This window comes from Carya illinoinensis, chromosome 8, assembly GCF_018687715.1.
Source record: "Carya illinoinensis cultivar Pawnee chromosome 8, C.illinoinensisPawnee_v1, whole genome shotgun sequence".
Classification (NCBI taxonomy): Eukaryota; Viridiplantae; Streptophyta; class Magnoliopsida; order Fagales; family Juglandaceae; genus Carya; species Carya illinoinensis.
Window position 1 is genome coordinate 1,762,282 of NC_056759.1, and position 62,192 is coordinate 1,824,473.

Genomic DNA, 62,192 nt, shown 5'->3' on the forward strand with positions numbered 1-62,192 from the left:
TAATAAAAGACTGCACATAAAATCCCTATTTAACAACTGTAAATAAAATTTCTTTTTCAGAATTCTGACTTTGTCTTAGCAATCCGTTGCGTCAGAAACTAATGCTTTCTTCTGCTCGTCAGTTGGATTTCAGTTTCGACAACATCGCATAACGTGTCATCATTTCGACACTCGCCCCACACCAAATGAATAAATAAATAAATTAAAGAAACAAACAAGTACGTACGTAATAATAACTAAATAATAGTAATCACTTCAAAGCACTTTCTGCTTCCTAATAATCGATAAATGATTGGTACAAATTATAAATAGGTAAATTATACGAATTTTATTTGTAAAATAGTGGATTACATGTTGAAAAATGTAAAAATAAAAAATAAAAAATCTAATTTTTTAATGAGAATTTTTTTACAAAAAAATTATATTTAAAAATTCTTTTGAACGGATTAATTTAATTTATTTTAGAAAATCTTTTGTAGCGAGTCTATATTAGTAAAATATAACACAAATCATTTTATTACGACTGAAATTACAGTCCATTAAATAGATTATATCAAAATTGCTTTAAGTGGTATCTCTTATGAGAAATGAGACGGGATCAAGTTTTTGACCTCATATCTCATTTTTTTTCTCGTGTTGTATTTACTGATTTGGGTTAAATGTTGGGACTTCTCATGTAACTATTTTATTGAGGATAAGCATTTCACTGAGATATGGTAACTTCTATTTTGTATTATACGAGATGATGACTTTCAATGCTTTCATGTTCCATCATTCAATATATGTACGTTTTCTTTCGACTTGGTCCACTTTTACCTTTAATGTGCAAAACTTGGTCCTCCATTCTCTCTCTCTCTCCCCACCATTTGAATCGACCTTTCCTCTCTTCTCTTCCCATTGCCGTAAGAATTAATCTAGCTATCTCATGGATGAGCCAGTTCCAGTGATGAAGGATGTAGATGAGGAACAACAGTTAGAGCAGCAATCATCATCTCCGGGAGTGCCTCTTCATCCCCAAGCTAACGCAAAAGCAGACTCTTATACTGCTTTCTTTGGGAAGCATAGGATGGCAGCTGCCATATCCAATCTCCACAACCAAATCAACATGATCCAGGTCATCCATTCACCACCTTCTTTCAAAATCATCCTACTGATGTTATCATTAGAATTGTCTTCTTCTTCTTTTTCTGTGGAAACGCAAAATAATTAGACGAAGTCTACAAAAAACGTTTTGATGCAGGAAGAGCTTGAGCAACTCGAGACTCTAGGCAATTCTTCGATTGTATGCAAAGAGTAAGTTTAGTACTCGATGAATATTTCCTTCACTTTTGTGCTCACCATTTTATTTTAAGAAATCATATAAATTACTGATTATTTTCGAATCCTTGACACAGACTTATTTCAAGCCTCGACTCCGTCCGCGATCCGCTGCTTCCGTCGTAAGAAACCATTGTCGTCGTCTTCGTTGCCGTTGCAATTTACTAAGATAACGTTGTTTACTGTTACTTGTTGTAACGAAAGGGTGCATGGGTTGATGCAGGACCGTGGGTCCAGCAGATGTCAGCTGGGATCGTTGGTTCCGAGGAGCCCACAACTCCCGAAATCACAAACGCTGGATCTAAAGCTATTACCAGTTCCTTCTCGAGCATGCTAAAGTATCAAAAGCATTGAAGTAGCAAGGAAATCAAAGAGAGGGAAAGAGGGTGAGTTTTGTCGTTTTTCTTTGCTTTTTATCCTCGCTACTTTGGTGGGTGGGGGGTTGGTCGAGATGTCGGGTGCATTTCCTTTGGCCATGTTACTGATTGTCAAAATGCCACGAAGCTGGAAACGTTTATGTCATAATTCGGAGAGTTGTCCTCTACTTTTATGCAATTTCTGGTACCTTGTGCTTTCCAAGATATAGTCGTAGAAATTATGCCTCTTTGGCCCCAAAACGCAGCGTCTTTAATATCCTTTCTTCTTCCTTTTTTTTTTCCCCCAATTTTTTAAAAGAAAAAAAAAAGGTTCCTGGAGGTTCTATTTCCTTTTGGAGGAATAGAAGGATATAGACAGTAATGCTAGAACTCGCCTAATCAAAGACCTACTTCCATGAACGAATGCTCTCTGGTCTGCATTAATCCTCACTTACAATTTTAGCTTGTCCAATATATTCCATTCTAAAACAAAGGAGTAAAATCAGTGGAGAGAGAGAGAGAGAGAGAGAGAGAGAGAGAGAGAGAGAGAGAGAGATCAGTAACATTTGACGCTTAAGATATACATTAATGCCCACACGAGAGATCAGCCAATCCTTCACATAGGTACAAAAACATCTATGTATAAAGGACCCTTAAAGCCATGATGACATTGACAAGGTTAGGCAGGCTGAAGCCAGCAACATCCACGTGAGCATCAAACTAAACCCAATACAATACAAGGAGTTTGTTTGAAAAAGCAAGACAGTAATCTGCTAGAATACGTTTCATATTTTCTCTGGTAGAGTCTTCATTCAAGGAGTGTATAAAGCAATATTGTTAAGAATCCATGCATGAGAATGGCTTATACAAAAGCCAAGAGTCGTTATAACTGCTATTCAAACAAAAATCCAGTCAATCTTAGTATGACACTAATAATTACCAGCAATTAGGACTGTCAGTCGATGCAGGACTGACGGTTTCAAGTAGGTGTCCTCATGGGCAACTTATGCCTGATAAAGCTTTCGTGGTTCCTGAGAATCTCTGTCACTCCTGCATCGACTTCATCAACGATTTTCTTTTGTTTTTAACTACAGTTGCAACCTGCAAATATCAAAAAGCTGGTCGATACATTATGAGAAGCGCAGAATAAGAAAAAAAAAAAAAAAAAAAAAAAATTTTCTTCTATCCATATTCTATGGCAGCATCTGAAACTAATTACTTTTCTCTTGCTCGGTAGATTTTTTAGACCAGAAAAGATTCACCACTGGCAGTCATATGCTTATTCATTACAATAAACTAGCAAATCACAAGGGCAAATAATGGGAAGCATTAGAGTTTGCAGCCATACCATGTTTTAGATATGTAATACGCTCCATCCACACAGTTCCCTTGATCTGCCTTATTTGCAATTTGCTTCATTATTGTTCTTAGATCCCTATAGCCATCACCAAACACCACAGTTCAAGATCCATCAACAAGGGCCAAGGCAATCCATGCAGTAGTCATCATTGGCCAATGTAGGACCCCCATTATACTGAACTTACAATCCTTCAGTACATCCCAAAGAAAATCAATTATGGCAAAGGAAGCAGTGGCATTGAGCAGACAGGAATGCATAAAAGCATACCTAGAATCAATGTATGACGAGGATACAAGTAAGAGACAGAAGCCTGAAACAGATGAAGATGGCTTATGCAAAAATAAAATGATTTCTCTCCATCTTTATGGGATGTAAAAATATGCAGAGAAAATGGTACTCCACCCCAGTTTTTGTGTTAATTGTTTCTTCTTCCATGGCAAAATGTTGCCATCATTCTTTCCCGTCTTTCTAGAGTGCCACTTCCTCGTGTATATTTGGCCAAACACACCCTATATTATATTAACTTATTATATTATTGCAAAGAGTCAAGCTACTATGCTGCCCAATTGTTACCGCTTGGAGTGCCGCCCAGGTCTTTTTTTTTCGACATTTTTTTAATATATTTAAATATTTTAAAAAAATCAATACACTCGAATCACTTCATTAATCACTAAATAAAAAAAAAAAAAAAATTTAACGAGCGGTACAGCCAAGCGGCATAGTAGCTTTATACCACTGCAAAAACAATCATATATCTAAGATAACACATCGCACTTTTTTTTTGGCTAGATGATCATAACACATCGCATTTAATGGTATATATCTAAACTGCAAAAATAACTTCTTGCTGTTTATTCATAGATAAAAAGCTATACTTGCTTTGGCCTACCTCAATAATTCAGAAGTGATATCAACACTATCCTCTTGGCTGTATCTTTTGTAGTTGTTTCACGCAGTTGGTCGGTTCATCTTATCAACCTGATGGACCCTGCAAATTCTTAAAATAACAAATTGAGAACCACTGTTTTACATACTGAAGTTAAAATGAAAAATGAAATCAGAGAGAAATAGTGGATGCATGCGAGAGACGAGAAAAGGTGAAGGAAACCTCTGCTTCTTTTACCTTGGTTTTTTTCTTTTGGGGAGAGGGAAAGAGTCAAACCAGAAGTTCAATGATGCAAATGGAATGATTCGATTGCCGGAGGCCTGGAATTTCACCGACAAATGAAATTGCAGAAACCTTTCATTTTCTTGGTATTTTGTTTTGGTGTTGGGAATGAAAATAAAATGAAATTCGAACATTATTCCGGATAAAAAATATAAAAAGGAAAGGTCAAACGACTCTTGGGGAAGGTAGGGGTCAGAGTCAGAGACAGAGAGAATCCAGACTCTTGGGATCGTTTGTTTGGACTGACTTCACACAGAGAGAGAGAGAGACAGAGAGAGAGAGAGAGAGAGAGAGAAGAGGGGGGGCGGCGCTCAGCGCCTTTACGAGACTTTAGACTCTTGGGATCGTTTGTTTGGACAGAGTCGTTTGTTTGGACTGACTAGAGAGAGAGAGAGAGAGAGAGAGAGAGAGGGAAGGAGAAGAGGTGGGGGGGCGCTCAGCGTCTTTACGAGACTTTTACATCGTACCGGCATTCTGATATGATTTTACAGGCTATGCTTATGCCCACGTTACCGAAAATAATAACATTATTACTACATTATTACTTATTTATTATTTTATTATTTAATTTTTTTATAATTTTTTATTTTACTTAATAATTAAAAAAATAGATATTAGTAAAGTTATATATTTTTTTAATTTTTTTTAGTGATTAGATTCTGTTTGGCTACTGAGAATTCTCAGATAAAAATTTTAAATTTTAATATTAAATGTTAAAATATTATATTTTAATATTATCATTATTTTAGAATTTAAAAAAATTAAGAAAAAGTTGAATTGTTTATTATATTTTGTATGGAGATTTAGAAAAGTTGTAATGATGAGATAAGAATTTTATGTTTAAAATGAAAAATTCAAATGGTCAAACAGTACCTTAAGATGTTAAAAAAAATGCTTAAAAGAAAAAAAAAAAAAAATTGATATACATATAAGTAATAGATGGGTAATAATAGCCAATAAGGTAGTAACCCTATCATTACCCTTACTTTTAAAACAGTGAGCAAATCTTCCAAATTCTTCTATGCTTGCTGTATATTCTTTTTCTTTTGGTCGAGTTCGTGAAAGTGTATTTGCTAATTGCTAACACTAATGGAATAATGGGATTAAAATGGACCGATGGAATAATGGGATTGGAATTTTTAACAGGAGCTCCAGATCTTGTCGCATACATGGGTACTAAGAAACCTCCTCCAAACAAAGGAAGAAACGTGTTGCCATCCACTGGAGACACAAAAGGCCTAAAGACGGACCAGATGACTGCATCGCATGCTCCACATTTTTGTTGTACGTAGCATCTGATTTTTAGCGGATTAATCGGGCTTCACTGATTCTGCACAGCCCCCCCAAAAGGAATGACATTTTTTTTTTCCGGATTAAATCATGCAATTGTTGGAAGATTTGTGAAAAGTAGTGCAAACGATTTCAATGATTACAACCAAAACTAGTAATTATGTATTAAATTTTAAAAAAAGTATAAAAAAAAAATTAAAAAAAAAAGGTTTCTTGGTGAGACCCCCTAATAAACGTGTGAAGACAAAAATCTGGAACCCCTTAGATATAGCTCCATCCCAACGCGGGCTTTCAACTACCTACCTGCTTGGAGGTTTCCCTTTCGATTATTTCCTCAATCTCTGAACCAGCTCTTACGGGGCTGGCAGTTGTCAGACCACTATCGCTCGTAGAAGGACTGCGATCGTTGATTACATCATCACAGCCCCCTGTTCTGAGGGAGCGGATATTGAGGGTATTGGACCCGGAAACATGCTCCTCCTCGGACTGTTTTGGCCTATTTAGAGCATGACAATGTGGGCAGTAATAGGTAATGAATGGGAATTCCTCCTTCCTGGCAAGTCCTGAACGTAAATAAATTACATGAATTCGATTTCTCTGTGCCAACCACATTCTGCAGACAAAACAGCTAACAAAGAGAGATGTGCATGTCTGTGCAGGTGTGCATGATCAAGTAACTCTGATTTAGTTCTACGATTAAAAGGAGTATGTGTCTGTAAGAAAATATATGGGACGCAGACCTCTCACCATTGTGCATATGGCAGTTGCCACAAATGAGTGCATAGGATTGAGTTGGATCCTCGCCCACAAGTAATGCTGCAATTCGAGCAATCCATCCTCCATCCTGTGTGGCTGATTCCTGCGGATAACTATGGCTAACTACCAGGTGATTATGCTCAGAAGTCTGCGTTCCCTCAGAACGAGGTGTTTCCTCATCAGAATGATGCAACGAAGTGCCACCTGAACTGTTGGAACTGGTGTGCACTTGTTTCCGATTTCGAAGCCCACCAGTTTGCACAAGTTCAGTATCATTGCTTTTCCCTGTTGAAGCATTAAACCTTGACTCATCTTCCACATACAACTTAAGGCCCGAATCTGCACCTAACTTAGATGCAAGAACAGTTGCAGCAGCTGCCTTTGCTGCTGGGTCAGGGTCATATCTCTGCACAGAAAAAATAAATAAAAAGTAATGCAGGAGCAGCTATAATATGAAAAGATGTGGACACTGAAAAGAAAACAGGTGATAAGACCCTCAATCCAGTGCCTCATACCAAATTCGTCTGCAACTCTTCACATATTCAACTCCCGAATTAAAGAAAGGACAATTGTGTACGAAGGCTAACTCCTCAAGCGCTTGGCATTTTTTATTATAAAATTCAAAAGCCTATAGGAACTCAGTTCCAGGTGCAAATGATGCTGAAAGCAACATAACAACATGACAAGCTTCCAAATCACAACCTGAATAAGCTGCTGAGTAGTGTAATAATTTGTCCTCTCTTTAAGCTCATCAATTTTTGCCTGCCTTTCAGCCCGAAGTCTTTCTAGAGTTTTCTGGTCGTTCCTATCACCTATCCAATTACAGGCAAAATGTCATCACATTAATATGCAACCTCAATTTGCAACAATCACATCATGTACACCATAAGGTTAGCGCAAGTTTTGAGATAGAAATCAATACCCATTGTAACACAATTTACATAGCACTGTGAAAGAGAGAGATAGAGAGAGAGAAAAAAAAGGGGGGGGGGGATGTCTACACGAGTTCGTTAGTAGTATATAGGACTGACATGTGTAGAGGTGTATGTTGGAGTCATTAATTAGAAGTGAAATCTTAGGCAGATACACAGAGATTTGCATCAGCTGAATCCAAAACATTGATCCAAAATGAGTAAAAAGCAGAACCACAATCAACTTGTTTCGATAAGTAACAGAACTACTACCAACTTATGAGAAAATAATTTAGAAAATTCAAATCCCCAAAAAAGAAAGGGACTGCTGGGGATGTGCAAATGGTAAAGAACTTTTGGAACTAGGAAGCACCGATAACCTTGGTTTCCTGAGCTACAGGCCATGAACCCTTGAACTAGGCCTTTGAACCAAAGATCAAGCCCAGCATAATAAACAAGTACTACTGTCACCTTAAAGAAGGAGATTACGGGAAGACAATTCAAGCCAATATTGAGGCGTGTGCCCTCCAGGGCAAGTATATAGACCTCCATGAGGTGTCTCATATAAATCCTCCATTTTAGGATAGTCTGAAATTACTATGAAGTCTTATGATCACTCAGAAGGTTATATTTGACTAAAGGTCGGAAAAATACACCCATTCATGGTGTCCTTCCCAAGTTCCTGACCACTCTATCTATTCACTATTCTAGTTTCCCTGCTGAGGTAACAGAAAAGGCAAAACGACTTTAGGCATGGGAAAGATAAACAAACTGTATCACTTGTAGCAAAGGGGTCCCATAAAGACGAATTAGGCACAGAGAAGTCCCTTGTGGCTATAAGGTGTTGAAGGGCAAATGAATTATGAACACAAAGATTTTAGCATGTACAATGAGCATGGAACATACAAATTATAAGAAATCAAGTTAGAAATGAAGTTTGAGAAGCTCACACATCCTTATGAAGCTTATAAATGCTGAATAAGCAACAAAAGATAAACCAGGCAAAAGAAACATTGGCAAAACCCTGATCGCTCTCATCTTCCAGTTCAAGTCCATTGATCTTGTTGTCATTATAGCATAACTAATAGCAACAACCTGAAAAAGGAACAATAAAGAAAAAGGAACAATAAAAAGGGAATGAAAAGGCGGCAATTATCATGCTAGAAGAATTTTTGACAAGCAACACTATAATCCATACATTTTTTTAAGGTAAGTTTTGTCATCGATCAACAAAAAGGAGTATACGAGGTATTCAACAACTGTGTGTATAGGTTCCTATTCCGTTCAGGAATAGTCATATTCACATCCGCAAGCAGCTATATACACATTCCTTATTCGTATCCAACCTTTATGGACCGAAGCTGAGTGACAACTTTTCTAACATAGCAACGCGCGAAGGAAACATTTGCAACCATGAGGAAAATTCACCTCTCTCATACACCGAAGAAAAAGCACGCACTCGCTATCAGAAATTATTAGCAATTGGTACTGCAATCATGAATGTCTGCCAATCATAATAAAAACAAACTACTAGTTTTTTTCGCCAGGTTCTTAGTCCTCTTATGTCCCAAACACAAAGTAATGATTGACCTAGAAGGGACCGATTTAATATCATAACAAGTAACAACAGATCAAAGAGTACCTCAAGAATGACAGAGAATATGATAAGATTACGGGTCATCCGCCTCCAAGTCCGGGATCTCCGCTTCGTTCTGTTGAGAACAGCGGCTTCTTCCTTAGAAATGCACTGCAGTCTTTTTTCGAAATCATCACCATGTAGTCTAAAGATTCCATTCCAAACGCGAGAAAGAAGTCCCCGCTGCTTCTTCTTCCCAATCTCATTATTATTATTATTAGTCGTCCTAGCAGCACCGACAGCAGAATCCTTTTCAACTTCCCCAATCCCTTTGTCCTCCACCATTTCCTTCCTCCCCTAATAGACATCACAAGAAAACAAATCAAACCCCCATAAGAGAGAATCTCGACAAAAAGAAGTTAGTATCAACAAATAGTTACGTAGAGGCACTCTACTTCTTGATCAAATATAAAATAATCGTGAAAAATACAAGTTAAACCATTGTAATATTGAAATTACAGGTTGAATTGTGACAGAATCTTTGAGCGAATGATATTATACAATGCGATAAGCGAGAATAACAGCGCATCTAATTAATTAGAAGAAGAAGCAGCAGCAGCTTCATGCATCGCGGACAGAGAGAAAGAGAAACTGAGAAAGTCAGATCACATCGGATCCAAAAAACAACAGAAACAAGTCGAAGAAGATACCTTCGAAAGTAATCGTCGATCTAAGAAGCTTCGATCAGTCAGTCAATCCACGAATCCACCTCGTTCGCTTCTTCTCCTGCTGATCTCTCTCAGACAAACACGAACAGAGAAAATGATGAAAATGAGGAAGGAAATCCGTGTGCGCTACGCAATGCAACGCTTTGATCAAGCAAAAGGCAGAGGCCAGTGGGATTTTACGGACGGAGAATCTACGATGGAGTACGTGAGTGTGCCTCCTATAAAAGGAAAGAGTGAGGTTGGGGTTGGGGGGTGGGGGGGAGCAATGTGAAATTCAGAGGATGCTTAGCATGACACGGGGCGACGATCTTCGAACTTACGAAAAAAAGACTTTAATCGCTGATTCGCTACTCCTAATAGTCCTCTGGTACGATACATTAATTCCACTCTACAATCCCACATTGAAAAGACGAGAGAGGAGAGAAGCAAAGGCTTGTTATAAAAGTGACAGCAAGCAACGGTTCAATTCATACCTTTCTCGGCCTTTTGGCTAAGATCAAGTGTAGTATCTGTTCTTATCAGTTTAATATCTGATACGTGGTCCAATGGGCCACACGATATTAAATTAATTTTTTTAGGGGGAAGACCCATTACGGTAGCTTGCTACTGGGGTCTTTGCGCGTCGCCCATGCGTTGCACTATTGCACGGGCCTGGCGCACCCCACCCAAGCCCAGTTAAAATATTTATAAGATGCCTAATCTGTTGGTTACCCCTAAAATGGGTTAACCCTCAACGTTATTGTTACAGATTATTCGAGAAAAATTAAAAATCTCGTCGTTTAATTTCTGCAAAATTCCGAGGAATCTGTGGCGTAAGATTATGTAAAGTATCTTTTTCAAATATAATGGCTGGGACTCGCAAAAAAATAATTTAAAAAACAAAGTGGATATGGAGCGGCGGCTAATACAAGGAGAAGGCAGCCCTTTAGTACTTTCACAACAAGAGAAATAGACACTACCACATTGGAACGTTTCCAAGGAGAACAGCAGCCCTCCATCTGCATGCCAGAATTTCACAAGAAGAGAAATAGACTCCGCTAGAACTAAGCCAAGCAGTCTCACTGATTGGCAGTGGCACTTTGCTCTTCCTCTCCCTTCAAAATCTTCCAGCCATCATCTCAGTCCGGCCCAAGAGCCATAGGATAATCGTGCGAAAAAATAAACATGCAACAAGCAAAAGAGTGCAAGAGTGAGAGATCGATTGGTGAAATCACATAAGCAATGGAGAAGGGTAAGGCTGAGATGGTTGGGTGTTGAAGATGGGCCGTTGACTTCTATTCCACCTCTCTGTCACTCACTGCCACCATAATAAAAAATCCAAACCATAGACGAGAGTCTCGAAAGCACCACCCATCGTTGATCTTCATGCCAGTTCCTCCTTCATGGCAAACAGAGCATATTCTGTTCTCATCTCCAAAGCCCACAGACGCTGCCAGCTCGGGAGTGCCACCATCGACTCGCCCAAATCAGCCATGCAACCACCCACGTTCCAAAAACCCACATGAAGTTCTACCTGGCACTCAGCTACAGCCATGCACGACAACTGCTAAATCAACAAACCTCTATTTTTATTGATGAAAAAGAGGGCTCGGCCGTGAAGCATAATCGACCCCCTTCCTCCTTAGTCAACAAGTTTTCAACGGCAACGTCCACTCTACACGACCAAGAAAATAGGCTAAAAAATGTTCAGTATATTTGCAAATAGCAACTAAAAGAGAGAGAAAATAACAAGAAGATAATAAACTCAGAACAAATCAAATATCAAAATTGACATCTCACACCCAAACAAATGATACAACTCCCAACTAAATCTATTACCCTGAAAATTCTAAAAACGATACAACTGTATTACCTTTCAACAAGCTTAAGAAATACTGGTAAAGTAGAAAAATAGTGAAATCAGTTTGGTTTAGGGGTGGAGATCTCACAGTTTTCTCTCGGAATTGAGCTCCGTCCATGCCACCGTTCGGGTTGAGCTCTATTCATGCCATCGTCTAGGTCAAGCTCTGTCTGGGGTTCGAGTTGCTATTGGGATGAGTGCGGAGATCTTCGCTTGGGTTGGGAAGGAGTGGAAGACGAAGAAGTGAGGGAGGGCTATATGGGGTCTCTACTAAGGTGTAGGCAAATGCAGATTAAGTAAAATAAAATGCTTACGTGGCGCCCAACTATTAGATCAGATGGCTGTTATTGAAGAGAAACAATTGGACCGGTTTCCAGCTCTCTTAAAAAAATTGGTAAGTTTCACCTTTAATTTAAGAGGGGCTCTACAGCCACTCAACTTTTTTCACCTTTCTTTTTAATGATTTTTAAAAATTATAATACTATTAAAAAAATACTTCCTTAAATCTATTTAAAAAAAGAAAAAAAAAATCTGTCGGAGCTCGAGTAGCATTTCTCTTTTTTCAAACCGGGACTTGCATTTACTTTTAAGAATAGGTTTGTTTTGCCCATATTTTAAAAATGAATACGGTTAGGGTGACTATATTGAATTTTTTTAAATTATTTTTTAAACATTCTTAATCATTAAGAAAAAAAATAAAAATAAAAAATATATATGAATGAACACATTTAGTAGATATATTTTATAGTCATAATATCATTTTCCTTTAAAAATATACTTTTATAATAGATTTTGCATATACTTTTATGGTTATGATTAATCGTTAAACTAAACTCAACTTTATCTCAAAAAAATTATTACCTAGACTTATTACTTATTTAACTTTCTATAAAAAAAAGTTAAACTCATTTTAACATATTTCAACTTAAAAAGTAAAAAGTTAAATCTATCTCAATAGAATTTACAAAATATTATTATTCACAAGTTAACACAATTCATCTCACCATCCATACATAACCAGATCATGTAAAGTTTGGCGATGTTTATTTAGAGAGAGTGCCGTGGAGAATAGCTTTTATGGTACAAAACTAGGACTGTACAGAAAACCCGGAAACCGGTCGGAACTGATCAGACCGGCAGCCGGAGCAGGAAACTGGCCGAAACTGTCAGAGAACCGGTCGGCCGGCAGTAGGAATTAAGCCAAACCGATGTCGGCCGGTTCGGTTCACGGTTTGACCCAGTGAAAAACCGCTGAATCGGCCGACCTCAACTATCCTTATTTTTTTTCAAATATGTTTAAATGAAATGACGCCGTTTCACTTCACTTAAGTGAAACGGCGTCGTTTTGATGATGCAGATACAAAAAAAAAATAAAAAAAACTCAAACGGCACTGTTTAGTTTAGGGTTAGCCAGACTGCTTCTTCTCTTTTCTTCTTCGTGCCGTCGCCGTCACCTCTCTCTCTCTCTCTCTCTCTTCTCTACTCTGTCGTCAAACCACAACCTCGCACGCGGCATGAGCCACCACCTCGTCCTCGCCGTTGAAGTCCCACTGCACTTGGAAAGTGGAAACCGATCCCCAAACCATCAAACCGATCGGTGCCGACCGATCAAACTCCAGCCGGTTTTCTTCTTCCCTATCAATCGGTTTCGGTCGAGATCTTTGGAGAATTAATGTGTCGGTAGTGTATCGGTTTACCACCGAAACCGACGCTGACAGTTCGGTTTACAGGCCTATACAAAACTACAGAGATATTACACATTAGGCGATGAAAGAAAAAATGTTATCCAAGTGATAGACCTTTAAGGTAGGCAGTTTAATTGCGCCCCTGGAAAACAAATAGAGAGCCTCTAGAGCCCTTCCCGAGCCTGATCTTGTCATTTATGTACGTTATTTGAAGTTTAACCTCGCTATGACCGCCGTATCTGAATTCCAGTGCTCCTATCTTCAGTTCAGGTCGCTCAAACACAATCTTATCTATCTATCTATCATCAAGAGCCGTCAGTGTCCCTGTCCATGTAAATTTGAAGATATATATTCAGCACAGACATCTATTTATACAAGACATTCATTCTATCCTCTTACCTAAATTCACACATGCACTATGGTGCAAGAGCATGGCTTTTTCATTGCATGCAATAAAATTGTCGATGGCATTACCTGTCAAAGAGACTTCCCCATCCAGAAACCCAAAAGCAGAAAAGGAGACCTTGTTCCTGACAGTTTCAGGTGCATCAACAACCTGTATCATTTCTTGGTTTTGAAAACAAGGCGGCCCAAAGCACTCCAGTAGCCACCACCAGGTGATGTTGGAACTGAGCAGTAAACGACATCCACTCTAAAAAGAACATATATTATCAACCCATAACAGAGTAGACAATAATTAACAACTTAGAAGTTAAGTGACAGTAAGGTGCACAGAAGCAAAACTCCCAAGTAGCTTGACTGACAGGGAGGGCACCCTGTTAATGATGGCCACAAAAGATTGTACCATTATTTAGTCAAAAGAATTTAGGACGTTTTGACATCTCCAGTCACTAATTGCAAATACCAGGTAAAAGAAAACATCTACAAGCTGGTCCAAACTTCCCGTTTAGGCAAGCATTGTACATATCTCATGCAACTTGTCGATGGGTGAAGACCAATAGAAATGTAATGGAATGGTTAGTTGTTTTTTGATTGATAAGTTACAGAAGCATCCAATAGCTCTTGAACACATGTGGCCCTCCATCCTATTTCTTTTAAATCAAAGAAGATGCCATTCAGCTGGAGCTCATTGCATGAAACAAGATACATCGTCTCAAAAGTGTTGGCAATATTATCATGAAACTTATTTTTATCGACTAAATAGTTTTATTGGAAAGAAAAAAGAAAAGAAAGCTAATACAATATATGAAGAAAAAGAGGATCCAACCCAGTATGCATGAAGACTTTAAGTTCTAGGAATCAATCAGATGGGTTGAGGAGAAATGCAAGTTTTATTTTTACCACCAAATATGAGACGACATTTCACAGGCTCATTAACACAATATTTCTGCGATTCTTCGGCCACTGCAGCTACCTCTTTATGCTCTTCATTTTTCAGCAAAACTCCTCGATCTGTTTGTGTGACCTAATTCAGAGATATAATAACTTATGTTTCAATAGCTGTTGGGTATTTATAAACCTTGGGTAGGACAGTAGGAGACCCCCACAATTACAAGTCAAGTCTGAAGCTTACCTTACTTCTACCACATTGACAATTTAAAGACGGACAACACAATACAGATATCTGAGTATTAATTATCTGCCATGATATGCTTATTTACCATGTTACCCAAATCATCCTTTAGAACCGATAATCCCATTTTCGATAATTGCTTCTATGGTTGTACCCTCGCACGTCAACTCCTCTTCAATGTTCATGTTATTCACATACTTCGCCTACGAATTATGTGTTCTGTGGGAACTAATATAAGTGATCAAAATACCATCACTATCTGTGATCAGGATCAACCAAACTCTCACAAGTGGCAGAAATGTCAACAGATTTCCTCTAATTCTTCGCACAACCCACACCAACCACATTCCACTCCTAATTTGAACACTATAATTTTGACAAAATAGACATCTATGAGAATTTCAGGGAGGTTAAAGTTATTCGGGACTAAAATAGACATCCCATATCAGCTGGAGTATGTATCATCCAGTTTCTTTTGAGTGTCTAGGAAGGAGGACACGGTCGAGGCTTTCTCAGTCGGAATGGTTTTTTATAAATACAAACCCTCAAAGTTGCATGCACATGAGTCCAAACAATTTCATATACAAATAAGATTGGAAACCACTATCAACCGTCCTCAATAATTTCCATTCCTCTACTATTTGTTTGAGAAAATTTCTTGTATACTACATTTTATTATAAAAGAGCCACCTGGGACAAATTTTAGTCTGCCATAACTTATACAATGACCCAAACGATAAAATTCGTTAGATTTCAGCAATATTCCAGCTACAATACTAGTAATTGTACCGGCAGCAATGTTAGACATAAAAGCGGCTCTGATTCTCACTTTCTTCATTTGGGTACAAAGAAAGTTTAGGAACATAAAAAAACAATATAAAAAATCACAGACTGAGAAAATGGAAATGGAAATACCTTGGAGAGGATAGACGCAACAAGATCATCGGAACCGGTCCGCACCTCCGGGTTGGAGACCGACACAGAGGCCGAAATTCTCAACGCTTTGCGGTGGCGGTGTCGATAAGGAAATGAAACTAAAGGAGGTGGGTTGGAGGGAAGTGAGCAAGACTTTAGAAGTTTAGGTTTTGAATGCTTGGCGCCTCCGAATGAGGATGGTATTAGAGTGGAAGAATGAATGGCCATGGAGTCGGATGGAACTTCAACTTCTGTAGAAAGTAGAAACTTGCAGGGCAAGAGGTTCCAGATTTTTTTCCTACGTAGTAGGCATTGGCATCGACACGAGGACCCTCCGGCAATTGAAATACTGTTATTTATTTTGCCATGTAGTCAAACGACTCAAACCTGATTTTTTGCCTTACCGTGGATTTTGGTCGTTTACATCGTTTTCGTTCACGGATTTCTGAATAATAACGATTAACGATATTCATTTTAGCTCTTATAAATTATAATGCATGATATATGATATATTTTAATTACTTAAGTAATTTAAGCACAAAATCTTAGAGCAATATAATTATTTTGATCATTTATTTACCTATTTATTTTATTTTATATTGCTTATTAATTTTTATGTTTTGAAAAAACTAAGAGATATATATATATTTTTTTTTATTTAAAAGATGTTTGGATTAATGGAAGGAAAAAATATTCCTAAAATTTGTAATATGGGGGGGTAGGTTATTTTTCCAGGGATCACGCACGTATATATTCCTCTAAGCCTCCATTTTAGTTTTTAATGCTTCGAGAGAGAATTACCGATGGTCTTTTCATCTCAGATTTTTAAGTATTTTTTAATCTAAATACATAAAAAAAAACAATTAATATTTCCTAATTTATTTTAAGTGAAAACTTTGTATTAGACCATCTCATCTCATATAATTATTATAATTTTTTTAAATTCTCACTCAAAATATAATAAATAATTAAATTTTTATAAATTTTAAAATAAAAATTATATTAAAAAATTATTTTTTAATAATATTTTATTTAACTTTAATTTTTATTTCATTTCACCTCATTTATATAATTAAAAAATGTGAATTTGCTAACTTCGATTGAATGAAATAAACACTGGCATTGATAGTATAAAGGTGGCACTAATCGGCCTCCCAAATGATGCTGTATCCAAAAAATTTTATTCATTTTCTATTTTTTTCTATTTTTTAATTTTTAAATAAAGTCAGAATTATTTAAAATCAACTAATTAACATTTTTAGATTAAAAATAAATAAATAATTTCAATCCCAATTTAGTCAAGAAAAATAATAAATTTACAACTCCATTTTAAATATATATGTTAAAATTAAAAATCGCACAACGGACTTAAACGAGAGAAATAATCATTTTCGGCTCACAGTGGCGACTTGGACCTCGATCGGTGTCTTCTAAAGCCCACGATGGTAGTCTAGAGATATGATGCCCCCACATACATCCATAATAGTGAATATAAAATAAATACAATAAATGTACATAAAGATGAAGACACACAAATTTATTTAGTTTAATACATGACATATGTTCACGAATTGTTTAGATGATAAATCTACTGTAATATAAGTATTTTATAGTCTCTCATAGTTTCTCATTTATTTATTTATAATGAAAGTTGAAGATATCTTTTTTGGATAATACAATATGCTAGATCTCTTGTTCTGAAGTTTAAGATGACATATGTGTTCTTTCACGAATAGTAATAATTGTCTTATTTCCCTTAGATCTCAAATCCCTTTTATTGTGACCGTATTAGTGATAGGTAAGCAAATTAACTTTATGTCACCCATATCTTGCATGTCTAACTTATTTTGAGTTTTACTACATATAAGTACAGTCGCACACTAATCTGTATACTAATATTAATTTATTCATACTTAAAATTTAAATTAACATTATTTTTAATAAAATCTACTTTTTGACCAATCACATCATAGTAATACACAAATTAATACATAATTATACTTACAACTATATTTTTCTACTTATTTTTCTCTCGTTTGATCTCTCTTTCCGCCGTCACCTCCTCGTTCTTTTCCTTCTAGCACTCTTATCTCCTTATTGTATTTTATTTCTCTCTCTTTCTTTTTCCTGGCCTAATCCATTTTCTCTTTTCCTCTTTAGCACTCTAATGGTGTTTTGGGCTCAGTGAATTTTGATCTGGGCCTATATTTACCCTCAACAAGATAGTAGTAACGTAAAATTGAAATTATTTTTAATAAATTATCAAAAAATTATTAATTATTTCTCATGCTATAAGTCGGTTGGGCTAGTATTTGAAAAAAAACGAAGAAGAAGGAATTGGGCTTGCATGTGTCCTGTTAACGAAAACAAACGAACGGAATTTACGATTGCTTAATGCTTTTGGATAGTGTAGACTGTAGAGTGAGTGAGTCCGGTTCGTCTTTCGGAATTCGGATCTGTGTTTCCTTCTGTATTCCTAGACTTTCGTGGACATGCATTTTACGTTGTTTTTTCTTTCACTCCTATATTCTCAATTTCTCATCGTGACTCCTGCTGAGTTCTTGTTAACACCAGCTATCTGCTACACATGAAAAACATTTGCTGCACAACGAAAGAATTGAATGTTGACGCACGTTATCTGCACTCTGGGAAACTTTTGAATGTTGACATTAATTGTCGGTTATCTACTCAACCAAAAATATCCAGTGCATAAGGAAGGTTTCTGCTGCACAAGGAAAATCATTCAATAAGTGAATCCATTATTCAATTTATCTCCTTTTATAGCATACCATAATTGTGTATATATTAGAACTATTTTCATACCTTGAATGCATTCATGAGGACGCAACAATTGGGAAAAAACGTGTGAAAATCTTCTCATTTTCTTCATATCTTTCTTTTCGTTTCGTCTTTCTCTGCGTTTCAAGGGTTGATAGAGTTTGGTTAGACGTGGTTGCCAGTGCTTCAAAAGAAGGTGTGATCCACAGGGGTGGTATATAATTTTTGCACTTTTTTATTCATTGATGTTTTTTTTTTTTTAGTGAATGGTGATTTTTGTTTTCTTTCACTCATTTTATCTAGAAATTGCATAAGATTAAACCTTCGTGATCAGGGAAAATCCTTTCACGTACGTGTAGACATGGACATACATTGTTAATTTTACTAAATTAATAATAAAACTTTGTACTGTAATACAGTTTACAAGTTGTTTGTCGAAACTTCGGATCCTATCCGATTCTTTGTCTGTATGTATTGGCTAGGTATGTATGAATGTTAGCTAAGGAATGTTAATCAAAGCATATATATAAATATATATATATTTTTTTTGTCTTTTTGCGAGAGAATTATAAGTTGTAAAATAATTGTGTCCTTACCACTACTCTTATGTATCAAATGATTTTCAGATATTTGAAAACTCTATCAATCATATACTTCTTGATTGCAGATAGCCTCCGTTGCTAAGCTCTGCGATGGAAAACACTCGTCTTTCCATGGTACGCTAAAGAATTTGAAAGAAGCTCTTGGATGCAGTTATAAACATATAATCCCTTCAAAATAAAATGAAGAAAGTTTCTGCATGGCGCCGAAGCATAGGAGACACAATGTCTGGGTCAAGACAGAGATTACGTTTAATGAGGCCAATTTTAACATGGACTATTGTCTTGGTTTCTTTTGCGAGCATTTTTCTGTTTGGTGTCTATATTCACCCACCAAGAAGCTCAATTGCATGCTCTGTCTTTTCTTCTGGTGGTTGTGCTGTGCCGGAACAGCATCCTTCACAGGAATTAAGTGATGATCAGATTGCGGCTCGAGTTGTATTAAAAGAAATTTTGAAGATACCACCCATTCAATCAAAAAACCCAAAAATTGCTTTCATGTTTCTGGCTTCAGGTTCATTACCTTTGGAGGAGATCTGGGATAACTTTTTCCGTGTAAGGCTTTGTTTCGTGTTCTTCAATTATTTTGTTTCGCTTATTCTTGCACTAATTAATGCATATAGCTTCTCGTGTGTTTGTGCTTTCGAATTCTATCACATATACCCCCGCCACCTGAACTTCCATCCTTGGTTGAATGTTCTAGTTGATATCGAGTGACGATAGAACAGAAAAGGCACCAAAAATTGACTCAGACAACCAAAGTTTTTCTAGAAGTATGTAGAGTTATTCAAACAACTATAACTTGAAGTATAAAAAAATACAAAAAACAAACTGGGCTTGAAGGGAAGTCTTTCGAAGTATAATGAAAGGCCTGGAACTATAGTAATAGTATTGACTGATTACAGTTAACGACTTCCTCAGGAGGTAAACATCTGCAAATTCTAAATTTTCACTCGTTTAATGTGCTTATCGAGGGATGAATTATACATAGAAGTGGATGGTGCATGCAACCATTCATTCATTGAAAGATTGACTCTGGGAACTTCTAATTCTACCTGCAGCATATCAAGAGCAACTTTATATTCTTCTCACACGTAATATAATTAGTTTTTGTCCCCTTAACAAAATTTAATACGGTTTAATTTCTTTCCATAGGGCCATGAGGGCAGATTCTCTGTTTATGTGCATTCATCTAATGAACAACCAGTGCATGTTAGCCCCTATTTCAAGGGCCGGGACATTCGGAGAGAGAAGGTAAATGGAGCCATGTTATTTAAATCACTAATAAAACTTGTACAATAAGAATAATGTTTTTTCATTCATCAGACCAGATCTTTAAGTTGATATATTGAGCAATGTTGTTGCAGGTGGTCTGGGGAGAAATCTCCATGGTTGATGCAGAGAAGAGGCTTTTGGCAAATGCACTCCTAGATCCTGATAACCAGCAGTTTGTACTGCTGTCTGAAAGGTGATTTAATTATCAGATTTGTGTTTCTACCCTTGTGAAATCATGCTTGATATTTTTCTTGGATTTGTCTAATTCCTTTTTTCTTTTGTAATCTTTTTAAAGTTGTATACCCCTGCATGGCTTCCAATATGTGTATCACTATCTGATATATACAAATGTCAGCTTTATTGACAGGTAAGCAATCTATAATAGTTTGTGAAAGGGAACCTCTGAACAGTTGTTAATAACATTGATGCTATCCTGTCTGCTGAATTAATATATCACAATGATCTCTATTGTGTTTGTATCCCTCTCTATCTTTCTCCCTCTCCCTCCCTCTCCAGCATCTTGGATCCTGGCCCCGCGGGAGTAGGCAGGTATTCAGAGCGTATGTTTCCTGAGGTTAAAATAGATGATTTCCGAAAGGCTTCACAGGTATAGTATTGTGAATTTGTACCGAAGTGGATTAGGTGCTTAAAGCTTATTCATTTGTTTGCAGAAGAGAATTATTCATTATTTTGAATGCAATGGCCGAAATTATCTATCATAATTGGCTCTCTTATTTAATAGTTATCAATAGTTTTGGAATGCAGGAACTCGCCCAGCTTTAAATTGCCTGTTCCCACCAAACGGGCAAACTTCCCTTGTGGAAAAGAATTACTGCATGAACTCCCGAGGCCTTTTAAGACATTTAGGTTCAGGATATCCACACTAGCTTTTGAATTTAGGCTGGCCCGACATTTTTCCCATATACTGAGTATTATAACTAACATGACCTTTTCCCATATACTGAGTAGAATAACTACATGATCTTTTTCCCATATACTGTGTAGGGAGAGACACACACGTGATATAATGAATGAGCCTAGTTAGCAATGGTCAGGAACTAAACTTCAAGTTTTCCCCTTCAGGCAAAAGTTTAGATACTTCTTTTTCTGAACATAAATTTAAGTAAGCGAATGAATATAGATTGGAATCGAAGTGTACTGACATCATGGTTGTGTGTTCTGACTTGCAACTCGCTAGTTCCTAGACCCTAGCGCTTGTGTTGAGCTGCAGCTGACAATTTTATTCAGGAAAACCAGTAGACAATCTATACAGAAGTTTATAATTTATGGATTGGGTCTTATGTTCGTGTTCAATGACAGATGCAGAATACACTATGATGGCTTGGTTTCGGTGTAAAAATTGGTTCTTCAATCAGATATATGAACTGATGGCACAGACGATTAACAATTTCTTAAATCATTGGTTGTCAATCATGTTTGTATTGCAGTGGTTCTCCCTGAAGCGGCAGCATGCTGTAATGGTTATATCTGACAGTTTTTACTACAGGAAATTCAGCCTTTACTGCAGGGTAATCTGGTTTTCTTTTTTGCTTATGCTATTTCTATTTTCTAGTTAGATTAAAAACCCAGAGATCTTCTGTATGGCTTGCTCCTGTTTTGCCTTACATATCTAATTGTTGACTTGATCTAAGTTGGCAAGTCTTTATTCATTAAATTTCACCATGTTGTAAATTAACAACATAATGATCGATCTCGAGATGATTACTGCATACTGTCTTACATTTACGAGAGATGGCTGGTTCTAAAATCTAGAATCCTGGGCGGTTTTCACATAAACCTTCCTTTAGGTAGTTTTCCTCTTTCTTATCTTTCTTCTCTTTTATACTGCTCTAGGGTTTTAGATAAGAAGTGATTGGAACATTCAATGTTTTTATGGAAATTTGCCATGTCTATCTTTGGACAGTACCTGCAATTTAACACGTTCTGACAAGCAAACGCTGAAATCAAGAATATATATAAGATGTCATTGATGTTCTTGGACAGCTTTGTAGAAGCTCTATTCTTGGCATATATTATATGTGTTCTGCATTATATTGTATTTGTTTTCATATTGTTGTTGATATCACACGTCATTGTAGAAGGGGATCAGAGTCCAAACAAGCTAACAACTTTATGTTAATGCTTTTTTAACTTTCTCAGCGAAATATGGATGGGCAGCACTGTTTTTCAGACGAGCATTACTTTGCAACTCTATTTCATGTGAGTGTATCATCTGACCATGATTTTCTACTTCAAACTAGATCTGAATTGAACTATCTTCAGAGTTTCTTATTGCCATGACTTCACTCAGTTTCTGTGTTCTTTATAGATGACTGATCCTGCTGGCATTTCAAATTGGTCTGTAACACATGTTGATTGGTCCGAAAAAAACCGGCACCCGAAAACATATATGGCTCCAGATGTTACTCATGAGCTCCTGAAGAACATTGCAGTATGTGTCCTATACCTTTTTCTTCTGCTTTAGTTGATTTCCCTGGTTTCACTTTATCTTTTAGGTTTTAGATTACTCTTGCAATTGTTCTGACGACATCTTGTTGGCCATTTCAGTCTTTGGATGAGAGCATAAAGTTTACATCCGAGGAAAAGGTATTTTTCGAAAAGTTTTATATATCATCATTTTAATCATTTATCCTTTTCTATGTGGCATTAAATGATTGACTGGTAAGTAATATTTTTTCCAATCTATCTATTAGTTATTTAATGCTACGCCGGGAGCTGATGATTAAAAAACATGAATAACATTTTTGTTTAGTTTTTCCTTGGAGATGGTAATGATTTAGGCCAGATTTTTATCTTCTTTGTTTTCTTTTGATATAAATGTCCATTGTACTAAATGGCACTTATGCCATAATCCTGATCTCGACCCATCTGTTTTCATTTTCCCACAACAGAATAGAGCAATGGTCACCCCTTGCTTATGGAATGGGAAGAAGCGGCCTTGTTTTTTATTTGCCAGAAAATTCCATCCTGAAACCTTGGATAAATTGATGTACATTTTCTCCAACCATATGACAAGTTCGACACCTTAACTTTCCTCCATCAGTGTCATTATTTGGTCGGGTCAGCATCATTTGATTCCAGTCCTTACCTCTGTTATCACATAAAAATGTACTTTTGAATAAACATTGTGAGGTGATCAACCTTGCAGACATTTAGATCAGTTTTGCCCACAAGAGGCAAGAAGCAGGTGCATTCAGGAGCTTGAGGAGGCCACAGGCTTCTGAAAATAATATTCGGATTGCTATCTTTGGGCCATTATCTCCTCAGAACATAAAGTTTTGGTTTAACCATTGTGAATTTTTCTTAAACTAATTGAATTCTTTTACTTATAATTTATATATCACATATTTGGTAAAAGAAAAAAAAAATAAAAAATAAAAAATAGTGGGGTGTGGGATATGTAAAGATGATGAATATAATTTAAAAAAATAAAATAAAAGGGAAGTGATTAAGGTGGGTCGACCAGTATCCAACCTATAATGGTTTGTACAAATATGCCAAGATCAACTCCCTTGTGGGTTTCTTCATCGAATAATCAATATTTTCTATCATGCTTGTGGTGGTTGGAGTACTTGGACCGCCTTTAAAGGGATAATCACATATTATATTTATTTTCTCTAAATTATAAAAATTATTAAAAAAAACCAAATGCCATAAATGAGAAAATAAAACTAATATTATAAAAAATAAGAATTGCATGAATTGAAGTCTGAGTTAACTTTATAATATTCATTTTAACTTTATAATATTTTTTTTCTCTTTTTTTAAAATTTAATAAAAATCTCAAGTTAAATTAATTTACTATTAAATAATAATAATAATAATAAAATTTATTATTATTTATCAACTATCTCATTATTACATCTAATGTCATTTTATCTCACACTTTAAACTAGATAACTTTTACCGTTTAGATACACAGTTCAGATGAAATGAGATGAGATATTTTAAATAGTAATAAAATTTTTGAGTTAAAATGAGATAAAATAGTTTGTAAAAAGAATATGTATTTAGATAGTGAGATGAAATGAGATAGTTTTTAATTTTTAGGATTTGAAAAAGGTGTAGATCCCATTTTTTAATAAGGGTAGCTGAATTGTCTATTGTTTACACACTGTTTATGTATTGTTCATGTTAGATTTTATTGTTTATATACTATTTATGTCAGATTTTTACTGTTTATGTACTGTTTATTTAAGGAGATATTTTTAAAATTTAAAAATAAAATATAATGTGTTTGAATAGAAATAATTAGTATAAAGATAAAAACATCTCATCTGTTGGCCATCCAAACCGGGCTTTACTGCCCATGTCCCTGATCTCTCCGAAGCAAAGCTGATCAGCCTGATTGGCAGCAGGCAGCAAGCGGCACGCGGGGAGTTGAAGAGGGGATAAAAAGTCAACTTCGTCTCGAGTAAAAAGTCACCAAAAATTTCATTTGCATTCGGAAGCTTTTTATTTTTATTCATTTTCTATTTTATTCAATTTTTTTTAAAATAAAATTCAGAATTATTTTAAATCAACTATTTAAAAATTTTAGATTAAAAATAAATAAATAAATAAATTCAATCCCAATTTAGTCAAGAAAAATGATAAATTTAAAACTCTATTTTAAATATATGAATGTAAAAAAATTGCATAATCGGTCGGAACGGAAGAAAGAGTTATTTTCGATTCACAATGGTAACCCGAATCTCGATCGATGTCATCTGAAACCCACGATAGCGGTCTAGAGATATGGTGCTCGCATATACATCCATAGCAATGGATATAAAATAAATACAGATAATGTAAATAAAGATGGAAATATAGATTTACATAATTCAACATATGACTTATGTTTACGAATAATTTGGATGGAAAATCTACTATAATATGTGTGTTTTATAATCTCTTATGTGTTCTCATTTCTCAATATATAATGAAAGTTGAAAATTTATTTTTTGAATAATATAATACCCTAGAGTTCCTATTCTGAAGTTTAATATGACCTATGTGTTCTAGTAATGGTTGCCCATGTCTTTTAGATCTCAGATCCTTTTTATTGTGGCCTAAATGGTAGGTGAGAAAATAAGTTTATGTCACTCATATCTTGTGTTTAATTTCATTTGATCTCTCTCTCTCTCTCTTTCCTGCCATCTCTTTCCTGTCACCTCCTTTTTTTTTTTTTTTCCCCCCCTTGGATCACTTATTTTTCCGTACCCCCTCATTTTCTTTTTTCTCTCTTTCTACCCCTTTTTAATAAAGTATAAAAAATTTATTAATTATTCCTAATGATATAAGTAGGTTGGGCTGGTGTTTGAGAAAAAAAAAAATACAGGTTGGGCTTCCGAGTGTCCTGTTAACGAAGACAAACGAACGGAATTTACGATTGCTTTTGGATCGTGTAGACTGTAGGGTGAGTGAGTCCGGTTCGTCTTCCGGAATTCGGATATATGTTTCCTTCTGTATACCTATACTTTCGTGGACATCCATTTTACGTTGTATTTTCTTCCACTCCTATATTCACAAATTTTCAGAGTGACTCCTGCTGTGTTCTTTGTTAACACTATCTGCTACACATGAAAAACATTTGCCGCACAACGAAAGAATTGAACGTTGACGCACTTTATCTTGGGAAACTATTTGAATGTTGGCATTAATTGTCGGTTATGTACACAACTCAAAATATCCGGTGCATAAGGAAGGTTTCTGCTGCACAAGGAACATCATTCATAAGCGAATCCATTATTCAATTTATCCCCTTTTATAGCATACCATAGTTGTGAATATATTAGAACTATTTTCATACCTTGAATGCATTCATGTGGACCCAACAATTGGGAAAAAAAGTGTGAAAATCTTCTCTTTTTCTTCATATCTTTCTTTTCGTTTCGTCTTTCTCTGCGTTTCAAGGGTTGATAGAGTTGGTTAGACGTGGTTGCCGGCGCTGCAAAAGCAGGTGTGATCCGCAGGGTGGTATATATTTTTTGCCCTTTTTTCTTCATTGATTATTTTTTTTTTTAAATGAATGGTGCCTTTTGTTTTCTTTTACTCATTTTATCTAGAAATTGCATAAGATTAACCTTCGCCCGTGATCAGGGAAAATCCTTTCACGTGTAGAAATGGACATTCATTGTTAATTTTACTAAATTAATGAATAAAACCTTGTACTGTAATACTGTAATACAGTTTACAAGTTGTTTGTCGAAACTTCGGATCGTATCTGATTCTTTGTCTGTATGTATTGGCTAGGTATGTATGAATGTCAGCTAACAAATGTTAATTAAAACAATTTTTTTTTTCTTTTTGCGAGAGCATTATAAGTTGTAAAGTAATTGTGTCCTTACCACTACTCTATGTATCAAATGATTTTCAGATATTTGAAAACTCTATCAATAATATACTTCTTGATTGCAGATAGCCTCTGTTGCATTACTCTGCGTAATCTTGTTTTGGGGGAAGTAGCTGTTGGAAAACGCTCGTCTTTCCATGGTACACTAAAGAATTTGAAAGATGCTATTGGATGCAGTTATAAACATATAATCCCTGCAACATTAAATGAAGAAAGTTTCTGCATGGCGCCGAAGCATAGGAGACACAATGTCTGGGTCAAGACGGAGATTACGTTTAATGGGGCTAATTTTAACATGGACTATTGTCTTGGTTTCTTTGGCGAGCATTTTTCTGTTTGGTGTCTATATTCACCCACCAAGAAGCTCAATTGCATGCTCTGTCTTTTCTTCTGGTGGTTGTGCTGTGCCGGAACAGCATCCTTCACAGGAATTAAGTGATGATCAGATTGCGGCTCGAGTTGTATTAAAAGAAATTTTGAAGATACCACCTATTCAATCAAAAAACCCAAAAATTGCTTTCATGTTTCTGGCTTCAGGTTCATTACCTTCCGAGGAGATCTGGGATAACTTTTTCCGTGTAAGGCTTTGTTTCGTGTTCTTCAATAATTTTGTTTCGCTTATTCTTGTACTAATCAATTCATATAGCTTCTTATGTTTTTGTGCTTTCGAATTCTATCACATATACCCCCCCGATCTCCCTGCCTTTTTCTCTATAGAGTACTTCTTGCAAAAATGCACTCTTTCACATGGAAATAACTCTAGTTTTTCTTGAAGTTTTAGTCCAACCTCTCATTTTGAAAATCCTTAAATCTCGTTCTGCTGTAGACATGACATTATACCGAGCTAGGGGAAAAAACCTGAACTTCCATCCTTGGTTGAATGTTCTAGTTGATATCAAGTGACGATAGAAACAGAAAAGGCACCATACAGTGACTCAGACAACCAAAGTTTTGCTAGAAGTATGTATCATTATTCAAACAACTATAATTTGAAGTAAAAAAAAAATATGAAAAACAAACTAAGCTTGAAGGGAAGTCTTTTGAAGTATAAATGAAAGGCCTGGAACTATAGTAATAGCATCGACTGGTTACAGTTAACGACTTCCTCAGTAGGTAAACATCTGCAAATTCTAAATTTTCCCTCGTTTAATGTGCTTATCGAGGGATGAATTAATGAATTATACATAGAAGTGGATGGTGCATGCAACCATTCATTCATTGAAAGATTGACTGCGGGAACTTCTAATTTTACCTGCAGCATATCAAGAGCAACTTTATATTCTTCTCACACGTAATATATGTAGTTTTTGTCCCAATTTAATTTCTTTCCATAGGGCCATGAGGGCAGATTCTCTGTTTATGTACATTCATCTAATGAAAAACCAGTGCATGTTAGCCCCTATTTCGAGGGCCGGGACATTCGGAGTGAGAAGGTAAATGGAGCCATGTCATTTAAATCACTAATAAAACTTGTACAATAAGAATAATGTTTTTTCAGTCATCAGACCAGATCTTTTAAGTTGATATATTGAGCAATGTTGTTGCAGGTGGTCTGGGGAAAAATCTCCATGGTTGATGCAGAGAAGAGGCTTTTGGCAAATGCACTCGTAGACCCTGATAACCAGCAGTTTGTACTGCTGTCTGAAAGGTGATTTAATTATTGGACTTGTGTTTCTAACCTTGTGAAATCATGCTTGATATTTTTCTGGGATTTTTCTAATTCCTTTTTTCTTTTGTAATCTTTTTAAAGTTGTATACCCCTGCATAGCTTCCAATATGTGTATCACTATCTGATATATACAAATGTCAGCTTTATTGACTGGTAAGCAATCTATAATAGTTTGTGAAAGGGAACCTCTGAACAGTTGTTGATAACATTGATACTATCCTGTCTGCTGAATTAATATATCGCAATGATCTCTATTGTGTTTGTATCCCTCTCTATCTATCTTCCTCGCCCTCCCTCTCCAGCATCTTGGATCCTGGCCCACACGGAGTAGGCAGGTATTCAGAGTGTATGTTTCCTGAGGTTAAAATAGATGATTTCCGGAAGGCTTCACAGGTATAGTATTATGAATTTGTACTGAAGTGGATTAGATGCTTAAAGCTTATTCATTTGTTTGCAGAAGAGAATTATTCACTTTTTTGAACGCAATGGCCGAAATTATCTATCATAATTGGCTCTCTTATTTAATAGTTATCAATACCTTTGGAATGCAGCAACTCGCCCGGCTTTAAATTGCCTGTTCCCACCGAAAGGGCAAACTTCCCTTGTTCAAAAGAATTACTGCATGAACTCCCAAGGCCTTTTAGGACATTTAGGTCAGGATATCCGCACTATCTTTTGAATTTAGGCTGGCCTGACATTTTTCCCGTATACTGAGTAGAATAACTAACATGACTTTTTTCCCATATACCGTGAAGAGAGAGACACACTCGTGATATAATGAATGAGCCTAGTTAGCAATGATCAGAAACTAAACTTCAAGTTTTCCCCTTCACGTGATCATGATGGCAAAAGTTTAGATACTTCTTTTTCTGAACATAAATTTAAGTAAGGCAACGAATATGGATTAGAATCAAAGTGTACTGACATCATGGTTGTGTGTTCTGACTTACAACTCGCTGGTTCCTAGACCCTAGCGCTTGTGTTGAGCTGCAGCTGACAATTTATTCAAGAAAACCAGTAGAGAATCTATACAGAAGGTTATAATTTATGGATTGGGTCTTATGTTCGTGTTCAATGACATTTGCAGAATACACTAAGATGGCATGGTTTTGGCATAAAAATTGGTTCTTCAATCAGATATGTGAATTGATGGCACAGACGATTAAAAATTTCTTAAATCATTGGTTGTCAATCATGTTTGTATTGCAGTGGTTCTCCCTGAAGCGGCAGCATGCTGTAATGGCTATATCTGACAGTTTTTACTACAGGAAATTCAGCCTTTACTGCAGGGTAATCTGGTTTTCTTTTTTTGCCTATGCTACTTCTACTTAGATTAAGAACCCGGTGATCTTCTGTACGGCTTGCTCCTGTTTTGCCTTACATATCTAATTGTTGACTTGATCTAAGTTGGCAATTCTTTATTCATTAAATTTCACCATGTTGTAAATTAACAACATAATGATCCTGAGATGATTCTTGCATACCGTCTTACTTTTACAGAGACAGCTGCTTCTAAAATCTAGAATCCTGGGTGGATTTCACATAAAACTTCCTTTAAGTAGTTTCCCTCATTCTTATCTTTCTTCTCTTTTATAGTGCTCTAGGGTTTTAGATAAGAAGTGGTTGGAACTTTCAATGTTTTCATGGAAATTTGCCATGTTTATCTTTGGACAGTACCTGCAATTTAACACGTTCTGCCAAGCAAATGCTGAAATCAAGAATATATATATATATATATTTATATTTATATATAATGTCATTGATGTTCTTGGACAGCTTTGTGGAAGCTCTATTGTTGGCATATATTATATGTATTCTGCATTATATTGTATTTGTTTTCATATTGTTGTTGATATCACACGTCATTGTAGAAGGGGATCAGAGTCCAAGCAAGTTAACAACTTGATGTTGATGCTTTTTAACTTTCTCAGCCAAATATGGATGGGGAGCACTGTTATTCAGATGAGAATTACTTGGCAACTCTATTTCATGTGAGTGTATCATCTGACAATGATCTTCTACTTGGAAATAGATCCGAATTTAACTATCTTCAGAGTTTCTTATTGCGATGACATCACTCAGTTTCTGTGTTCTTTATAGATGCTGATCCTGCTGGCATTTCAAATTGGGCTGTAACACATGTTGACTGGTCCGAAGCGAACTGGCACCCCAAAACATATATGGCTCCAGATGTTACTCATGAGCTCCTGAAGGACATTGCAGTATGTGTCCTATACCTTTTTCTTCTGCTTTCCCTGGTTCACTTTATCTTTTAGGTTTTAGATTACTCTTGCAATTGTTATGACGACATCTTGTTGGCCATTTCGGTCTTTGGATGAGAGCATAAAGTTTACGTCTGAGGAAAAGGTATTTTTCCAAAAGTATTATTTATCATCATTTTAATCATTTATATCTTTTTATGTGACATTGAATGATTGATAGATGAGTAATATTTTTTTCAATCTATCTGGTAATTATTTGATGGTACACCGGGAGCCGATGTAAAGATGTGATTAAAAGACATGAAAACATTTTTCTTTAGTTATTCCTTCGAGATGGTAATGATTTAGGCCAGATTTTTATCATTTTTTTTTTCTTTTGGTATAAATGTCCATTGTACTAAATGGAACCTTATCCCATATTCCTGATCTCGACCCATTTGTTTTCATTTTCCTACAACAGAAGAGAGCAATGGTCACCCCTTGCTCATGGAATGGGAAGAAGCGGCCTTGTTTTTTATTTGCCAGAAAATTCCAACCTGAAACTTTGGATAAATTGATGTACATTTTCTCCAACCATATGACAAGTTCGACACCTTAACTTTCCTCCATCAGTGTCGTTATTTGGTCGGGTCAGCATCATTTGATTCCAGTCCTCACCACTGTTATCACAGAAAAATGTACGTTTGGATAAACATTATGAGGTGATCAACCTTCCAGACATTTCGATCAGTTTTGCCCACAAGAGGCAAGAAGCAGGTGCATTCAGGAGCTCGAGGAGGCCACAGGCTCCTGAAAATAATATTCGGATTGCTATCTTTGGGCCATTATCTCCTCAGAACATGAAGTTTTGGTTTTTATTTGAGTTAAAAGTGTTTTTAGTTTTATTTTTAATGTAAGAGATTGTGGACTTTTAACAATTGTGAATTTTTATTTCATTTAAGCCCCTTTTTTGTCACGAAATTGATGGACAGGCTACAGCCATGCACATTATTATCATCATAAAAAACGGATTTAGATTTTTTTTGTAATTGTTATGGAACTACAGGGTCTAAATTAAATTATATAGACATATAAAGTGAGTATTTTTTTTAATATTCATTAAATTCACTCAGAGTACAATAATTATTATGAAAATGCCAGTTGTTAGCATCTTGAATTAGTTGTATTGGAAAATCTCATTCTCCCCGCTAAAAATAGCGAAATAATAAAAATAAGTTTACAACGTGATGAATTATATCAAATTATACTAGATTATAAAATTATTTTTATATGAATACTTAAAGAGTATTATTTTAAAAAATTTACTGTTCTTCGTATCGAACCTAGACTTTAAAAATGCAGCCCGATTGAAGAAAAAGAAGCCTTTTGTAGGCCAATTAAAAAATAGGTTTGTTATTTATTATTCTCACGTATCAATACTAAATATTTTATTATTATTTTATTATTCTTAAACTAATTATAATTTTATATTCTTTATCTAGATATCACATATTTGAAAAGAGAAAAAAATAAAATAAAAAATAAAAAAATATAATATATAGTGTACGAAGATAATGAATAAAACCTTTTCAAAAAATTAAAAGATGAGTGATTAAGGTGGATTGACCAGTACCCACAAGTTCTTTAAATATGCCGAGATCAACTCCCTTGTGGGTTTCTTCATCAAATAATCAAGTCTCGTTTGATTACAAAAATGAGATGTTTTAAATAGTAATGAATAAAATATTATTATAATATAATTTTTTAATATTAATTTTATATTGAGATTTGAAAAAATTAAATTATTTATTATATTTTATATGAAGATTTGAAAAAATTGTAATAATGAGTTGAGATAAAATTTTTAGTTTTGGTTAACTAAGCAAACCTGATTGGAGTACTTGGACTGCCTTTTAAAGGGATAATCACATATTATATTTATTTTTCTCTGAATTATAAAAATTATTAAAAAAAATCAAATGTCATAAATGGGAAAATAAAACTAATGTTATAAAAATAAGAATTGCATGGATTGAAATCTTTTTTGTTTTTTTTTTGACTTTGCATGAATTGAAATCTGAGTTAACTTTATAATATTCACTTTTATAACTTTATAATATATATTTTTTCTTTTTTTAAAATTTAATAAAAATCTCTAGTCAAAATAATTTACTATTATTTATCAACCATCTTATTATTATATCTGATGTCATTTTATCTCACACTTTAGACTAGAGGACTTTTAACTGCCTATGTCCTTGATCTCTCCGAAGTAGAAGCTGATTGGCATCAGGTGGCAGGCAGTATGGTAGGAGTTGAAGAGGGAAAAAAAGTCAACTTGGTCTCGACTAAAAAGTCACCGAATATTTCATTTGCATTCGGAAGCCCATGCTCACCGCCGTCTCGTCTTTTTAGTTTTCACTGTCTACTCTTAACATTACTTTGTCCACCCGTACACAGCAACAGCCATGAAATCCACACCGTCCGTTTAAATTCATCTAGCGGGAAAACGATAAAATTATCAGGGCGTCACAGTTACGCAAACATTGAGTAAAGAACCGGAGGGAGAGGGAGGAGATCAGAGACGGAGACAGGGGGAAGAAGAGAGGGAGAGAGGGATTTCAATGGCGCCCAGGAAACGTGGAGACGTGCAGGAGGAGCCAGCGAAGCCCAAGTTGTCAACGAGGGTGACACGGAGCTCGGCCAAGCGAGCGGGCAATACAAACTTGGCTGACCTCGTGGTTGATTGGCCCCAGCCGGAGTTGCCGAAGAAGAAGAAAGCAAAGAAGGCTGTCAGCAAGGAAGTGAAAGGGGAGGACAGTTCGGAAGTGGCGAAGACCAAGACCATAGTGATTGAGCACTGGTGATTTTCTTAACTCAAGTGAAAGAAAGTTTTGTTCTTTTGGTATGAAATAGAAGGCTGAAATCAAAGGAAGTGAAACTTTGACGTTCTCTCTCTCTATCTCTCTCTCCCTCTCTCTTCCCCGCTCTCTCTTCTTGGTACTGATACAAATAGGAGGGAAAGAGGAGAGTTAGGCTTTGGGGCGGTGTCTGAGTTTTTGTTATCCAGGAAGAAAAATAGGGGAAACTCTGTTCACGTAAGCAAAGTTGATGCGTAACCTGAGTTGGCTGGATTTACGTTTATATTGTTTCGTTTTCTCATTGGTAGGGAGCTGATTAGGGCTTTCTGTAGTAATTGGATTGGTTATTCAGTTCTTGATTTCGTTTGTTTTACATGATGAAAAATCGAAATTCGATGTGTTTCCTGTAAGTCTTTCTGTTCAGTTTTTAAGAAAATGGATACAGATAGGGAAAATCATATTTTGAGTGTAGCGGGGACTGTTCTTGGGTCAAAATGAAACAAGGAAAATATCAGCTCAGGGCTAAATTTGTTGTAACAGGCATTTTGAATGATTCCCCTGTTATTTTCTTCGGCGTTTTCTGCAATAGGCATTTGGGGGAATGGATTTTCAGAAGGTTGTTGGCTTCTTTTCTCAGCTTTGTAGATGGCTGAGTGAATCTGATTTTGTTAGAAGTTATTGCCATGCATAAACCTGCCCTTTTTCGCTATTGTGAGTTGAAGTTTTGTGTTTTTAACCATTGTGGTGAATGTTTCCCAAAATGTTGTCCATTGATTTCTGATTTATACCCCTGATATCAGCCTATTGCTTAGAAGAATAAACTTCCTATGTTGGTGTTCTTCCTAATTTATTTGTTGCTTTACCCTAGCAAACAATGCAATTCATTCAAGACAAGGGCTATTCAGGTGAAAGAAGGTTTGGAGAAAGGTGTTTTTGGTATCACAGTGGTGGTCAATCCTGATAAGGTATGCTAGTGAATGCTATTATATTAGGATAAGGCCATTATATGTTATGAGATGGGACAAATGTGATGAAAATAACTTCTTTGTCTTCCATTTTGTTGTTTGAGTAAGAGTTTTGGTTTCAAAATATGAAAGCACCTCTAAAAGGCCAATGTAAGGTTTCCTAGTGAACTTGCCTTAGTTGATTCAATCCACTACTGTCTTTCTTGCTCTTCCAAGTTAGTGAATCATGAGTAAATCCTTAGGTGACCTAACTTCTTTCCCTAAAGAGATACTATTCTTAAACCAAATAATTATAAAGGGTCCCCCGGTCACCTTATAGGTCAAAATTTTCCATGTGACTCATATTTTTCAAGTTGATTGCCATTTAATTATGGGATTGGTGATGTTTATCTATGGGGAAATCTATTTATCAAAAAAAATTTATGGGATTGGTGATTTGATTCAATTTTTGTTTTTCTTCTTTTCAACAGCCAAGAAGGGGTTGCTTTGAAATACGGGAGGAAGGTGGAGAGACATTCATCAGTCTTCTGGTAAATGTTGTCCAGCACAAATAAACTTCAATAGTTATTTTTTTCTATTTGGATATTAACTTGTATCATGAATTGTGTGTGGCATTCTTTAAAACATCAATTTCTAGACGCCATTTAGGTTATATATTTTGTATTGACAGAGATGTGAAAATGTTCTGATGAATAAATTGATTTCTGCTGGATGATACTCGAGAACAGAGTATATGCCGACATTTATGGGCTAGCATCTTTCATGGAATGAAAACCTCTTTAGTGTTAACTTTATTTTTATTTATATATATATATAAGTAGCGTTACTTTATTTATAGCAAAATTGTAAGCAAAACCCATGTGTTAGGTTACTATACATGCCTAAACTTTGGAATTTATTTTATTCTTGAGAACTTCCCTGACAATTTTTAGACACTCCTTGAACACTGTTGAGGTACTGGCAGCTTAAATGTTATTCTGATCGTCACAAAATATGTGATGGAGGCATAACTTCACCTTGTTCTGTCTTCTCATGAGTTATCAAGTTAGCTGCAAACATAGATGATATTATGGTTGCCACAAATCATTTTGATGAAGTATTTTAATCCAATTGCTTGATGCATGATGCTTGAGAACCTTAGGTACGTTTCATTTCATCACTATTTCCAGACCCCAAGTTGTGTATGTGGCATGTAGTTCTCCATTCATATTTTAGATCCCGTTTTGACAAGGAAATTCTCAGTTATTTTAGATCCCGTTTTGACAAGGAAATTCTCAGTTTTCTTATCATATTTATGACGAACAATGGTAAATGTTTGTGGCCGTGCCATTCTTGTGCCACATGCAGTTCTATTAGATGTTTAGATATCGGCCGGGAAAACATCTGTTGATCGTCTCAGCTGGCTGCCTATTTCTGTGCTTTATTTTGCAGGACATGAAGCGACCATTTGCACCAATGAAGGCTCTGAATATGGGTAAAGTCATCTCTGATATTACCGACAAGATCAAATGATGAGCGACTATTTGGAAGTAGATTTTGTTGTCTGCAGTTCAGTCATTTTGTTGTAGTGCTTGAGATCAACTGCGTGTCAACTCCCTTTTTAAGGTAGAAACTTCACTACTAATATATGCTGTTTGTTTGGTTTTTGATTTTTGTCAATAGCAACACTCTTAAGATCACAAGGATATTTAGGCATGGATGGTCATTCTGGATAGATATTGACAGGATGGGGTGATGCATACAGGTGCATTTAGGTTGATTTAACAATGTCATAACAGCCCTTTTCTGTTAGCGCTTGAAGGTAGCAAATTACCTTAATTTTCTGGGTATGTCCCCCCGTATTCTCTCTCGATTATCCTTTTTTTTACCTTTTGTTTTTCGGATTTTATTTTTATTTGATCTTTTGCTGCTTTCTCTTTCATTTATGTTGGTCTCCTAGTGACTAATGGATCCCATGGTGCCGAAAATACTCCCTTTCACCTTAGATGATCCTTTCAGATCAGACTTCTGATTTCATCTCAATGTTATTCTTCGAGAGGAAAACATGATTTAATACCATTTACTCGCCCCTGTTCATCCTTTTCTTCGCCTCTTAGAGAAGAATGTTTGATAAATTATCATTATTCAAGGTGAATTTAAGCAACTAGTGAGAGCGATCTCAATAATATTATGCTGATCATTTTCACAATCATGATGCTGGTTTAAGTTGAAATCTCAATACCATTAGTAAAATCTCTCAAACATGATCCACCAGTTAGGAAATCCATGAAGGATTTTGACCCAATTAATTGGTAGTAATTAGTAATTTTGGAAAACGGAACTTTCGAATCGGCCACATTCTACGTAAACAAAATGATCATCTCTATTATTTAGAAAACTCGACCACTTTTTCAATGTCTTAACAGTAATATGCATGGTAAGGCAGCATTGCGTAACTGAATCAACTGAAAGAACTTAAATCTCCTATTGTCTTTTTATTTAAACATACATATATTAATGTGTAAATATATGTTTAAATAGAAAGATAAAAATGATAAATCATATATTAATGTGTGGTGTAAGGATAATAATTAACATTTCTCAACTATAAAATTTTAATTTTGTCGAAACCTCAAAAATATATATGATAAACAGCTGGTGAAGCACCCCATGCAACAATCTTATACGATTGTCCACCTCGCTAAACCTCATCAAAATTTGATTGTCTGTACATGTCGATCATATATAATATTAGCAGAGCTCAGCCTCGTGATCTAAATATATAAGCCCAGGGACGTCTTGAGTTGGCACAGCATTGATATTGGTTTATGCATGTGTATGCAAAATCACCTTTTTTAGAGATTTATTTTGCTATTCAAGCAAAACTCCGACGTTAGATTATTGATTTTGAGCAAAAAAATAATAATAATAATAAAGTATTATTATTTTTTTCACTAATTTTTTTAATAAATTTTACAATTAGCACCCACTATAAATTCCATTATTTAACCTATACTCAAAAACATCAATGTCATGTATCTAAATTTACCAATTTCATACATCAAAATGACCAAATTTATATATACACCAAAAATGAATCTCGTGCGCTCAAAAACAGTTTGTACCATTAACTTAATATAAATTCCATGTATCAAAATCAACTTAATACAAGTTCCAAAAAGTTAATTTTAATACAAATTCATACACTTAATACAAATTCCACCAAATTCATTTCAACACAAATTTCTAGCATCAAAACCAATACCAAGCAATCAAAACAAGCAGCAGCTTCACTAAAATGCAATACAAGCAGTCTAGAATACAAGCAACAACAACCAATACCAAGCAGTCAAAACAAGCAGCAGCTCCATGAAAATTTCCACCACCAATACCAAGTAGCAACTCCAATAGCAAGCAACATCTACAAGTCCTCCAGGGGCTCCACCACCAACAAGCAATAGTTAGAATTCCTCTAGCAACTCCACCACCAGCAAGCAACAACAATAACCAACAACCACCAATAACAAAATTGACACAATCAAAACCACCCACAGTAACCAACCACTAACAAAATACAGTTCCATCAAGAGGTATAAAAAATGATTTCCATTTTATAGCAACCAGCAGTACAACATACCCAAAATATGTCACCATACAATCAAAACAAATTTAACAAAAACTGCATAAAACCAAGCATATAACTATGTACGAGATATGATCTTATTCCTTTGTTCCACAATGATTTCCATTTAAAAATTATGGAAATACTCTTACTACACAGAATTCATGAAATCAATATCCAATTTCATAATTTTCATGTTAGTTTTTCTCTTCTTAAGAGCTACTAATTCAAATCTTTTTTCTTAGGCCTTAATTTCTATTTCAAGTTTTTTTTTCTTAACAAGTAGTAACTCAAATCTATCATTGTCAAACTTCATTATTGATTCTCTTCTCTCAAACATACAAGTCTTCCTATCATCTTTCATTTGCCTTAAGGCCTCATTAAATTCATTATCTTGCCATTCCTTACTTTTTTTTTCATTCTTTTTTTTTTTTCAGCTTTTTTGCCCGGAGATCTCTCACAATCTACAGACACATTTTCCATGTCTTTCCCTAATCATATTGGGTTTAGACTAATACTTGAACATGAGACATTGTATTTTCTTCTTATGCTCTCCATCCATGCTTGCCATTTCGGTTGGTGCCTCAAAATATTCCAACAATAATCCATGTTAAAGTTGGTTTTTTGGGTCTCTCGGTATAAAAATTTTTCCTTATCAATTTACAAAATAGTGGAATAAGAAGTGGAACATATACTTAAAAATCAGAACAATAAAACATTGAAAAAACCATTACACTTTATCTAGTTTGGTCACACCACTTGGATGCATTCCTTCAACTTGGGCCATGGAACCACAAAATTTATTGACACATTTTTTAATAGTTGACCACTGATTGGTCAAAGATGGTACAGATCGTTCTTGACCGTTAGGTTTTTCATAGGTGAAGTAGTAATCATAAATTCTACTCTACAATTGTGTGAAAGTTTGGTCAGTCCCCCATATGGAATTTATACTAACGTTAAGCCAAACTGAAACAAGGAGAGTATCTTCCTTTATAGTAAATGACACACATAGCTGGGATTTTTATTTAGGTGCATTTTTTTCCCGTTGGGGTCGTGTCGCTTAGACATCAACATTTGCAATATCCATAAGGGGGTTGTTAATACCACCCTCACCACTTTTCAACAATGTGGTGAAAAAGGAATCCTCATAAATTAAAGTGTTAATCCTTTAACAAAATATTAAAGGATAAAATGTTACTAAAATAGCACATTGAAACAGCACCTTTGTAATGAAGGACAAAGTATTCATCCTTCAACAGTATCAATTAATGTACTCATAATCATATGGGCAATCAAAACAGCACATTATAACAGAGGATTAGCAAAGCCAATAGCAAATTACAATCAAACATCTTCAAAACAGTAGCTGAAAAAACCTTAAGATTTTATTTATTTTTTAATATCCATGGGTGTCTACGCCAGCTTGTACGCACCTCGACTAATCCCACTAGGCCCTGAAGTTGACGGTCAGGTAAATCTCCAATGGCCCTGAGGGAATTCAAACTGGTGACCATTGGAGAGTAAACCTAAGACCTGACCAACTGAGTTACAGCTTAGGATTTCCTAACAACAACTCCAAGCCAATTAAAACAGGTCAAACATTATGATGCTAAGCATTGTGATGATACACGTAAATTCTGCCTAAAATCACATGCTAATTAGATAATAACAACATAGTGATTTTACCAAATATTTCTGATGACATAATTCATGCTAATTACACCAAACATTTATGATGAACATTGTGATTATAGATGCACATACACATTGCACAAAGTGGTCAAAATAGCATTCTTTCCTAAAATCAGTTCAGAAATCAAAACCCTAATCTAGATTAAATAAAACCTCCAAACAAGAATTAGAAAATCAAAATCTATGTAATAAAAATCTCTAGGCAAAATAAAGAGCAGCATGTTTTATTTACCCTAGGTAGTCGATCGGAAAACACAAGGTGGTGCAGCGACAATGGTGATTTTCAAGTCAGTGGTGATAGAAGAAATGCACCGCCCTCGTAGGAGACCAAATCCCTCAAAAAAATTTCATGATCAAGAATTTTGGACGGGAGAAATAGGGATTGTGAACTCGGCCAAAGAGAGAGAATGAAGAAATAAAGGGAGAAAATCATACTTGACCGTGACCATGACAAGTCCAAAGCCATTGCAAGGTCCGTCGACAACCGTCATGAGAGAGAAGTGTGTGGGTTTTTTCTTCCATTGAGATTGTTTGAGTCGAGGGAGGGATGGAGAAGAGGAACCGTGTGGGGGAGAACAGAGAGGTCTCGAGTTGAAAATAAATCCCGTTGGAGAGAGAGAGAGAGAGAGAGAGAGAGAGAGAGAGAGAGAGAGAGAGAGAGAGAGAGAGAGAGAGAGAGAGAGAGAGAGAGAGAGAGAGAGAGAGAGAGAGAGAGAGAGAGAGAGAGAGAGAGAGAGAGAGAGAGAGAGAGAGAATAATTAGTAAAATAAGACTAATAGAGTGAATAATGGATCTCCAAATTTGTAGAAATATTGTTTATAGGTATGTAAAATTATAGAAATGCATAATCTAATGTAGTGAAATTAAAGATCATATTATGCAAATATGTATATGCATATGCATATACCAATGCGAATGCTCTTAATGATTAATATTCTATTTATTTGAATTATTTTTTTTTTGGGTGATGCTATATCCTGATCATTGTAGGAAGAACAAACTAAAATTAACGTCGCAAATAGAATGAAATGGGAATTAATTAAGAGTGGCACTGCAGCCTGACAAATTGCCCCAACAATGTGTCTCGAGAATTGTATTTCATTTTTTTAAAACTTTTTTTCATTAATTTTTTTAATATCCTTAAACATTTTTTTTAAAAGTACAACATCATTAAAAGACACTTCCATAATCATTAAGTTAAAAAAAAACAGTTAGTCATTTTCCACTAATTAAATCATCAATTCCTCACAACTAAGTACACTACAAGAAATTTAATTTTTAGAAACGAAATTTGTTAGGGACGAAATAAATTTCGTCCCTAAAAATACTTTTCAGAAACGAAATTTAAATTTCGTCTCAAAATATGGAGTACCTTATAAATCCGTTCGAACTAATACATATTAGTTCGAACCGGAGATTCTGGGACGAATTAAATCGTCTCCAAAAATCTTATCCGTTCGAACTAATAAAATTTAATTCGAACAGATAATTAATCTATTCGAATGTAAAATAATTCGTTCGAATGAGTATTACCTTGTTCGAACGGTATTATTTAATTGAAAAGATATATTGTTAAAATTGTAATAATATATATTTTTTATATTAAAAAATATAAAAAATATGTAATAATTAATTTAAAAACATTTTAGTTAAATAAATATTATTTTAAAGATATTGTCCTTTTTTTAATTATCGTGAACATTAAGTGTAATGAGAAGAAAATATAATTAATAATAAAGAGGCTAGCAAACACTAAAATAAAAACCATACATTAATTACATCCCAAAAAGAGTTAGACGTTCTATACAACATAAAAATAGTAAAATAATAACTAACAATATCTATTTATTAAGTAAATTAAAATCCTCATGTAAGGTATGTAAGCATCCTTCCAGGTCCTTTAAATTTTTCATAATGGGCTGAATGAATTCCCTCAATATAAATAACAATAAGGGCTGTCAAATATTATCTTTAGCTCGAATGATTAAAATTCAATTCGAATGGTCGAAAATTTCATTCGAATGACGTTAAAGTCCATTCGAATGAACTTATATTCCATTCGAATGAAAATAAATTCCATTCGAATAGTCTTGAATTTCATTCGAATGAAATTTAGGCTCATTCGAACGGAACTAAGCTAAACAGACATGGTTGAGTCGACTCAGTCCCGAATCTACAAACTAGTTTTTCACCATAATCCAAGATTTTAATTGGTAGAAATGATTTAGGAGTAAAGCCCCATCATTTCTACCGATTACTTTTGTGTCATTTAGCCCCAAAACAACAAAATGGGGTCAGAGAAGAAACTGTATCGCGACATATATAACATAATTTCGTTCGAACGAAAAGGGTATAAGTTCGAACGAAAAGGGTATAAGTTCGAATGAATTATATAATAATTCATAAAAAAATATATATAAGTACAAGAGGTAAAACAATACGTTTTATATTACTAATACTAGTATATAATACTAATATTAGTACTAATAAAAAATTTCTGGACTAGTATATATAATATAATATATATATATAATATATATTAGATATCTATATATATTATATAGTATAGAGTATTTAATTAGTTACTTATATATATATTGTAAGTAACTAGTATATATATATAATAGTATATATATTATGCATTAGATGAGTATAAAATAATATTGTGTAAAGCATTGCATTATAAAGTAATATACTAAGTATATAGTAAAACATTGCATTAAATATAAGTACAAAATACATATATCTAATATATTTAGTTTGTATATTAGTAATAAACCAAGTACTTAGAATATATTATAAAATATTATAGTACTATTAGTTTTCATATATTTATGCTATCTATACTATAATATCACTTAGTATTATACTATTAGTGATACTTAGTATTATACTTATAGTGATACTAATTATAAGTATAACACTATAAGTGATACTAAATAAAATATTATACTATTAGTAATACTTAATATTATAGATTGGTAAGAAACTTAGTATTATGCTATTAGTGACACTTAGTATTATATAGTGTATATATTTTTTACAAATACTAATAATAATATTGAAAATATTATGTGTATTTTATATATTTCTAGAATTATCTATTCGAATGAATATAAAATAGTTCGAATAGAGATAAAGTATGTTCGAACGAATTTTTTTTGTTTGGAGGGAAAATTCGCGCCAAATTATCGGTATATGCTGGAGAATATTCCATTTTTTTGTTCGAACGCTTATATTATTAGTTCGAATGGGAAAATATTGTGGGAAAAATTAGCGGTCTTTTTGAATTTTCGCGTTCGAACTGCTAAAAAATCCGTTTGAACGTAAATTCACATATTATTAAACCGATCATTTCACTTCATTTTCACTCGGATTGAAGTTTGAGAGAAGGAGAGAGAGCGACAGAGGCTTTGAGAGAGTGTTGTATAGAGAGAGAGCTTAAAGAAGTAAGAGAAAAGAGATTCTTTAGGGAGAAAAGACAAGGACAAGAGGTAATATGTTTTTTTTTTGTTATTTTTCATTCCGATTTTCTTTTACAAGTATCTTGATATTTGCTGCATTTATTTGTTGGGATAGAACAACGGTTTAATGTGTTTTATACATATAGGTATTGTGGATTAATATTTTTATTAGATTGCAAAAATTAGAAGTAAGTTTTTATAGTTTTCTAAGTTATTTAATAATCATATTTAGGGATAATAATTTAGTTTTCAATATATTATATTGAAATATTCTGTAGTGTATGGGAAAATTGTGTTTTGTGGTTCAGTTTTTTGCTATGTTTCGTAAATGGTTTCTGGCTTGGTCCCATTCGAACACTCTGAATACCGTTCGAATTGAATTTTCTCCGTTCGAACGGAATCTAACTTGACCAGAATTTCGTTCGAACAGTTTGAGTGTTTGTTCGAACAGTACCAATTACGTAGATATTTATAATGTAATTATAAAATGTAATTATAACGTATAATTGTAAATATTTAAGTACTATAATTAAATAGATTAATACTTAAAATCTAATTATACATTATTTAATTAAAGAATTATAATGTATTAGTGAAAATATTTAAGTAATCTAATTAAATAGACTAATACTCTAAATATTCTTATAAAATATTTAATTAAGTAATTATAATGAATTATTGAAAATATTTAAGTACTCTAATTAAATATGTTAATTAGTTAAAATATAATTATAAAATAATTAATTAAAAATTATAATTAAATATTTGAAAATATTTAAGTGCTCTAATTAAATAGATTAATACTCTAAATACTCTTATAAAATATTTAATTAAATAATTATAATGAATTATTGAAAATATTTATGTACTCTAATAAAATATAATTAAAATATATGATTCTGAGACGACATTTAAAATATTAATTAGTTAAAATATAATTATAAAATAATTAATTAAAAAATTATAATTAAATATTTAAAAATATTTAAGTACTCTAATTAAGATGATTAACATGATGGAATATACTTATATAATATTTAATTAAAGAATTATAATGTATAATTAAAAATATTTAAGTAGTCTAATTAAATAGATTAAGACTTCATTTTATACATTTATTATAATTTCAAACAGAAATGCCTCCTAAACGCAAAAGAACACGTGAGCCATCCCCACCACTTACTAACTCCCGTGTGATTCACCTGTCAACAATGGTGGGCCAATATCACCAGTGCCAGAACAAGGTATTTTATCACTGCATATCTTTTAAATAAAATATGATATTATTTTTTCATATTGCCTCCATTAAATCTTAATATATACACTTTTTCATATAAATTATGATATTAATTTTCATTTTGCAGCAAGAAGAAAATCCTACTGATTATGATCTGACCCAATTGTATGCTAAAGCACATAAAAATCATGATGGTGTTTGGAGCAATCCTGAGGCAGAGGCAAATTATGTAAGTTTAAGTTTATTTAATTTCATTGTCTAAATATATTTTTGTTACATATACTAATTTTAATGTTTTTCTTTTTCTAGGACAAGATGATATCTCTTAAAGACACTGTTGCAGATCCATCTGATGAATCATCTGTCAACGATGCTCAAATCTTTTCTCAAGTTCTTGGATCACGTTCTGGATATTTGAGGGGCTTAAGACGTTGCGTGAAGCCATCCTCAACATCTTCATCATCTTCTAAAGCCAGATCGAATGACGACAAGACTAAAAGATTAGAGGAAGCTGCACTTGAGATAGAACGATTGAGATCGAAGGAAAAATAGTTGCTGACCCGATTAGATCAAGCAGCAGATTTAGAAGCAAGATTAGAAGAAATGCTACAATTAAATAACCAAAAAATGTTTGAAAAATTTCAATTAATGATGTCCCAAAACCCTATACCACCACTACCACCATAATCATAATTCATTTGGTTTTTTTTTTAATTGCCTTTAATATTTATGATGTTTGTAAACATTTGAACAATTGATGTATATAGATTACAATTTGATGTATATAGATTACAATTTGTATTAGTATCAATTTCATTTTGTTTGATCAATGCCGTTCGAATGGTAAATTACCATTTATGCATACATTCGAACAAAAACATATCCATTCGAATAAAAAAATTTCCATTCGAACAAAACAATATCCATTCGAACCAAAAAATTTCCATTCGAACAAAAATATACCCATTCGAATTTACCGGGAAATACAATCCATGCGTTCGTTCGAACAAAAATATTTTCGTTCGAACTTGATTCTGAGACGACATTTTTTTGTCTCAGAAAAAATTTTGCGTTCGAACGGTTTCGACCGGTTCCGCCCAATTTCGTCCCTAAAAATACTTTTCAGAGACGTCTCCGAAAACTTTCTGAGACAGCCTTTTTGAGACAAAATAGAGACGAAATTTTTTCGTCTCCCAAAACTTTTAGGGACGAAATTTCCATTTTTTGAGACAAAATTTTTTGTCTCAAAAAATCATATCTCTTGTAGTGGTACTTGATCTCAAGGAGAAAATTAAAAAAAAAAAAAAAAAAAAAAAAAAAAAAAAAAAAAAAAGGAAAGGAAAAGAAAGAAAGAAAGAAAGAAATTAGAAAGATCTAGATGATTAGACAGTGGACCATGCATCATGCTCATTAAGCCGACATGATCAGTGGCGTGCATGGAAATGTTTGTTTCTTCGTTTAGCATATAATCTCCAATATATATTGGAAATTGATTATTTTATTATGATTATCCGATTAGGTCAAACCCCATCATAGGGGTCCATTTGCAACTTGAATTGAACTGAAATCAACTCAATTCAATCTCATTTTAAACTGAGTCCATCATTTAAACACACAATTCACAAATTACTAAACCCAACTCATCTCCTCTTTACACATGAAACTTACAACTTTTTTTTAACTCAACATCTATTTACATACGGGATCCACAACCTTTTTCAATTTTCCATAAATATATAAACTCATCTTAACATTTAAATACATCTAAACGTATCTTAGATGGGCCCACAAAACTCACTGGCCACCATCTCAACTTGTTACTATTTATAAAGAACTTAACTTATCTCAATTTAACTTAATATCCAAAGAGGAGTGCAGGTTTCTTCTTCCATTGGAGTTGTTCGAGTCGAGGGAAGGATAGAGAAGAGGAGACCGTGTGGGGGAGAACAAAGAGGTCTCAGGATGAAAATAAATCTCCTTGAGAGAGAGAGAGAGAGAGAGAGAGAGAGAGAGAGAGATTTTTAATTTGTTAGTCTGAAAATAAGCTAGTGAACAAGTCCGTAGACTTGTTCAATAATAGTTACTTCATAGTGATCACATTTATGGGAGAATAGTGTGGAGTTTGTAAATATAATCTGTACAAATTAAGATAGTGTAGCATCCATTTTTGTCTAACCAAAACAGATGTGGAAACCACAATCTACCCCAAAAAAAAAGAAAAATTAGTTTCCTCATCTAGCTAAACTTTGTAATAAAATGTCCCTATCTAACTCATGAATTTTATTACTCCAACTTAAACAAAGTAGCTGGAAGTTTGAGAGCTCGATGAAGATGTTGAATAGAAGTATTAAAAAATCCCAAAAACTCATAAATCTTAGTTGAAACAACATCGATGGTTTCATGGAATAAATTAGCTTACGGGTGTTCAAGGTTTCTGTGTATGGAATAGATTGGTTTAATTTCTTTGCTGGTTCTTCATAATGAAAGCATGCTTAATATAATATAGGGTGCATCATAATCCACATATGAAATTGCTGTTTGAATGATCAGTTTAATAAAAATATGAAAGATTTTTATTAAATACCTGTCCAAAGATTCATATATGCTTATATATATATATATATATTTATATATATTCATATTTATGTTGTAAAAGAGCTAATCAAAAGAAACACAGCAACAAAAGATTGAGAAACAAATGTAGGTAGAAAAACTTCTAATCGCTTATGACTTCCAAGGTGTTTCAACTATGAAGATCAAAGCTTAGATGTACAATACTGGGAAACACAAGCACAGCCAGTTTTATTGTGCTAATTTGCATACGCATATATATTACCAATTGCCACGGAAGAATATGCAGTAGTACTGCAATATTTACATGATTTGATCACAAGTACTCATCAATGCAATGAATTAGCTAGGCTCCCCATATTCTGGTATATACCCAGTTGGATCTTCACAATACAGTTTGAAATTAGTAGTACGTGCTAATGTGCATGACTCATGCTTTCCAAAAATGAGGTAAGATAATGCAGTGGGGTACGTAGTACGTACTTTCATATAACAAATTGCAGGCAAACTGGCATATTGTTTGTTTCCGAATGTGTGATGAGCATGAATCTGGTGGGAAAGATATAAATTGCAAGATGCCACGTGGAAATTAAAGATTATATTGATCATGCTAGGACCATGCCAATGAGATAGAACTTCAGAATATTGGGCATTACGGCATGTTAATGTACTAGCAGCTTGGTCTAGGGGCCATAGGTATATATATATGAGGTTTGTAATGCAATTTGCCTGCTATGCCACCTGATTCCTATCTTTCATGAGCTTCTTCAATATATTATTCAATGCGGCATACATACATATACATATACACATATATATATATATATATGCTGAAAGTTTATATATTTATAGTGATGATTCTTAGCGTGTTTGTAGAGACACATTTGGATTTTTACACAAATCCAAGATGCTATATATTTCCTTGGATAATTACACATTAACAAACTGTTTAAGGTTGATTAAATCCAGCTACCACAAAACCATAATCTTAATTTTACAAGCATTGAAAAAAATAACTTTATCATAAGTCTAGAAGTTTTGGGCATTGGGTTTTCTAAACATGAACACAGGACAGTAAAGGCCTTCATCTCTAATTAATAGCTATGGGAAATCTGTTTATGCTTTTATTAGCAAGATTGAAATGCATTTAATTAGATCTTTTGGGTGCATCCAAGTTAATGATGTTTTATTCCGCATTAGTGATTAATAATATAAATATATATATTATTATGCAGATAAGTAGACAAATGTGTAACCCATGTCGAAAACATTGTCATGAAATGCTGTCAGTGTGTGCTGCCATTTTCAAGTGCATATATATAATATGCAGATGCTAATTACGCAAAATGTTGATGTATTCTACATGTATTATTTTGTTCCTACCAGCTGGACATGGATGTGTGCATCACATTGGTCGAAGGGATCCGGAACCTTTGTATAGTCGCATGGGCTTGGCTGTGATGTAGATGTTCCAGCCAACAAGGTGTTGAAGCTTCATGATCTCTACTTCCATGAGCACCCCGAACCTGCTGGCCCATTAATTGGTGTTTATTGAGAGAAGAATTCATGGGAAATTTCTATATGTATAAACTGTAAGAGATATGCTGCTCCTAAATATATAGTACTTAAAATTCCCTTCCATTAATGCACCAAGCCAATGTATTGATTACTAATAGATCAATTAGCACAATGTTGTATTGTTGCAATTGAATATATATTATATTGAAAATGGTATGGTTGTTAAATGGGCTGTATAGTGGATGGCTAGAATGTTTGTGTTGAATTTTGGTAATAGCCTGTTGCACAGTCTGAGTTGGATTTGAATTAGGTATTAAAAACTTGAGAAACACTTTACGTATGGGGAATGTCCCAAAAAGCTTACTATCAGCGTTATAAACTCGCTGGAAATAAAATCTAACTATGAAAACTTATTCCCAGCGACATCCTAATCGCTGCCAGTAAATTTTCAGTTTCACGTGCAGCGTTTATGAACTCTGAGAATAGTTAGTGGCACGGTCTTATAGTATTTCCAGCGTTTATAACCCCTGTAAATAAAGTTTTATTACAGCGTACATGATTATACGCTGGGAAAATTATCTATTTCCAGCGTTTAAAAATGCTGGAAATACTATAATTTCTAACGTAATTTTAAGACGTTGGAAATAGTATTGTAATATATCCTGTGCCTTTAATTGCGCTGGAAAGAGTTAATTTTATTTCCAGCGAGTTAAGGTTATTTCCAACATTACTATTACGCTGAAAATATTTTTCCCAACGATTTATGTCAAAGTTGGAACGCAAAATTGTAGCGATTTTTCTTTTATATATGCAGCACTAATCTTCGCTGGAAATACTTTAATATTTCCAACGACTTTTCTTTGTCGCTGTTTTATTCTATAAGCAAGTATACAATTGTGACTATCGTGCAGCGCTCAAAAGTTCGCTGAAATAATCTATTTATAGCTATTTTGCATATTTTTTGCGACTATTTTTTACGCTGTAAAAAGTGTATTTTCTTGTAGTGTTAGTAAAATAAGACTTACAGAATGAATAGTAAATCTTCCAAATTTGTAGAAATACTGTTCATGGGTATGTAAAATTATAGAGATGCATTATCTAATGTAGTGAAATCAAGAGTCATATTATGTAAATATGCATTTGCAGATGCATATGCAGATACCAATGCTAATGCTCTTAAGGTTTAATATTCCATTTTATTTTTATTTATTTATTTATTTTTGGTGATGCTATGTCCTGATCATTGTTAGAAGAAGAAACTAAAATTAACATCGCAGTAAGAATGAAATGAGAATTAATTAGGGGTGGCACTATAGCCACTGACACATTGCCCCGACAATGTGTCCCAAGAAGTGTATTTTATTTTTTGGCACTACTAGATATTGGCCCCCAACGGGGCCTGCGTGTGAATGAATGGGCTTTTAGTCATTTTATTCTTTAAATTGTAGTGAAATGTCAAAAAGGTCCCATGCATATTTTCTCTCAGATTCTTTCTCCCTCCAGTGATAGAATTCTCAGATCCCTCCAGTGGCTCCCTCTCTCACCCTCCAACTCTCCCTCACCCATCTCCACCTCCTCTGCGTCTTCTTCCTCCTTGGTTTTTTTTTTAAATCATAAATATCATTGTGATGATTTTATTACATATGTTGAAAAATGTTGCAGACATAAACACAAGAGCAATAAAATGAATCATTGTAATTGTTTCCGTACAACTAGTTTCACATACCTTCAAATCAATAGCAGTAAAAAGATTAAACCCACCACCTCTGAACAATTTCACAATTTCAAGATGCCAGCTGCTTTGGCTATTGCTTCAACTTGGCCCCTTCTTCACGAATCTTCTACATCTTGAGCATCCGCTCCATGACGAGTTCATACTTGCACTTCTCAAAGGAGTGGTGCTCGGTCTCACACTTCTAGGCTAGGTATAACTCGGACTGCCTACACTTGTTGAGTGGGATCAAAAGGTGGGCGCATTGGTCTATGTATGGAAGCGGGACCCTCGCCTCCGCCATCTCAGCTTGTGTTATGATCATTTTATTTGAAGATCCCTCTACACTTGGTTACATGAGGAGTTGCCGCCAGCATGGAGATCTCTTAAGTATGATTTGTGGTCTGATTCTTTCATATGTTTTACTCCACTTAATGGAATGATAGCATTTTACAGTTAATGAAACGATTCATTTCAAGGCATGCAAGGGGAGTCCCAAAGTTGTGGACTGTATATAGAATTTTTCTTCATTTTTTTAACTTTTTTTCATACATCTTTTTAATATCCTTAAACATTTAAAAAAAATATAACATCATTAAAAGACACTTCCTTAATCATTATGTTAAAAAAAAAGGTCAGTCATTTTCCATTAATTAAATCATCAATTCCTTAGAACTAGGTACTTGATCTCAAGGAGAATATTAAAGAAAAAGGAAATTAGAAAGATCTAGATGATCAGACAATGGACCATGCATCATGTGCATTAACCGACATGATCAGTGGCGTGCATGGAAATATTTGTTTCTTCGTTCAGCATATAATCTCCAATATATATTGGAAATTGATTATTTTATTCTGATTATCCGATTAAGTCAATCCTATCATATGGGTCAATTTGGAACTTGAATTGAACTGAAATCAATTTAGTTCAGTCTCATTTTAAGTTGAGTTTATCATTCAAACACACAACTCACAAATCACTAAACTAAACTCAACTCATCTTTACACATGAGACTCACAACATTTTTAAACTCAACACCTATTAATTTTACATGAGTTCCACAACTTTTTTCAATTTTGCACAAATACATAAACTCATCTTAACATCTAAACGCATCTTATATGAGCCCACAAAACTCACTGGCTACCATATCAACTTATTACTATTCATAAAGAACTCAATTCATCTCAATTTAACTCAATATTCAAATGGGTTAGGATTCAGCTTGCACATGTTTAAAAAAGCATGCTGCTTCGACGTCATGTTAATCGTAACAGCTTCACCTTCCATAGCTTGAGTTTTATTGATAGTACCCCATTACAACGTGTATATGTATGCACATGTGTGTGTATATATATATATATATATTTCACAGCTAGCTTTTCGACCTACATTTCACATTATTTTTTTTAAATGTACGTTAATGCAAGTAGATATGGGTCAAAGGCTCAGATGGAGAAGAGCAATATCATGAATGGAATTTGCCTTTTCCTCGATTCTAATTTGGGAATAGGATTTACAATCTGGAAAAATAAAATGATAAAGTTGATTGTTTTCGCGATGGAATTTGTGGAATAATATTGCCCCCACCAAACTCCTTTTATATATTAATAACCAAAATTAAAAAAAAAAAAAGTGGTACGTGCTAGTTTTATCTTCCCAAATCCAAGCACTTGATGAGAGAAAAATGACTTTTTATATCACTTAAATTAGATGCAAAAAATATAAACTAGTTGTCAAAGTTTTTTTTTGTATCTAATTTAAGTGACGCAAAAAGTTATTTGTTTTAATTTGTAGTGAATTGGCATCCTAGTTGGATGTGGAAACTGATCAATCTGGTTGCCAACTCGGCGTAATTAATTCAAAATTATCATGCCAACGAGATTTCCTGAAGATCAATAATAACTTCACGTATAGAATAATTTTGTGTGCTAGCTGTATAGTCTGAGGCTTCAGTTCCTAACCATGTGGTTGAGATTCCTATAGGTAGAGTCCAACAAGAAAGGGTATATATATATGTATCCATGATGTATGTATATAAGTATGCATGCATGTATGTATTTGTGTGTGTCGTGTGTGTGTGTGGGTCTAGTACAAGCTGTATGCATGTCATGTAATGTATATGCGTGAATTTCCAGGCGCATATATATACATACATATATATATATATATATATATATGTAGTGTTGTCTGCACGCATGCGCATGCACGGCGTCCATTCTGCAGGACCAGGAAGGGAAAGAGTGCAGATTTGAATGCTTATCCATGTGCTATATATGATTCTATGATGAAGAAGTTACAAACTTTTCAATGATATATATGTATGCAGATGAATCTTTATCCAAACCAAGATCACATTTGCCAGTTGGAAATTGATCTGGATATGTACCAATAATAAATATTCCGAAATCAAAGGAGATTTTGGTGGGATCTATCTGTGTCGTATGGAGATTGTAGCATGCATAAAGAGGGACACACAGAAACATAAGCAGGCCTTATGCTTGAGGACTGAATGCCTAAAGGCTTGCAAAAAGTTTGCATTTTTGTCCACAACTGGATGAAGGGGAATGGAATCATGACTCTGATCAACGATTAACTTTGAGACCGGAAAGTGGGATCGAGGACCACCATCGCCTCAACCCCACGATAGATCACTAAATTGTCATGGTTCTGCTTTAATATTTATAGCTTGCACGACTGTTCCTCGTTAAGTAGAAAATCCTCAAATCCGAATAACAACTTTAAAATATATATATACACATATAAGAGGTTCATCGCTTAGTGAACAATATTGAGGTTTCACAGCCTCTCACTACAAGAAAAATGAATTGTTATGATCAAAATTTTATAATTAAAATGACTATTTTCAAAAACATACTCGTTTTCGTTAGAAATAATCATTTTAGATGTAAAATTTTAATCATAAAAATCTATTTATCTTGTAATATCTCTCTTTGGAACATAAAAGGTATCAAAAGTATGTTAGTATGCTTATACAATAATAATTCTGACTCTCTCAATCCTCTACTTCTAACCAAGAAAATTAAAAAATATAGAAAGTGAAAAGAAAACACTACTCTCATCTATAAAATTCATAAAACTAACTGAATGAGTTTTTTTTTTAAATTTATTTTATAGTTAGGGAAATATATTTTAATAAATTTGTACAAAATTAAAACGTAAACAGTATTGCATTAATTGCATTGGATGCCACCCCATGAGATGTTGAAAATTCCTCATGAAAGGTTTCATGCAAATGATGGATTTGACAAGACGCAGCAAAAAAAAGGCTAGCTGTGATGGACCAGAAAGACCATGTGATGCCATGTGGGCAACCTTGCATATTTATGCCCTAAAAATATTCTGAAATTGTCAGCTTTACGTGAAAGGAAAGACTCTAATTAATTATAATTGAAACCTAGTGCATGTGGTGGTCCTTTTGACGATTAAGATTACTAAAGTAATGGATCCAATTATCCACACGAATTGACAGTGATGTCAGAAAGTTTGTGTTTTGGTTTGTTGGTGTGAAATCCCAATCACAGATCTGATTGGGAACAAGATTAGGTGACTATCCAATCATCAAGATTAACAGATCTAAGGACAAAATACTGGCATGCATTAATCTGGCAGCCGTACATGTTTTTATTAATGATCATTAAGGTGCACGCACATTATTCGAACCTTGAATCTTGGAAAGAGCGTATAGCAAAGGTCACCAAGACCTTTTACCTCTTGCAGAGCCAACCCACGGGGGTTTAATACTCATGTAGCTGATCCTTAATTTTTTAACCTTTTCTTTCGTTTTTTTTTTTTCCGAGAAATATTTAGACATCTTGCAATCTCAACCCTCTACTCCGTCAACAGTAGTTGTTTTTAGTCTCCCTGATATATATATATATATCCCTTTTTGCTGATTTGATAACGCCATCAGCGTCGTCGACCTACCATGCATGCATGCAATAACGTCCCTCCTCCATTATATGAACATGGATTAATCGGCAAGAGATATGACACTAAATACATCATCTAGTCTCGAAATGGATCTGCAAAGAATTGGTGTTGTGCATGGTCGAAAACTTGCTGATTCATATATTATGTTAGGATATTATATAATTTGGGCAGACATTTAATTATATTGATCACAGGACATCGATCATGTACTACTGCATAGGATTCCTGGTCTAGGTCAAATATCCAGACCTCAGTTTTAGGAACCACAAAATGCAACCTACGTAACGAATTTGATCCACAAAAGAACCTGACTAAAAATGCACAAAGTTTTGGGTTTATCCCCATGCATGACTGGTGATGAGTACCGGCCAACTCATCATGAAGTAAACCCATATGCACCTTTCATGAGTCACCAAATGCGCCCAACATCTCAAGAACCTTAACAAATTAAAGATCTCACATTCTCTCCCACTCCCTTCACGTGGACAGCTCGTGATTTTGTATGTGGGCGCAACTTCTCTTTTTATTAATTGAATTGTTGGAAATTTTTGCCCAATTTAAAGAGCGTGTCCAGAAGATTCCCAATTGAAAGGGCAAATGAAAGCTTGCCAAGATATTAAGATTCGTTACAAACCCCAAACCCACAGATATTATCTGCGCCCTAAATCATACCCTAGGAGCATCCCTGCACCCTCATATTTAAACCCATTTGGACCCACAGCATCTAAATTCTACATATAACAAAGCCCAACATGCACATCATCACCGCATCCTTCTTTAACTCCTAACTCGCTCTCCCAAAGAGTATTTTCTTCTTGTTTTGTCTGCCATATGACACCTATAAATACCACCTCCACCCTTTCCTTTCCTCACCAACCCACTCTTTCCTTTATTCTCCAGCTTTGAAGCTCATTCAAAGAAACCAAACCACACCCATAACCAAAACTACAAACACATCACAGAAAAATGTCAGGGGTTTGGATTTTCAGGCCAGATGGCGTATTTGGACCTCAGGTTGGAAGTCATCAATCAGAGTCCTCCTACGATGGAGGGCAAGGAAGTAGTTCTAGGAGAAAGGTTTTGGTGCACTTACCAACCGGACAGGTGGTATCATCCTACTCCTCCCTGGAGCAAATCTTGATGGGTTTAGGGTGGGAGAGATATTATGGAAGTAACTCCAACCTCCTCCAATTTCACAAGCAATCTTCCATTGACCTAATTTCTCTCCCAAGGGAATTCTCCAAGTTCAACTCCGTTTACATGTACGATATTGTCGTTAAAATTCCCAATATCTTCCACGTCCGAGATATGTGAGCATGCACGCATGTCTCTCCCACTCTCTCTCAATATGTATCATCACGTGATCTCATTAGTTGTCCGCCGGTCATTTATGGTTTCTAGTTCCTATGTTTTGTCCCAGAATTTCGAATGGTTTCAGACCAATCGACTAGGCTTCCTCTCACTTCATGTTTTCTATATATAATAAAGTGCAACAGTGCGTCTGTTTAAGGTACCTTATCATTGCATTGTAATGATTTACTTGGTAACATACCATGAGCGCGGCCTTGTATCATATCAAGTAATAAAGAAAGAAATTAATTAATTAGTACTCCTGCATGTCATGCATGGGATTTCACATCAGATTGACATAAAAGGAAAAAAAAAATTACAGATTATACGTACGACATCATTTTTATTCGTGCCATGTCAGCAAGCAAGCTAGCATTTCTGTTTCTGATAAAGAGACAACGAGCATTTTTTTTAAAAAGACTTCTAAAAGTAGGTATATGGTTTCGGATTAGGACTGTTTAATAGAATTTTTTTTTTTAAATATTTATCAGTAACCCTATATTAATAAATTCTGCAGGTATTCATTGATCAGAAGCTGGTTGGTAATTTGTCCGTGGGCTAAAACTAAAATCAGGGTATGATCCAAATAGTACTTGACCTATTGAAACACAACAAATTTGTAGAAAACGACACATACTTAATGGTATTAGCGTTGATATATATATATAACTACTGCACTTTTGGGTGGAATTAATTCCAAACTAAAAAAAATGAGCGGCAGCCTTTTTTTATTTTTTGTGTTTTGTGATTAATGCGTCGGATTGATTTCTTTTTTCTCTTTTTTGGGAGCTTAATGCTACGTTTGGACAATGAGAAAATTTCAAATTATTTATAAATAATAGTAAAATAATAATAATAAAATATTAAATAATAATGACTACCCAAAGACAGCCTAAAACTCATTTTATACCTTCTAGAATAGTACTTCCAACTAGCTTAAATAAATAAATAAAATAAGAGCAGTGCGACATGGGTACGTCTCGATAAGGGCAATTTTGTTTTTATTTATTTTTGCATACCCTTAAATATTTTTTTAAAGAAATTTATAATATCATTAAAAATACTTTCTTAATAATTACTAAGTAAAAAAATATTGTCGGGACCGTCAAGACCCAACTCTCCATGAGAATAACTTTTTTTATAGAACAATACCAAGAAGAAAATGCTGATAAAGTCCTTCAAACTTATTGGTCAATCTTTGTGAAAAGGACTAGGAGGGAGAGATATCACTAATAGATCACACACTCATATATCCCAAGTGACTGTATACTTATCTGATCGGAGTACTTTGACGTCATTTTGGGGTCCCCATAATGGAAAGGGAGATCCAACTGGGCTTCACGTGAAGGGGAATGGTGACAATTCCTAGCGTAGAGTCGGGAGTGACACTTGTCTAAATGGGATGTGTGAAAAAAAAAAAAAAATGATATTTTGTACGTCGACTTTTAGGATTCTTCATTGACCGCCGATCGACCCCAATAATTAGGTTTCAGCTATGTAATTATGTGGGCTGGAGATGCCGTGTAAAGCTATATACAGCTAGCTCGCTCTCACACTTTATGTTTACGTTGTGCAGCCTCCACTTTATCCTCACATTAGAATTCTTTCAAATAGCTGGATATATATATATATATATATATAAAATGTGAGAAATACTATTTTTACCGAAATAGTATCCTGAATGTATATTTTAAAAACTTTCTTTTTAAACTTAGTAATTAAGAAAATTTTTTAAATAATGTTGTATTTTTTTATTTTTTTAAACTTTTATGATGATTAAAAAATATATAAAAAAGAAAAAAAAAGAATTACATGATTTGGATGTATTTTTAAGAAATATTTTCGGAGACTCTAGCACCGCTATATATATATAGATCTACACTTGATTGGCATAATCTCAACATGATCTAAAAATAGAAATCCGAAGTTTGAAACCCCCATTCTTTAAATATATAAAAAATAATAATAAACACATAACTCTATATTATTTGATGTCATTTACACTGCACCATCCACGTAATTATATAATTAAAATTATATTTAAGATATGCAGTAGTAGGTCGAGTTCATAAATAAATATTTCGACTTGGACTTTGCAAGATCAGGATTAAACCGGGAATGTTATGTCGGGTACGTACTACGTATACACTATTGCCTAAATTATTAAGAGTAATGTTAATTATAAATTTTAAATAGATAAGTTTCATATAAATTTTTTATAAAAAAATTAGTTCCGTTAATAAAAAAATAATATTTTGTATTTTTTTAAATTTAATCTACTTTTTTATAAAAAAATTATATAAAATTTATATATTTAAAACTCATATAAATCATTTCTCAATTATTAATTTCAGTAAAAGTTGGATGAGCAGTTGGATCAATTTTTTCGTCACGAGAGAGATTCACCATGCATGTCGCAATGTCGGCAGACCCGCCAATTAGAAAATTAATTGATGTTCTCTTTCCCCACAACTACAAATTGTCCAGGAAAAGGAAAAGAAACAAAAAAAAAAAAAAAGAAATTAACTAAATCGGTAAAGACTAGAAAAATATTACCGGATGACAAGGTGAGCCCAACAATCTTAGCGGCCGGTACGTGTTTTCTTCGATGCTGTCATTGTGTCACTGCTGTGTGATTGCGTATTTCCCGGGCTAATCATGACAAATGCTAGGAGATTGAGAAAGGTGTCCATGTATTCACTACAACAAAAATTATTTTTTAGAACGAAATTACTTTAGGATAAATTGGAAATCGTCCCAAAAAGTGAGATTTTATAATAAAATTTAAATTTCGTTCCAAAATAACGACGGAATGCCAGACTGTTCGAACGCTATTCTTAGGGACGAAATTTTTTATCCCAAATAAGTTAACCGTTTGACCGTTAATGATTAACCATTCGAACGTTTAATTGTTACTGTTTGAACGTAATATTGGCGCGATAGGCAAAATTATTTTGGAGGGAAATTGACAAACCGTTCGAACGGTAAATTATAAACGTTCGAATGATGCATATTCACCGTTCAAACGTTATTTGAAGCGTTCGAACGGTAAGTTAATACCGTTCGAACGTATTAACTGAAAATTAATACCCTTCCCTAATTAATCCAAATTTCATGATAATAAATGTTATTTAAATGCAATATTCGGTATTAATTATATTAAATATAATAATTAATTCAATTATAATATATTTTAACTGTTAAATATATTAAATGCAATATATTTAATGCGCTTATATATTATTAAACACTATATATTATATTTATAATTTTTTATATATATAGTATATATTATATTATATTTAATTAAAATATATTATACTATTGAATATTATATAGTATATAGTATAAGTTATATTATATAGTATAATTAATATAATATAGACTACTATATACATGAAACTATGTTCATGTATTTATATAACATATATATTATATGTGATATTAACTAATATATATATATATATATATATATATATATATTTAATAGTATATGTATTACATGACTTGTTTAGTATATTTTTCATATTATATTACAATTATAGGCTAATTAGATGACACTCTCTATTCTAGCACTATAAATGACACTATATATACTCAATTTTAGTTTTTCTATCATTATAATACACTCTAATTGCTAGTAGTATAGATGACACTATATATAATAGTAGATATCCTATTATTAAATAATATTATAATAATAATATAATATAATAAACACTATATATATATGCATGTGATACATATAACCCTATGCTATGATACCATATATATGTTATATATAATAGGTTAATATATGTACTTGACTATAATATTAGATGTAATATGATATTTTATACTATATATGTTACTAAACTATATAATATATGTTTGATTATATATTATATAGTTATATTACTCTGTCTCTAAACTATAGTATATTTACAAGTTATTATATTAAAAGGTATAGTGTATAAAAAATACAATAAGCAACATTTTAATTTGACGTTTGAACGGTTTAAAATAACCGTTCAAACGTATAAGAAAACGTTCGAATGGTAATTTTCACGTTCGAACGTTTAATTAGAGGGGGAAAATTTTCCCGCTAATCTATTTGACGTTCGAATGTTCATTAAATAACCGTTCGAACGTCAATGTTCTACATTTATACGACAGAACCTCACAATCTCGCACTCGTTCCAGTCGACTCCAATCTCTCCCACGCTCATTTTCTTCCAACCAACGCCATTATTCTTCAATCCAGCCCTCAAATATTACTAACTTCTATCAATTTCTTATATTTTCGGATTAAGAGGTTGTTTTTACCGTTTGGTGAAGAGTATTTAAGTTTTGGGCGTTGGGTACGGGTGGATTTTTCGATTTATCTCTCCAAATCAGGTATTCTCCTTAAATATATTTTCATTTTAGATTTTATATAAGTTTTTTCGTTTGCTATAATGAGTTCGTCATATAATTTGCTGTCTTTTGATGTAATTTGGACTGTAAATGTTGAGATTTTCGGAGGTTGAAGACGACTGTAATCTGGAATTAATTCGTTCGAACGGTATTCGTGTGCCGTTCGAACGTATGTCCTTAGATCGAACGGTGACTAGCACCGTTTGAACGTTATATTGGTCAGTGTTAAAATAATTAATACTTTAAATGCAGGAATTGAATTAAAAATTAATTATTTATAATCTACATTTAATAATACTTAAATACTTAAAAGATTAAAGTAATCAAATGAGAATGAATTAAATTACAAATCATCTAAGATTTAATAATACTTAAATATTTAATAGTTGAATTATTCAACTATAGGTTAATACAAATAGTTTTATTTTAATAACACAAAAATACTTAATCTTTGAATTAATAAAATGAATTTTAAATAAAATACAAATAATCTAGATTTAATAGTACTTAAATACTTAAAAGTTAAAAGTAATCAAATAAATTTGAATTAAAATATAAATTCCGAATTATAATTAATAAAATGAATGTTAATTACAATACAAATAGTTATAATTATTATCTAGAATGTTAATTACAATACAAATAGTTATAATTATTAACTAAAATGTTAATTGAAATACAAATAGTTATAATTAATAAAATATTTTAAAAGATATAAAACAACTATCTAATTATTTAATAATATAAATACTTAATTAACATATCTTGCATTGTTTGTTTGATACATGTTATACTGAATAATTGGTTGCAAAACAACAAGAGTTAGAGGCTCAATTGGCGAGATAATGAGACATGGAAATGCGCCTCAAACAACATGAAGAAGAACAAGCAGAGTTCAGGAGAGATATGCAACTCCAAATACAACAGCTTATGCAACAGTACAGGCCTCCAACCAACTGATGGTTTTTTACGTCTAGCTTATGACATTATCTAATTATGTATGAACAATGCTAGTATCATGGTTATTTATTTCTTTGCACTTATTATAAAACTTTTGTGAGTAATTAAACAGTTCCTAATTTATGTTTTTCAAATATTATGGATGTCTATTTAGTTTTTTTTTATAATTATTGATTTTAATAAAAATAATATCCGTTCGAATGACCGTGTCACGTTCGAACATTAATAGGTAGGCCGTTCAAACGATAATGTACCGTTCAAATATTAATGACCAAACCGTTCGAACGATACCAGATGCTCAAAAAAACGTTCAAACGCAGGTCATTACCATAGCGTTCGAACGTTGATCAGCACCGTTCGATCTCTTCTACCGTTCGATCTGTTCCTTTAACGTTCGAACGTAATTCTATTGATCGTTTGAACGTATCTTGATAACCGTTCAAAAGATATATTAACGTTCGAACGGTAACTGAGAAGCATTCGAACGCCATTCTGGAACGAATTTTAACCGTGACAAAAAAGGTCATCGTTCGAACGGTATCGAACGGTCAATTTCAAAATCGTTCTAAAAGATATATTTTGGGACGAAATTATGATTTTCGTCCCAATATATCTTCTGGGATAGTGATATTGGGACGACCTTGTGAAGAAATTTTTTCATTCCAAAAAATCTTTCGGAACGAAATCTATATATTTTAATTTTCGTCCCAAAAAATGTTTTTTGTTGTAGTGATTATATTTGATAAGTGTAATTATACTATTTTAAAAATATTTTTTAAACACCTTTAAATATTTTTAAAAAAATTCACAAATTTATTAGTAAAAATTATTTTCTTAATTATTGAGAAAAAAAAAATAGTAACGGTTACTTTTCGAGCACCATTCAGCATGTTAAGCGGAAGGCAAACTCTGCTGCTCACGGGCTAGCAAAAACTCTATTTATACAATCAGGTCAATTCAACATGTCAAGCGGGAGGCAAACTCTACTGCTCATGGGCCAGCAAAGATGCTTTTCATTTTCATGAAGACAAGTTGGTTGTTGAGGAAATACCTGATTGTAATTTTTCTATTGTTTTGAAATAAATGATGTGATTTTCCCGCTTAAGCAATAAAACTATCTTTTCCTAAAAAAAAGGCCCACTCTTTGCTTTCTAAAATTGTACTACAAAACGCCAATTAACTTGACCCGTCTTTCCTAAAAAATGAAAGAGAAATTAAAAAAAAAAAAAATTACGAAAGGAGAGAGAGAGAATTATGTTGACCCATTTTTTTTAGTTGGAGGGAGCGTGGCATGCACATGACACATCATTAAATGTCACCGACTCTCCGGCCATTATCTGACCCTAATTTAATTTCGAGTTATTTTATAAGAAATACTTACCTCACACATTTTTGTTTAATTAATATACGATTTATTATTTTTACTATTCTATTTAAATACACACACATACTAAAACATGAAAAATTCTTGTTTGCAGTCTTGGTTTGGGTTTACATCTGAAACTCCTTCTATCCGAAACATTTTTTCCCTTCAAAAATTAAACCCCTTCCCCCTTTGTTTGACAAATGATTATTCAGATTATATCGAATGCTAAA

The 62,192-nt window shown here is 33.9% G+C and overlaps 7 protein-coding genes, 1 long non-coding RNA gene and 1 other non-coding gene across 22 annotated transcripts; 6 read left to right on the forward strand and 3 right to left on the reverse strand.

The window, feature by feature from the left end:
* The first annotated feature begins 800 nt into the window (after window positions 1-800).
* Window positions 801-1,896, forward strand: LOC122274216 (guanine nucleotide-binding protein subunit gamma 2-like). Its single transcript, XM_043083230.1, has 4 exons — window positions 801-1,114; window positions 1,241-1,293; window positions 1,395-1,439; window positions 1,541-1,896. The coding sequence occupies exons 1-4, from the start codon at window positions 926-928 to the stop codon at window positions 1,620-1,622; spliced, it is 369 nt and encodes a 122-aa protein (XP_042939164.1). The 5' UTR covers window positions 801-925; the 3' UTR covers window positions 1,623-1,896.
* Window positions 1,897-2,227: 331 nt separating this feature from the next.
* On the reverse strand, window positions 2,228-4,668 carry LOC122274217. 4 transcript variants are annotated; one of them, XR_006228252.1, is made up of 4 exons: window positions 4,157-4,668; window positions 3,923-4,021; window positions 3,022-3,542; window positions 2,228-2,774 (listed from the first exon to the last, which is right to left on the reverse strand). It is a non-coding gene; the product is annotated as an uncharacterized LOC122274217 (long non-coding RNA). The 4 variants fall into 4 exon arrangements; XR_006228253.1 differs by having other exon boundaries at window positions 3,022-3,343; window positions 4,157-4,661; XR_006228254.1 differs by having other exon boundaries at window positions 3,022-3,221; window positions 4,157-4,654.
* Window positions 4,669-5,630: 962 nt separating this feature from the next.
* Window positions 5,631-11,549, reverse strand: LOC122319122 (uncharacterized protein At2g24330-like). Of its 3 annotated transcripts, none has more exons than XM_043137039.1 (7): window positions 11,391-11,549; window positions 9,445-11,116; window positions 8,801-9,091; window positions 8,109-8,253; window positions 6,950-7,059; window positions 6,239-6,653; window positions 5,631-6,054 (listed from the first exon to the last, which is right to left on the reverse strand). In XM_043137039.1, exons 3-7 carry the CDS (start codon window positions 9,077-9,079, stop codon window positions 5,783-5,785), a joined length of 1,221 nt encoding a protein of 406 aa, XP_042992973.1. In that variant the 5' UTR covers window positions 9,080-9,091; window positions 9,445-11,116; window positions 11,391-11,549; the 3' UTR covers window positions 5,631-5,782. The 3 variants fall into 3 exon arrangements, with proteins under 3 accessions (XP_042992973.1, XP_042992974.1, XP_042992975.1); XM_043137040.1 differs by having other exon boundaries at window positions 11,315-11,458; XM_043137041.1 differs by having other exon boundaries at window positions 5,853-6,054; window positions 6,232-6,653.
* Window positions 9,932-10,127, forward strand: LOC122274840. Its single transcript, XR_006228382.1, has one exon. It is a non-coding gene; the product is annotated as a U2 spliceosomal RNA (small nuclear RNA).
* Window positions 11,550-12,247: 698 nt separating the features above from the next.
* Window positions 12,248-15,749, reverse strand: LOC122319247 (probable plastid-lipid-associated protein 8, chloroplastic). 2 transcript variants are annotated; one of them, XR_006245041.1, is made up of 4 exons: window positions 15,437-15,749; window positions 14,290-14,413; window positions 13,462-13,639; window positions 12,248-13,311 (listed from the first exon to the last, which is right to left on the reverse strand). XR_006245041.1 is itself a non-coding variant. In XM_043137226.1 (3 exons), exons 1-3 carry the CDS (start codon window positions 15,662-15,664, stop codon window positions 13,283-13,285), a joined length of 435 nt encoding a protein of 144 aa, XP_042993160.1. In that variant the 5' UTR covers window positions 15,665-15,749; the 3' UTR covers window positions 12,248-13,282. The 2 variants fall into 2 exon arrangements, 1 of the variants encoding a protein (XP_042993160.1); XM_043137226.1 differs by lacking the exon at window positions 14,290-14,413.
* Window positions 15,750-18,273: 2,524 nt separating this feature from the next.
* LOC122317988 (glycosyltransferase BC10-like) lies at window positions 18,274-23,370 on the forward strand. 2 transcript variants are annotated; one of them, XM_043135093.1, is made up of 11 exons: window positions 18,274-18,410; window positions 18,882-19,368; window positions 19,969-20,067; window positions 20,181-20,281; window positions 20,384-20,455; window positions 20,605-20,695; window positions 21,537-21,617; window positions 22,249-22,308; window positions 22,418-22,540; window positions 22,657-22,695; window positions 23,001-23,370. In XM_043135093.1, the coding sequence occupies exons 2-11, from the start codon at window positions 18,997-18,999 to the stop codon at window positions 23,136-23,138; spliced, it is 1,176 nt and encodes a 391-aa protein (XP_042991027.1). In that variant the 5' UTR covers window positions 18,274-18,410; window positions 18,882-18,996; the 3' UTR covers window positions 23,139-23,370. The 2 variants fall into 2 exon arrangements, with proteins under 2 accessions (XP_042991027.1, XP_042991028.1); XM_043135094.1 differs by having other exon boundaries at window positions 18,283-18,428.
* A 2,146-nt stretch (window positions 23,371-25,516) lies between these two features.
* LOC122317989 (glycosyltransferase BC10-like) lies at window positions 25,517-31,362 on the forward strand. Of its 6 annotated transcripts, XM_043135097.1 has the most exons (10): window positions 25,528-26,050; window positions 26,344-26,357; window positions 26,681-27,021; window positions 27,778-27,876; window positions 27,991-28,091; window positions 28,415-28,505; window positions 29,322-29,402; window positions 30,044-30,103; window positions 30,213-30,334; window positions 30,795-31,362. In XM_043135097.1, exons 2-9 carry the CDS (start codon window positions 26,354-26,356, stop codon window positions 30,246-30,248), a joined length of 813 nt encoding a protein of 270 aa, XP_042991031.1. In that variant the 5' UTR covers window positions 25,528-26,050; window positions 26,344-26,353; the 3' UTR covers window positions 30,249-30,334; window positions 30,795-31,362. The 6 variants fall into 6 exon arrangements, with proteins under 6 accessions (XP_042991034.1, XP_042991033.1, XP_042991032.1 ...); XM_043135100.1 differs by lacking the exon at window positions 26,344-26,357 and having other exon boundaries at window positions 25,517-26,050; window positions 26,860-27,021; XM_043135098.1 differs by lacking the exon at window positions 26,344-26,357 and having other exon boundaries at window positions 25,521-26,067; window positions 26,509-27,021; window positions 29,984-30,103.
* Window positions 31,363-32,790: 1,428 nt separating this feature from the next.
* Window positions 32,791-35,968, forward strand: LOC122274331. Of its 2 annotated transcripts, XR_006228300.1 has the most exons (5): window positions 32,791-33,176; window positions 34,043-34,139; window positions 34,610-34,669; window positions 35,571-35,744; window positions 35,884-35,968. XR_006228300.1 is itself a non-coding variant. In XM_043083378.1 (4 exons), exons 1-4 carry the CDS (start codon window positions 32,938-32,940, stop codon window positions 35,649-35,651), a joined length of 477 nt encoding a protein of 158 aa, XP_042939312.1. In that variant the 5' UTR covers window positions 32,792-32,937; the 3' UTR covers window positions 35,652-35,968. The 2 variants fall into 2 exon arrangements, 1 of the variants encoding a protein (XP_042939312.1); XM_043083378.1 differs by having other exon boundaries at window positions 32,792-33,176; window positions 35,571-35,968.
* An 18,720-nt stretch (window positions 35,969-54,688) lies between these two features.
* LOC122319209 (flowering-promoting factor 1-like) lies at window positions 54,689-55,404 on the forward strand. The gene has a single exon (XM_043137164.1). It carries the CDS (start codon window positions 54,858-54,860, stop codon window positions 55,203-55,205), a length of 348 nt encoding a protein of 115 aa, XP_042993098.1. The 5' UTR covers window positions 54,689-54,857; the 3' UTR covers window positions 55,206-55,404.
* The last annotated feature ends 6,788 nt before the right edge of the window (window positions 55,405-62,192 follow it).

Excerpts from the sequence above, each read along its gene's own strand:
- LOC122319209 (XM_043137164.1), top strand. The coding sequence starts at position 54,858 with ATGTCAGGGGTTTGGATTTTCAGGCCAGATGGCGTATTTGGACCTCAG.
- LOC122274216 (XM_043083230.1), top strand. The coding sequence starts at position 926 with ATGGATGAGCCAGTTCCAGTGATGAAGGATGTAGATGAGGAACAACAG. Across the intron at positions 1,115-1,240 it reads ACCAAATCAACATGATCCAG|GAAGAGCTTGAGCAACTCGA; the intron begins GTCATCCATTCA and ends GTTTTGATGCAG. Across the intron at positions 1,440-1,540 it reads CGCGATCCGCTGCTTCCGTC|GACCGTGGGTCCAGCAGATG; the intron begins GTAAGAAACCAT and ends GGGTTGATGCAG.
- LOC122319122 (XM_043137039.1), bottom strand. The coding sequence starts at position 9,079 with ATGGTGGAGGACAAAGGGATTGGGGAAGTTGAAAAGGATTCTGCTGTC. Across the intron at positions 8,254-8,800 it reads TATTCTCTGTCATTCTTGAG|GTTGTTGCTATTAGTTATGC; the intron begins GTACTCTTTGAT and ends TTCCTTTTTCAG. Across the intron at positions 7,060-8,108 it reads TATAAGCTTCATAAGGATGT|GTGATAGGAACGACCAGAAA; the intron begins GTGAGCTTCTCA and ends GTAATTGGATAG.
- LOC122317988 (XM_043135093.1), top strand. The coding sequence starts at position 18,997 with ATGAAGAAAGTTTCTGCATGGCGCCGAAGCATAGGAGACACAATGTCT. Across the intron at positions 20,068-20,180 it reads GGGACATTCGGAGAGAGAAG|GTGGTCTGGGGAGAAATCTC; the intron begins GTAAATGGAGCC and ends ATGTTGTTGCAG. Across the intron at positions 20,282-20,383 it reads TTTGTACTGCTGTCTGAAAG|TTGTATACCCCTGCATGGCT; the intron begins GTGATTTAATTA and ends ATCTTTTTAAAG.
- LOC122319247 (XM_043137226.1), bottom strand. The coding sequence starts at position 15,664 with ATGGCCATTCATTCTTCCACTCTAATACCATCCTCATTCGGAGGCGCC. Across the intron at positions 13,640-15,436 it reads TTGCGTCTATCCTCTCCAAG|AGTGGATGTCGTTTACTGCT; the intron begins GTATTTCCATTT and ends TGTTCTTTTTAG. Across the intron at positions 13,312-13,461 it reads TGGGGAAGTCTCTTTGACAG|GGACACTGACGGCTCTTGAT; the intron begins GTAATGCCATCG and ends TTACATGGACAG.
- LOC122274331 (XM_043083378.1), top strand. The coding sequence starts at position 32,938 with ATGGCGCCCAGGAAACGTGGAGACGTGCAGGAGGAGCCAGCGAAGCCC. Across the intron at positions 34,140-34,609 it reads TGGTGGTCAATCCTGATAAG|CCAAGAAGGGGTTGCTTTGA; the intron begins GTATGCTAGTGA and ends TCTTTTCAACAG. Across the intron at positions 34,670-35,570 it reads AGACATTCATCAGTCTTCTG|GACATGAAGCGACCATTTGC; the intron begins GTAAATGTTGTC and ends TTTATTTTGCAG.
- LOC122317989 (XM_043135095.1), top strand. The coding sequence starts at position 26,650 with ATGAAGAAAGTTTCTGCATGGCGCCGAAGCATAGGAGACACAATGTCT. Across the intron at positions 27,022-27,777 it reads TCTGGGATAACTTTTTCCGT|GGCCATGAGGGCAGATTCTC; the intron begins GTAAGGCTTTGT and ends TTCTTTCCATAG. Across the intron at positions 28,092-28,414 it reads TTTGTACTGCTGTCTGAAAG|CATCTTGGATCCTGGCCCAC; the intron begins GTGATTTAATTA and ends CTCCCTCTCCAG.